This window comes from Echeneis naucrates, chromosome 7, assembly GCF_900963305.1.
Source record: "Echeneis naucrates chromosome 7, fEcheNa1.1, whole genome shotgun sequence".
NCBI classification, from domain to species: domain Eukaryota; kingdom Metazoa; phylum Chordata; class Actinopteri; order Carangiformes; family Echeneidae; genus Echeneis; species Echeneis naucrates.
This window is the reverse complement of record NC_042517.1, coordinates 10,699,723-10,762,681: the sequence shown is the minus strand read 5'-3', so window position 1 is coordinate 10,762,681 and position 62,959 is coordinate 10,699,723. Positions and strand designations below refer to the sequence as shown.

The following is a 62,959-nucleotide window of genomic DNA, read 5'->3' as shown; positions in this document are numbered from 1 at the left end:
TCCATTCACTGACAAGCTAACCAAGACGTTCCCCAGTGTTTAAGCTGTGAGGCTGTTCCATTTATTTAAGCAGGTATAAATATTTAAACTGTAAAACTGTTATGGGAGATGATGCAAAAGTATTCCCAGCTGAATATTCATTACCTATAAATATTTTAGTTCTCATTTCACCGGTTTCCTATCGTCATTGTGCTATCATACATGAGTTTGCTGTGCTCACACTTTGGTTTTGTTGGTCAACATTCAGCTGTCCATCATCTGTAATCAATAAACCTACTGAACAGGGTCAGCCTGCTTCACATGAGATGGGGAGATGGGCTATTTTTCTTTATTTAGAATTTAGAAAATTGCACCCAGTCCTCAGTGGATGCAGGGTCACCTTTTTGTCTCTATTCTGGGGGCCGGAATCAGAAACCGAAAAGGAGAAAACAAATATTTACTTGATTTAAAACAACTTTAGTACGACTTGTAGTAATTAATTAACTATTATCTACACCTGTATGTGAATCTATTTGAATATCTGCAGACAGCTTTTAAATGACTCCACAAAGATCAGTCTTTTTCTTAGAGAAACACAGTGTCATAATCAGGCAGGACAATTTGAAAGAAGGGGAAAAAAAGAAGTGTAAGGAAAATTCTGCAGCTTTATCCAACTGGCTTAACCTGACAAATACTGCCTGGCCCTCCTAAAATAAAATGCTTACCTCCTTTAGAAGAAATCAAGGCAGTTGGGACTCGTGTTTACGTTCATTTTGAGAGCATTAGAGGTTTATGTTTGAACCCTTAAGTGTGATGGAACAGAGTGGGTTTCAGCCCATACTTTTCTTCTCCAAGGACAGCTCTCACAGCCCTGTGCTGCACACTAGCTGGTTTCACACACTGTTCTTTAGTATTCAATGAAAAGATCTATCCTGGGTGATTGGGGTTTAGATATGTATAGGTCCAAGGTGCAGACTCCTGTAATGATTTTCAATAGTCTTTTCCTAATGAATGTTTTTGCTCCCTGCTTGTCAATGACATCCAATGATCCCCCTTCACTTAGCATACATTAAAGTCTATGAGCGTATTAGCTTGTGAATAACAACAAAAATGATCTCTGTTGATTTTCAGAGGCATGCTTTAGTAGCAATTAGGCAGCAGCATCAACACACAACAAGCTCCAGACAAAATATTTCATTTGGCACACTCAACAAAATGCAGAAACACCGTCAGCCTCAAACAGCTGGTAATGAGCGACTACTCTGCAGTTCTTGAGTGTTAACTCACACAGTTTTTGGTGGTAAATGATGCAGAAATAGTGCAAGTTCTCATTATGTTCACTACGAATAGCTCTATGTATGCTTGGCTCAGATTTTTTTGTGGGTGATCATTAGCTGGTTAAGGATGAACACATCTGTTTCCTGATGCCTTTGTATAGGTTACTCTTCGGGATGTCAAACACATGAATAATTCAAGCTTCTTAATTAACATAAAACATCCCTCAGTGTTCAAAATGTTGACTTATGGTTGTACATGAAACAGAAAATCTATTCATTATGAATCATTGCTTTGAAAGTGCTTATAATAATCACACTAATGTAAGTTTTTATCAAGAGCTTTTATTCATTAGATTTTTTTTTTTTTTTTTTATTAAATGTATAGATTACAAACAACTATTGATCAGTAACTCTGATGGCTACTATTGTAAAGGGTTTTGGTCATTTGGCCTAAGAAGGGTGAAAAACAGAGCACTAAGCATTGACTTTGATCATCTTGAACAAAGCCATATCAAGCCAATGATGACAGTGGCCTCTTATTATTAATTTATTATTTTTTTGTAACCTTGATCAATTCAAAGTCATGCTTTTTCACTAACTAAATTGTGATTCTGAAATGAAAATATCAGTAGGAAAGCAGTTTATGTAGCAATTAAGACAAACCAATTAGATGTTTGCTATTTAGACAAAATAAGGGTTATTTGAGCCACATACCTTCGTACAGGATGAATTCATTATGCTTCTGTTTACTGCTACATATTCCATATACATACTTTGCTTTTCTCAGTACCATATAAAATGAGGCATGTACATACAAACACAGGCTTGTTCCATCCAGCTGTCAGGTACATTTGCACACAGAACAAGAAGGAGAGAGAGAGAGAGAGAGAGAGAAACATTAATAAACAAAGCAGAGCACAGAACAATACAACAAAGCATTAATGGAAACCTTAGTTACATATTCCCAATATGCATGTGTATTAAAGTCATTTAACATTGCAATTTCAGTTTTTCCCTTGGGCACCAATAGTTTAGTGGGCTGCTTGTAATACAGTTAAGTGGTGATGATGTAACTTCTCTTATTCCACTGCAACACTGATACTACGCACATTCTCGCACACATTCACACCCCTGGGTCTTGAGTCCACAAAAGAAGGCAGTTTGCTTTGATTCCACTTGTCAGTCAACATTTATTCTCAGCCCGTCTCTATTGAGCTCCAATTGCAATGCTATAATCGGTGCCACTATAACCAAGGTTTTGCATGACGTTTTTGATATCCCGAGTGACGTCCAACATAACGTGATCAGTCATTACAGATCTTGCATGCAGTATAAGCATTCCCCTTTAGATGTGGTTTTTTTTTTTTTTTTTGGGGGGGGGGGGATTTTCTTCTGTATTTCTCTTGAGAAAAGACCATTGCTCTGCGGATTAGCCACCTCTCTTTACACAGCCCTTTCTTCCTTTCTGCTGCTCTTGTGTGAAGCTGACACTCAAAGGTCAGCTTGTCGGAATCAGACACTGCAATGAACACCTGAATCTGCATGTTCCACATGTCAGGCAGATATTGAATATTGTACTGAAGTAAATGGGTGAAGAGGAGATCCCTGGCATCTTCAGGTCAGCGTGCCCTCATGCCGAGTTCAGTACAAAGAAATTCATAATTGGATGATTTGATACATTGAGCAGTGATTCAGCTTTGTGCTATGGATAATCCTTCGCTTACATTCACAGACCAAATGATAGCTTTGTAATGACAAAATGAATATCAGTCAAAGGCAGATGCCTCCGCAAAAACCCACTAGATTTTTGGGTTGGCTGGCTGAAGACATGTAAATCTGTGAATCCTATGACTTATAATTCCAATTTCTTCTGAGCTGAAAAGCACATGAAGCGCACTTAGCTATCTGGCGTTAATAGGAGTTCGCATCAATCAGGTCTCATACTTATTCCAGTAACTGCTCTTGTGCCATAATATTAACATAGATCATTATGACGAATGTTTAGAAATGAGCCAACACCAAAATCATTTTTGAAATATGTGTTTTCAATGTTGAAATGTGAAAACGTTCTACCTTTACCTGAAAGTTTGAAAAAAAAAAAAACAAAAAACTGCAACTGGTTCTATATTTAATATTTTTCTTCTCTCATTCATTCATGAATTCAGCCTCATGCTCATTGCACAACTGTCAATATTTTCAACTCAACTTATTAAATTCACCAGCATGTTTGTTATGATAGCATGTTCTTTATTTGCTATGGCCAAGGCCATGATAACAAATTCAAGAATTATGAAATATTTTGCCTTACCTGCAATTTTAGTAGATCTGAAAATATAAAATATTTTATACCACAATTCTAGCTAAGGCAGCTGAGATAGATTTGCAGACGGCTACATTGACACTACAGGGAAATATATTTTGAAGTGCCGTGTAGAGTTTGACTGCATTAAATAAAAGCTACCCACAACAGTATGAGTGTATCCAGCTTTGGAAACACCTCAGGTATAATTTTTGTTTAACTAACTGTAAAATTTACACATGCTTTCTATATTCAACCAAGAAGAAAACACTGCAGTTGGTGGAAATTATGTTTTATGCTCCAAAACACCCAAGAAAAAAAATGGACACGTTCCATCCACTGCATGAGGTTGACCCCCTTCGATACAGAGTGTTCACTGCATCAGATGTAATATCAAAATTCAGCACAAGCTTTGTACATATTTGGCTTCATCGGCCATCTTACTCTCCTAGGCCTCTCTGGGAAGTCTGTAAACAGATGATACCACAAAGCAATGTTTTAATGTTTCCTGCTGAAATTTAAACAAAAGGCTGATCATTGAAAATCCTTCCAGGCTTCCTGAGCTTGGCTGCGAAATGACTGTCTGGACTGTGTTGCCACCTCCCTGGTGCGCAAGGCCATCTGAGATGTCACTAGGGGGCATTGTTACACCACAGGAGGAAAGACCTGCTTGCCAATGAAATATACATCCATTACCATGGAAACTAGATTTTCTACATTCCTTAAAAAAAACATGGGGCAAAGATTAATGTGAACTGCCGTTGACAAAAATACACAAAAATGTGAGACCCAACACTCGCAAAAAGTTTGTACGACATAGGGCACATAGTTTCTCCTTACAAGTTACAATTTCTTAAGTCATTACACATTGTGAGTCAAACACTGAGAGGAATCCACACATTTTCGCTTACAAGCGTTGGAAGTGCTTTGAGCCAGAGAGCACACAACGCAAGGTCAAGATTTCAGGTCAGAGCAGCACAATGGTCAGGTAATGGATAAAAACGTGTGATCTCTTAGCAGGGCTCCGGTGTCTCTCTGTATAGAGGCTAATGTCAGGGTTCAGGACACAGTGTTCACTGCTGGTTCAAGTGGTCAATGGAATCTGTGCTTCTTCTCTGTAGTCTCACAATGACGCTTGGCCATTGCCTGAACACGCTTTGTCATTGGGAACTTCAAAGCTAAGAACTTTATTTAATAATTTCAATTGATTCATGCTGATAAGGGAAGTATTTTCAACAGCTGAATCCAAGTGTGACATTTTAAAATGACACATACCTACCTATCAGGAAGATTTCTGAGCTTTTTTGGAAGACTAATGGAGAAGCTACACTTAAATTGTTTGGGTATCCTAAAGTCTTTGGTTGATTTTGGTGTGTGCGCATATATTGCTGAGCACTTAAGTTAAAGTGCCTGTATAGTGACAGGCTGTGCTATGACGTTCATGAAAATGTCTGATCCTTATATTAAATTTATTTGTTGTTTCTCAAGAAAACATTCATGAAAGATGAACTATTATAATGTCAGTTGAGCCTCTGATTACAGAGTTAATGCATAGGCCACTATTAACCTACAAATATAAAAAGATTAGGAATGCTTCCATATACACTGAAAACAAGAAACTAAATAAATCGGTTTGTTTGTTTTTGTTTTTTTACATTTTTTATTCAACTCATGCAAATAGTAAATGCCAGGGATATGTTGGAACAGTTATAACATTTTTATTGTCATTATTATTCAACAATAATTATCTGTGAAAAGAATCTTCCTGATGGGAAATTGACCACCAGAAGTTTACTAAAGCCCAAGAAGACTACTAAAACTCCAGAGTTACTCAGTTCATTGTCAAAGAGTACAAGTAAGAAATCCAGTTAATCTGATGGGCTTGAACCAGTTTTTTATTTATTTATTTTTTTTGTGTGTGTTTTAATATCTTGGCTGATGATTAATTGACTACCAAATTGAACTGAATTCCTCAGTGACTCTGTGTAAAGCCTCTTTTACAGATAATTGAAGCTGATGTTGTGTGCATGTGCGCGCGTGTCCAGTATGTGTGAACATGCTCATCATACCCGCACATTCCTTCAGACACCTGAGCAAACAGCCTATGGTGGCACTCCTGAGTATTAATTGTGTTTGTCCTCTGATATGAGTGTTTGGCACCTGGAGTGCTGAGTGGACATACAGACACACAGCTTTATACTATTCCCACTTAGTATTTCTGGGAGCAGCAACATTTCCATCTAGTCTAAATTATTCGTGCATGAACTTTCAACTCCAGCAAATAAATTGTAGGTCCAGAGCAGATAGTGGAGACTCTTAAGGTGTCACTAATGTGTAATTTGTTTCCTTGGTTGTTTTTATTATTTATTTATTTATTTTTTCTTCCCATCTCTCTCTCTCTCTCCCCTCACTTGTTTCTGGGTGCTGGCTGTCCCCAGTGACCAATGACCCACCTGGAGTCCTCCATATAAGTGGAGCCTGAATAAGGCACAGCTGGCTCTCTCTGCATTGCTCTAAACAGGTCTGCCTTAGCTGTGTTTTTTTTTTTTTTTTTTTTTTTTTAATAAGAGCTGTATTGGAGTTGTGGTAGGAGGAAGATAGGTAAGTTGAGGATAACCACATATATTTTGACCTTTTTATTTTATTTTTTTTTTGTTTAGACACACCAGGCCAGTGGTGGGTGCCACCCCCTGTATTTCTTGGAGGCTCCTTTGTTAGACCAGGGGCTTGTATGAAGATGCTGAATGAACATGCCCAAGATCTGTTTTCGTTATCTGGCTTCATTTACCCAGACATCTGGAATCCGGATGAACGGTGTTAGGAAGCTGGTTATCAAATCGCTAATTGAATCTAGCCTTTTTCCATCTAGATCAGTGTGTATTCACACAAAAGGGGCTTTTTTTTGCTGCATCCAACCAGTCACACCATGGAGAAGATGCATAGGGCAGTGGAGTAAAGCATCATTTTACGGTTGCAGCCCCCGTCACCCAGCAGCACTCCATTGAACTGCCCTAAAGTGAAACAGAAAGAGTCTTCATGAGTATCACATAACACAGTTAAACAACATATTGAAGCTAACATTCAGTGTATGCTTGGCATACCCTGCTCAAATGTTCTGCATAGGGCAGACTCCTGGCAGATTTGGGAGTCGTGGACAGACCTCAGCCACTTCAATAGTATTGTAAGATGTATACTACCTGAATGTCGAGGCTACGGATAGACTTGCAGTTAGCATTGTCCGCCTCAATGTCACCCTGGAGACTCCTGGAGAGAGGGATGTGGGTGCAATCAAAGACCGCCATCACTGGGGAACCCTGTGAAAGGAGAATGCTCCATTTAATATACAACAGTAGGCTCATAGGGTGTAGCCTATATTATATTTCTATTATATGAATTAGCCTCCTCACTATCTCATAAAATCCCTCCTTGATTGTCTGTGTGGGCAGGCGGCCAGGAAACACCTGCAGTCCCTCGGAGGAGAATCTGTATCTTTCATGCAGAACCTCGTCCGGAAAATCAAATGGCTTCACTCTGTCTTGGAATTTTCTCTCTCTCCTTGGAGCTTTTTGCCCCCAACATCCATGGGCTCAGTGTCATGCAAAAACAGAACTGATAGGTCAGTATGTGGCTCTAATATACCTGCCGAGCTCTTATCCTCAACTTAACGTGATGTGGAGCAGGTTAGGCGTTCTGTAAATTAAAGTACCCTGATAGTAAAGCAGCTCTGTGACACTGAAAACCCAGGTTAACCCGGAACGTACCCAGCTGTGATACCGGCCCCAGGTAGTCAGGATTTTATTATGCATGCTTGATTTCCTGAACAGCAGTCGGCCTAGGCCTCATTTTGATCCAGTGATTTAATTTCACATTTCAGTCTTTGTTAAACCTCTTGGTACCGTTTGAAATAAACTGCCTTCCCCTGCCAGTTGACTCCTTGATGATTCTTGATTTGTCAGGTTACTGATTCTTTCCTGGCTCCAGCTGAGGGACGGAAAAAGCGACGGGATGCTTAACCACGTGTTCTTTACGATACGTATGCTCTCGCGCCTTATTTCACTTTTCCTTGATTGACAGGTGAGGCGCGCGCGCGCACCCCTCACGCGGAGTGAGGTATGTCCCCACGGTGCGTGCCCGCGCTCCGGTTATAGTCCAGGACAGCGGACATTTGTCCACAATCCGTCCTCTGACCTCCGGCGCTTCGAAAATAGAGGGACGACCTTGTGGACACTTGAGTCATAGCTGCAGTTGTTGACTGCGCACTTTTTGCCGTCAGTCAAATAGTTTCACAAGTCGGGCGGCTGTAGTAAAAAAAAAAACAAAACAAAAAGTACGCACTTAACTTGTCACAAAGTTTTCCTGAAGGACGTTGTGATTCTTTTTTTTTTTTTGGCAAGAAGTTCAGTTGTACTGCGGAATAAATAATCACTTTTAAAGTTAATCAATGTGGAATGTTTTGAATGTTACCTTCAGGGTAACACAGTGAAGCCGAAACCTCCAAACAAGACTGTGTACATCACTGCAGCTGCTCTTCGCATGGGTGAGTTCAGCTACTGCGTGTTTACCTTTTGGCAGCGTTGTGTAGGTGGCAGGGAAAAAAAAACAAAAAAACAAAACTAAACACGCACACACACAAAGAAGTCGAGACTTGTTGGCGATCAGTTGCTATCAAGTCAGGTCTGTAAACATCTCACCTGTGATCCAGGCGATCTCTGTGGAATCAGGGAGGAAAACAAACACCTGGATCCTCACCGGGCTACCGGGAGAAAGGAAGTAAGCACTTTGACATCATATTGGAAATCCTGGAATTAATTTGATAAGATTTAGTTTGTCTTGTCTGTTTTTTTGTTTGTTGTTTTTTTTTAAGTTGTTCCTTGTTATGTGCTGGGAAAGAGTATTTTCACTCTTCCCTCTGTGGACATCAGTCATTGTGTGTTCCCAGTAATGTACATCTAACGTGTGAAAAGGGAGAAATAATGTAGCTTTACTGGTCATCACCTGACCAGAATGAATTCTGACATTACACTTACTTATTCAGGAGCAAGTGTCATCCCAAACATATATTGAAGAGGTTATGAAAGTGAGTCATAGTTGGTGAATGAATCTGAAGGAGTTTCCATTCTTGTAGCAGTCTGTTTTCAGTTGAGATGCGGCATTCCTATCTAACTTACCTATCCTGGTTTATTGGAATATTTCCCTCTGCGGGCAGCACGGCAGCATAGTGGTTAGTGCTGTCACCCCACAATAAGAAGGTTGCAGAGTCGGTTCTGTGCAGAGTTTGCATGTTCTCCCCATGCCTGTGTGGGTTTCCTCCCACCGTGCGAAGACATGCATGTCTAAGTTAACTGGTGACTCTAAGTCGTCTGTAGGTCTGAATGCGAGCATTAGTGGTTGTTGGTCTCTAACCCTAACCCCCCATGACCAGAAATGGAAAAGCAGAAGAAGATGGATAGATGGTTTTCCCTCTGCAGATTTAATCAGGGTTTTACTGAGTTTCCTGGATTTATGTGGATGTGTCCAGTTAAAAATCTGATGTAACTCTCACATGTTCAAATTTAGGTTTACATGAGTGATTTCCAGTAAAGTCCTGCTAAATTCACTCCTGAGCTTGCTTTATACGTCCAAAGTCAGAATTCTTTACATGTGCAAATTGCTCACAGTGGGAGCGTGGCCCTTTGTACCTGTCCCTCTGTCTGGACACTCACAGAATGGGGGTGAGTGGTGGCAGATGAGTTGGCCAGAATATTGGCCGCGCTCACTCTTGTGAGGCCGGACTGTTCAAGCCTCTGCAGCTTTGTCATACTGAAATGGGTCGAGTCTCTTTCTTTGTGTGACCCAACTTGACTGAAAGGTGGTAATTGGGGAATTGCTGGGTCTGCACTCCCCTGTGGTGATGCTTTGGGCAGAGCTCTCATTCAATTCATTTGCACAGCAACAAGTTGGTACATGAGAAACAGGCCATCTTTTAATTTAAACTTTGAAAAAGGTCCAGATTTGTGTTCATTCAGGCATGGGGTGGTCTCTCAGATTCGCTCATTCACATTAACAGTGTTACTCGGTCTCATGTTTTTACTGTCACGTAATTAGAGGAAGTTTCCACGGCAGTCCCCCACTCCCAAGATTGTGTATTTAATTTTCAACAAAACTCCCACTAGTCTCAAGAGTAGCTACACATTTTTTATCTTAAAATATATGAACAGGGATGGGATTTTTAATTTTTCGATTGCTGATTGATAGAAGCAAAAGAAAAATTAATTTTTAGCAAAAATTGATTTTAACTTCTTAAATGTTTTATCCTCTTCTTCTTTCAAAATTGTGATTGACTGACATATTAATATGGGCAAAATTATAGGTGCAATAACTAAATAATGAAAATGCTTATTCCTTTCTGCCTTCGTAAACAGTCGCAATGTTTATTCTTGCTTTCAACAGTACACTTACTCACACATACGTGTCAGGCACGCCTGTCCTCAGAATAAGATTTCTATCTTTTTATTTTTTGTTGTTGTTGTATCAAGCAGGATGTTTGGGCTAAAGGGTTTTGCACAATTTAATCAGCGTTCCGCTTCCAAAGCTCATCTGCATTTTTTAATTCATTAGAGGCAAAGAAATGACGATAAATTCTAAATGTCAGATGGTGGATGGTTTGCCTGTGTGCATTTCTTATGAAGCTTGTGCTCAAATGCAAACTGACAGAGGATTCACGCCAGAGATGTCATAATGCTTTGACACCGTGAAATGGAAATCAAAACTCTCCTAGGCAAACAGCTCCACACCGGTAACAATGAGAGAGCATAAATGTACAAGTATCCCAGTAAATCACTTCTTGCTATTTTCTCAGAGGTTGTAAATGCCATCATGCTGCAACAGTGACATGCAACATGTGTTGCCACATGCCCAGCATGCTGTCTCCACCTATCTAGTTTGTCTTCCTGCTGTCCAGAGTGAAAGAAGACATAATTACCTCTCAGCAAACTGTGCAATTATATAATTGGAGCCTGTTGGAGGAGTTTTTCAATATTCCCCCAACACTGTATGTGTAGGTCATAGACTGACTTTGGATAAGTACTTCTAAGACAAATTTTCATTAATTCATTTCTATGCTATACTGTTTGTAGCATATTCATGCAACATGCTGATATCGTTTAATACGTTAGAAGGATTTAAAATCTTGCCAAACATGTTGTGACAGTCAAAGTAAAATTAGCTGTTGTCAGCATCTGTGCGGCTCATTGTTATCCATTAGGAGTGGCTGGTAGACTGTAAGAGCCTTACCAGGCAGGGGGTGAGTTTGTGATGTGTTGGGAAGAGTTAAACTCCTTGTTAATCACTTATCGTAAAGAACGTTATACTAATATATATAATACACCATATATAATAATATAATACACTCATAATTTGATGCCATAAACGCTAACATCAACACAGTTACCTGCCCACATCTCTGAATAGAATAAAAGTTGTCAAACAGGCACAAGATGATTAATCATAGAATGTATATAATGTATAGACACATATCACACAACACAATTTTATCTCATATATCATGTAGTACAAGAAACTGATTCAACTGTTGGGGGTGCCAAAATACAAAGACAGCTAAATATCTCACTCCTGCAAGAATGAAATAATGAGAAAACAAAATTTGACTGCTGGCTTTTCTAGAGAAACAGAATAATCACCCATTTTTACATATCAACAGTCTCAGAGAAAGCATTTGTGTGGATTAAGTGTTTAAGCAGTGTTTAAGAAGATCAACTGAGAGTGCTGCATGCATGAAGAAATTAAGCAATCTGTGCGTAGTTATGAACCTGCCTAGGAGCTAACAGCTGTCAGAAACGGTTAGAAATTATTTTTTGAATGTTTAGACTGATGTTTAGTGGCAAACTAAAATTGGTTCATTGCGTCTTCAGCACCGCAACAGGATCCATCATCTGCACATAATGCCCAGCACAAAACTAATGGATAAAGGAATGTAAAATTTGATAAAGGCTGGCAGGTCTGCTCTGTTGTGCCCATGGTATTTCTTGCAATGAGTGGGAGTGTGTGCAGTAACTCTCTGATTCTCTGCCATAAAAGGATATGCAGGAATCCCTTCCTTACTTTCAACTCAATAAATTAATGATGCTTGGTTGGGTTTGATCAGAGGACGACCATGAAAGAAAAACTAAATAGACTGAGTGCTGATGTGTGTATTTGGTGAGGAAATTAACTGCTCTCCTCTGAGGACAACCAGTCCGCATTTGGAATGCTTGTGAAATATTTACAGGAGTCACCAAGACCGGGCCTCACCGCAGTCCACGCTGCAGTTTAAAATAGAGGGATCACTGTCTAAAACTGATTGTGTCTTCGGCCTGTCTGCGCTGTTGGTCTTCTTAGAAAATTCTTGACAGATTTGTCAGTATCAAACTTTCACCCATCAGGGGATTAAACTTGGATCCTGAGGAAATTTCCGTCAAATTCTGAGTAAATCTTTCCAGTGTAAGCGTACCAGTGCTCTTGTTACCATGGTGTCTGGCGTTCTGCCTCTGGGCTCCGGCTGTTCCTAACAACCAAGAGCAAAGGTCATGACCGCCAAGCCCACAACTGCTCGGTGAAATCAATGCCTCACACAGGGGGGCACAAATAACTTTGCACCCTGTCTGAATTGGAGTAACTGAAGTTTCTTCAGAGAGCACAAGAAGAAGAGTGAGATGATCTGGCTTTGAGGGCGGTCATGTATGCTCAGCCTCCGTCCACCCCCCACCTCCCCAGCCCTCTGCTGTACTTTCAGGAGCTTATGCATGAGTTCAATGGACAATAGGCTGCATTCCTCCTAGCAAGCAAGCAACATGGTCTGTTGGCACTTGAAGCACTTCTAGTGGCATTCATCTGAACTCTTGCTTTTGAACAGTGCCCTCACTGTTAAGACCCCTCTTCTGGGACGCATGTTGACGCACAAAATACAGAAATAAATTGTGACTTATACATCATGTTGCCTTGTTTACAGTGACATCATGTCCCAGTTACCAGACTATGAAGTAAACATCCCCTCTGCGTGCGTTCACCTCCTCTAGATTTTGTACAGGATCATTTCAAGCTCTTGTTTTGTTTTTGCTCACGGAACCTGTAGAGAGGAAGCAGCTTTAGAGAAGGGAGTTCAAAGTAAGGGCACATCGCACATTCAATACCTGCTCCATGCCACAGTCAGAAAAAGGGTCTGTAAAGGGCAGCAACGCACTGTGGAGTGATGATGCATTGAGATCTTTATGGCTTTAAAGGGTAGTGGTTTAGTTGAGAAAGTCACTAAACCACATTACTGAAGGATCTCTGCATGGCTATAGGTGATGACAATCCGATCCAGATTGCAGGCTGTCCAGTTTAAATCATCATTCGATCAATCGAAGAGAACCATATTTATTGACGTCCAAGCCATTCCCAAGCTGCTCCTCTGCTGCAAAACCCCTGTTTGTCATCTGACCAAATCATCTTTGACAATTGACGACAAAGGGCTTTCCGTTAAACCATTAAAGAATTTTACTATGACGCACAGTTTCCAAGTTCATGCATGTAATTCTGCTTCAAGGCTGGGATGTTATGTATGAGCCACAACAAGTCCCCACCACTTTGGCAAAACTAATAGCAGAGTCAAACCAGGTATCTTAGTGCTGCTGACATGTGGCATTTCCAGTGAGTCACTTGATGTTTGCTGAAATATGCATATACTGTATGTATGCAAGTAAGTGTCCTGGATTAAATGTAGAACTTCAATGAAAGTGGATAAATATTTTCATATGAAAAATATGAATTACTGTGTCTTATACAATGATAGTTTCGTGATAACCTGAAAGTATAACCCATACCCTTTTGATTGATGACTTGTAAGAGGAGATAAAGTATTTCTCTCTAAAACTGAGATTTAAAAAAACTCAATGGAGGTGCTATCTACTTAGTTCATATACAGCCTAAAAAAAGCGATCAACATTAGGATTTTGTATTATTAACTGAATCTACAGATATATCATCAATAAGAAAACCCAACAACATTCAATTTATTATCATGTATTGGAATAAAACATTAAACAATTAAAACAGGCTGAAACTAGCAAAGAGGCTATTCAGATCAGGGTGTGGATGCAAAACAATTTTCTCCAGTTAAAGTCAGACAAAACTGTCTGTGGCCCACAGAATCAAACAAACAAAAAGAAGTGTTATCAGTCACCTCGAGACTCTCTCTCTAAAACCTAACAATCAGGTTAGAAATCTAGGGGTAATTTTAGACTCAGGCCTGAACTTTAACAGCCACATTAAATCAATAACAACAGCAGCTTTTTATCATAAGCTCAATGGACTCTCTAAACGAGCTGTAAGACAGCTGCAGTACGTCCAGAATGCTGCTGCTCGAGTCCTGACTAGAACCAGGAAATATAACCATATTAGTCCAGCGCTCGGGTCTCTGCACCGGCTTCCTGTCGCCCAGAGAATAGACTTTAAAACAGCTCTGCTTGTGTACAAGTCTCTTCATGGTCAAGCACCAAAGTACATCTCTGACATGTTAGAGCCATGTGAACCCTCTCGAGCTCTGAGAACCTCGGGGAGTGGTCTCCTGGTGGTGCCCAGAGTCAGGACTAAACATGGTGAGGCTGCTGAAGTCTGGAACAGTCTTACAGAAGATGTGAGACAGGCCTCAACTCTGACAACGTTTAAATCCATTTTAGGTGTACATATGACAACCGAAAGTATTTTATCTGTGCAGTTTTTTTTTGTTTGTTTGTTTTTTTTAGCTTTTAATCCATTCAATTATTATGACATTTTTAAAATTATTTATGTAATGATTCTATCTGCCTTCTTGTATTTTTTTCTGTATCTGTAAAGCACTTTGAATTACCCTGGGTACTAATTGTGCTCTATAAATAAACTTGCCTTGCCTATTAAATCTCATTAAAAATGACAAAAGTGCTGAGTGATTTTATGAGTGATTATTACCTAATCAACTAGCTGTCCAATCATTGCAGTGCTATTTGATTCATCAATCTAAAAACCAGCCTGGCATGAGATGTGATTCAATTAATTAATTTATTCATAAAATCATCTTAGTTTTCTTGAATAACCAGTAGGAGCAGCATTCCCCTAAATTCATGAGCTTCACTCAATTATTTTTACTGCTGTTGTTGTACAAGCTTTTAAAAATTCCTACGGTGTGTCATGTTAAAACAATTTGTTTTATCTTCATATATTCATCATATCCCCGGGCTTCTTCAGTCCTTAGCTCTGCTGTAGCACACCATGGGAGGACTAACTTTGACCCTTGTATATTCAGTACATTGATTTTGCCCATTTACTGTTGGTCTTCTGAACAACCGGCTCTGAAATGAATGTCTGTCTATTCCTGCTGCTGGAATTTGATTCATTTGCTAATGAGCTGAATTCCCATGGATTTCTCTCTCCTGTCCCATAGATATTACCCTCAAATTCTCCGCCTCCCCCCTTCTCGCATTATGTAGGTTTTTGTCCTGCTTGCGCTCCCTAACTCTCAGTGTTTGTCAGGGTCGCAGCCTTCCCGCCGTTGCTCCAACACAACAGCCTTAATGTGGTGGTGCACAGTTGTACGTACACAGCAGGTGTACGTACAGCCATCTGGCCATATAGACGTTCCGGACATGCAGCATGCATCTCAAAGCTTGTCTGAACTGCTTACTGAACTACTGTCCAAAAAAAATGAAGACAAGGCACTACCTCAGGTAGTCACTTGTTTTTAGCTGAGTTGAGTTCCTTGTTGACAAATTTCCTACCTCAATATGCAACATCTTATTTTCTTTAATTTGAAGTGAAGTGGCCTGACACATTTCGTCAACATTCAGCCATTGTCACTGGATTCAGCGCTCCAGTTTTCTACTGCCAGAGAGGACAAAATGCTAACTAAACTCTTGATACAATGTAGTCCAGTAGTATACCAGCTATAACTATGGCTTTGACCCTCCAGAAGGAGCTTTTAATTCGTATGAATTGACACACTTATGACAGTTTCACCACAAACTGAATTTTTTTTAGGCTGAATTTATAGCATAATGGCATAATTTGCACTTAGTCTGAATATTGTTCCTGTTCATAGCATTTACACACATTCATTTATATGTTGGAAAATGTGTTCATTAGGACTGCACCTGTGATTACTGCCACAAAGGGGTCACAGTCATTGTCTTAACTTAGCATCATTTTCGCCTATTGTGATGATTCCTTTCATAAGGTAGGTAGTAAATGCACATTTAACTCTTTTCCCCCATGACAAAGTCTTCTGGTAACTTTTCACTGCCTAATTATTAAGCTTTATCCCCGTGCTGAAATAATCTTCTTCGTCCCAGCGGTACCTGTGTGTGGAAAAAGTTTAAATATATAAAATATGTTCAGTAATTGTTAGTAAGCAGAGTTGCCGGGGGCAATATTGCACCTTCTGACTTACAGTAAAAAAGCTTTTGTCCGTACTTGGCTCTGGATTTTGTCGCTGATTTTGTCACTTGTTATGTTGCGCACATATACAGAAAATAGCCAAGCAGTTTATCATCTGCATACAGATTGATTTGGGCTATCATGTCCTTCAGACCTTTTTTTTACTTTTCCTGGCAGTTCCCTCCATACACCATCTCCCAAACTTCCGACCCAACAGAGGAACCTCTAAAACACTTCTTAATGGACCCTTTCAATGGGGCGTACAGACCAGAACAAACTCTTTCATTCATGGCGCTCCAAAAATGCTAATGAATCCAAGCCTGACACATCTACCGGGGTACCCCTGGCAAGGGCCTGTGTTAGACAGTAGCGGGGCTATCAGTCACACAGGGTGATGTGAAGCACAGGTCTGATGGTAGCTGTCCCAAGTGTAATTTAGACCTACCAGGCTGATGGGTGTCCTCCAGCGCCGCTGGCTCTGAGCCATAACAGGGTAAACCAGGTTATAAAAGGCAAGAAATAAGAAATTGTAGTCAGCTGCCAGTAGCAGCTCATGATTTTAGCTGCCTTCAGTGATGTCAAAGTAGCACATTTTATCTGCCATGAGTCACTTTTATATTAGACTGAACCTGATGTGTGAACTTGTCCCACTGATTGATCAACTCTGATAAACTGACTCACAAATGAACTCGGAGCATTTCCTTTCATTTTTTATTTTTTGTGTTGAGATTGTAAAGGCCAGTGTTTTGCCCTATTCAGAAAAAAAAACTACTATTGCTCATATCATATTTTTTCCGTGTTGTCAGCCCATGTAAGAGCTTGCTGCAGATAACCAATGAAGTCACTCATGAGACTTCTCTTGCCGTGTTACAGAGGGTGTTTCAGACTTACTGATTGCTAACTCATCGTGTGTAGGTGGAGAGGTAATTTATTTTGTGATGGGTTTCTCAAGTGTGATGATTTTGTGAATGCTGTAATGCCGGATAAATTCTTTGCTTTTTTCTTTAACCTTCCAGAAAGCATGCAGTTAATGATGAGAATTTCCATAATTTGTTGTTAAGACTTAACATTATTCCTCTTCATTACATTCAGCGTTGGTAAATATATTTTACTGTGAGCATTCAGCACTGTGAGTACAGCGATGCATTCAGTGTGATCATTCATACTTATTGGCCCATATTTTAGTGATTATAAAATCTCATGTATTTTTTCATTTGCGCGTATTTGGCATGATACCACTGAAAGCCCCAAACTTATGAGACTCCATCAGGACTCTCCTCATCCAGGCAAACAGATGTTTTAGGTGGAAAGATGACTCATCGCCCATTTCTGTGTTGTTTGAAAACAAACTAAGCTGCAGGTGGGAGTCATTTAAAGAAAGTCTCAGATGTGCTTTTTAAAGTGACAGGAAAATCCTCCATTTTCCTTTTGTCTGCCTGTAAAGCTTGACAAATGACAGCCATAAAACATGTTTTTCAGAGTTGGCAGGGTGGGACAGGACATGTGGGGCTGGAAGAGTGCCTGCGGTGTCTGATTGTGATACAAGATCAGGCAGGTCTTGCAGGTCGAGTGGAGCTTTATTGCTTTTTGTGTCTGAGCCCTTTGAAAATTAATGTTAATCCTCTGGACTCAACAACAGCTGTTAGTTTTAAATATCATAAAATGACATTAATCACCACTTGTCACTGTGGAGGTAAGCAACTCTATAGGTGTACGGGTGGCTGTTGTCAACCCTTTCTTTTCCTCCCTCCTTATAATGAGAATAATGAGATGAGATGAGTGCCAGAAGTTTTCTATTGACTCAATTAGAACATTCACTGCCTTTACTTCTGATCATGTCATTCATACATACATCTACTGAGTCACGGCTGGAGCCAATCCCAGCTCACATTGGGCGCGGTCGGGGGAAAACCCTGGACAAGTTGCCATCCATCACAGGGCCAACACATACAGACAGAGACCGACAACCACTCACACTCAGACCTACAGACAGTTTAGAGTCGCCAATCAAACTAAACATGCATATCTTTGGACGATGGGAGGAAACCCACACAGGCACGGGTAGAACATGGAAACTCCTCACAGAAAGGCGCCAGGACTGGGAACTGAACCCGCGAATCAAACCTCCTCGTTCTTGTTCTAACCACTATGGCACCGTGTTACCCAGCACACTGCATGCAGAAATTATTTTGCCACCCTCAGGCAGGTGAAATGGGCCTTGATGACCCCAAAGGTTTTCTCAATCCTGACCCTAGTTGGGAGAGGGCAACATTAAACCGCGACCTTCTTGTTGTGAGGCAGCAGCACAAACTACTATGCTACCGTGCTGCCGGAGCTTTGTAGTAATTTGTTCATGGGTTTACCACTCACAACGCGGACTGTTCTACATGGGGAAAGTAGACATCATCGCTCACTCAATACATTAAATTAAAAAATATTGTTTCAAAATACCATCTCATGTTTCTGTCTGCTAATCCTGCACACGAATAGAAACGCACACATTGTGGAAGTATTTATAGGTCTTGTATGCGGAGCAGCTAACTAGATGGAAATCAGATATGTAGCCCATGATATGAATGTAAACAAAATTGTACTTGTATAGTACTCTAGTTAAAAGCACAAGAGTGAAACCAGTGACAAAAAATATGGTTGATTATACACATGAACAAATTAACATAAGAAATAAATGTTAGTCAATAGGCAACAGAAACATTTGCATGAAATACAGTAAATAGGATACAACAGTTGTTTTATTTTTTCCCACATAGTTTTTTTTCTTTTTTTAGCATTTTACACAAACTTAACACCAAGTTTTAAGTAATGAAATATAGACAATTTCTTCAGTTCTAATTGAAAACTTAAATGCGCACATTTAATGCAAACATTTAAGCAAAAAAAATAATAAAACAATGAAACATACATAACACAACTTTGGTGGAAATATCTGTAATCTGTATCTGTATCTGTAAACTTTTTAATTTCTTTTATCCCCATTATTTTTGGTCTCGTCTCTGCTCCGGTCTAGGTCCTGGTGGGGTTGCTTTTCTTTGCTGTAGCCCAGTCCATCACTCATAACCAATTAACCAATTGACCTAGACATGTTCAGGTGATCTACTGGGAATCAAACGCTGCCCTTCTTATTGCAGGGCGACAGCATTAACCACTTGGTATTTCTACGTTTCTACATTTGAATATGTGAAAACACAAAGTAAAACTTACTCTTCCAACACAGTTTATTTATTACACAGATAATATATATAGCTTTACTAGAATAATTACAGTTCTCACTGATACTTACAATTAGAAACTAAATATTGTGACATTTAACTGACTAAATATTACTGCACCACAATTTTATTTTTTTTTTTTTCATTGTATCTGTCAATCTGCCAATGTAGCTTCAGTCAAAGTACTTAAGAACAGGACATAAGGGCAGTTCGAAATACTCAACCAACCCAACCCAATGCCACTTTAGCCCTTCAAGATTATCCTGTAAACTCATTACCATCTTAATTTAGACCATAGAGTGCTCGCTTATCTGCCTCTTTTTCAACTATGCACTGGGGTGAAGGAAGGTGTGAAGAGGTCTTCTCATGACCTCGGTGCTTGAAGGGGGGAAGTTGACTGTGACGAGTTGTCTCCACGGTGTGCTGCTCACTGCGGCGAACTGATTGAGCCTCTGAATGCCGCTCTTTGTCACCTTCACTCCTCCGTGGCGCATGTCTTTGTAGTGACTCATGTTGTGTTGTAGCATGTCTCATTCAGTAATCTATGACTGTTTTTGCATGGACATGAAGTTTTTTTGTGCAGTTTTATTTACGTAATTTAACATTTGCTTTGAGAGAGGTAAAGATAAAGACGTGCAAAAGGATTTGAACTATATTTGTGTAGGAAATACCCAGCCTTCAGGTCTGTTTTGATAACAGGAATTTACGGTCAGATATGTAGCCAGGAAGGCCAGCTGTTTGTGTGCCAAACGAGCTCCTTTTAGAGAGGTGACATGCCACATGTCTTTCAACAAAGTACTGTGTGCCGGAGGAGGAACAGCTTATATCCTAACTGAACAAGCCGGGCAGCATTTAAATGAGCAACTCACGACCAAAATCTTCGATACTACACATCTGAACTTCAAAAGTGACTTTCATAAGTAAGGATTAGGGATCAGTTTGACTGTAGGTCACATAAACCGCATGGTCACGCAGTGATGCATTACATAACATTTAGGAGGATTCAAATGCTAATCATTTGTTTTTCTTTCTAAATGCATACAGACGTTTGAGGAGTAAGACCAGCTTCAAGCTTCTGCTATTAAACCTGTTGTGCTTGTACACTGCTCTAAAGAGTGCCATGCTCCTGCCACTCATAACACACTACTGGAAGCGCAGGTTCAGCAAGCTGTTTGTGTGAATTCCAGGTTTACTGAGAGGCTTTGAGGACAGACACAGACAGGATACAAACATGACTGCACAGACAGGTTATGATATAAGACCTTAAAATTAACAAGAGTTATCATCTTATGACCTTAGATAGCTCAAGGTTGAAAATATGTTTTATCAGTAAGTCATAACTGATAGAATCACTGAGCAGACGTCTGTATTTGAATCTGAAATGGACTCTGATTACTGAGATAAAGGACTGCAGCAATGTGTCTAACATCGATATGACTTAAGCACGTCTGCTGTTTTCATTCAACGTGCCAACCTACTTCAGCAGTGTAACCATATAATATTACATAAACTAGAGATAACCACATGACTTGACTGCAGCTAGATCAATCACACTGGTTCTATACCAACAATACACACAGTAAAGGTGCATTCAGACATAAAATGCCAAAAGCCACAATTCAGTTGCATATAGTTTTAATGTTAAAACTCTTTTGTTCCCCAACCTGTAGATGAAATAATTAATTCATTAATCTTCCACCACTTATCTGTTTCTGGGTCGTGGGGAGGTGATGGCGCCAATCCCAGCTCACTCTGGGTGAGGGTGGGGTCGCCCTGGACAGGTCACCAGTCCATCGCAGGGCCAACACACAGAGACAGACAGAGACCAACAACCGCTCACATTCACACTCAGACCTACCAGTTAACTCAAACATGATGTCTTTGGACGGCTGGAGGGTACGCAGGGATGGAGAGAACATGGAAATTCCTCACAGAAAGGCCCCAGACTGGGAACTGAACCTGCACCCTTCTTGTTGTGGGACAACAGCTCTAACCACTATGCCTCTGTGCTGCCTAGATCAAGTGTTAAATTAGTTATTTCTGGATTTGGAACTAGTTGTGATTTGCTATCACTTCTGTGTTTAAGAGCCTAAATTTTAAAAGTGAGACCTTTTAAATAGCCCAACTCGCATGCTTAAATCCATCCATGTACTTTTCTGAAACAAAGTAGGCTGACAACAGGTTTTGTTAGGAGGAGCAGTCTGGGATTTGTTCTTTCATGGAGTTTTGTCTGAAGGCTGGCTTCTTCTGTTTCAGCCCCTTTCTTCCCTCTAATCTCTTCACCTCCATCATTGCTATCATTGTCTATGTTGACAGCAATGGTTGTCATGATACTTAACTTTAGGGTATGCAGTTATGCGTTGTGTGTTTGTCTGAAGTGTCTACACAAAGTTGACACAGTCTGCGATTTAAAGCACTGGATGAGAATAATGGGTTACAATCTCAGCTGTTGTTGTGAGCCAGTTATGGTACAATCTTAGGTGTGTCCTGGCGATGTTTCATCCTGTTTTTGATTATACTCTTATCACACACACCCTCATTCCCATATGTTTTATAGTTGTTTTACTCATTTATTCATTCAAGCCATTGAAAATTTGGTTTGGACATTATTTTATGATTATTGTGGGTTTGTGAGCTGATGCATAGAGACAGGAGAAAATGACTTGTAATTTACCAAAAGCACCAAAGGCAAGGAGTGTTGTGGAGGAAGTGCTTTCAGATAACCACAGACGATTAAGATGTCAGTCGAGACATGAAGTAGGAGTTCACAAATGATGTCTCTCATTTGTTTAACTTTCAGGTTAATTTAACAAGCTAAATAAAACAGGTCATAACCAGAGTCCATTAAAATTCAGTGCCTTCTGTTCAAATACAGTTTTGCTCCTTTATAGAAAGAATAAGAACAACAATAGTTTGAATCCAAAATAAAGTATTGCATGTATTTTATATTTCTATTTTAATGCATGGCTTGTCAGTTAGCAAAATGAACTCCCAAATATGTGGTTCCCTCTTGATTTCAGCATGTCAGTATGTCGGTGTCTGCTTCATGGAGAAAAGACTGTTTTAATATGATTCTGTCTACTCAAGAGTATTTTTGATTTGTTTTCAATTGAGAAGATGAAGGCAAAACATACAACATATTAAAGGCAATAACTCAACACAAAATTGAGTTGTCTTATTTGACACACACACACACACACACACACACACACACACACACACACACACACACACACACACACACATACACTCTCACACCTACCCCTGCATAGACTGTCCTTTCCTTCTGACTCTAACTTTGCTGCTTCTGTGCATTTGCATAGGCCTGTTTGGGTATGTTAGCTGTTATTTTTTCATTTTGCATTAATCTTTTGTGCACGTCCAAAATGGAAACCTTGACATGGCATATTAAGGTTTCAGTGAGCTTGCAAGTCTATTAGGTTTTACCTCAAAGGTTTATTCCTCTGTGTTTACTGACGCCCTGCTCTCTTAAACATGGAAATGATCCATTTGAAAACAACAAACCTAAATGGACTGTGTAATTATATCCAGCCATTCTCCACTCACTGTGACTTTGAACGGAATGCAGGCACGTCTCTGAATCTGTCACTGGGTTAAAAGTAAAACTGGAAGTAAAATGAGGTATCTTTTTTTTTTGTGTTATGCAGACAGGTAAATTCAAAAACATTGCATTATAAATAGAATAGTTCATCTCAGTGTGATGCTGATAAGGGGCTTGCACTAGTTATTTCCAGGCTTTGATGTGTTGGGCTTTGTATGTCAAATAATTTTCCTGCTCAGTGGATGAACCTGCAGGGCTCTGGGAGCGTTGCTTACTCTATTGGTATGGTTCTTATGTCTCTATTAGACTTGACTAATTATTCTATAAAGACTATCTCTTTCATTCTTAATACACTACTGATCTGAATAAAAAAAATTGGACAACACTCAGGAAAGTGTCTTTAAAGAAGAAAAGCCAAATCTTGTAGTAAAGTCTTCTATAAACAAAGTCATGTCTATTTAAGGCATGTTGTCTCAAGTCTCCATCTATCAGTACCCTGCAGCACTTCACAGAAATGAAAGTGCACGTCCACAAAAACTTGCCCTCTTAGAGAAGATGACTCCCTTTTCAGTTGAGCAAAGACACATTGCATTAAAACCATTCAGATGGAGTTGGGTGTAAATGGGCGTGCACAATTTGTGGAGGGCAGGATGGAGGGATCAAGGAAAAATGGAGAGGGAGTGAGAGAGAGAAGGAGAGGCATGCCTGTACTTCTTCTCCTCCCATTCTTTAATGCTCACTGAGTTGCCCCGCAGTGCAGGCTTTGTCCCACTCATTGTCACAGGCTTAGAGAGCCCCTTTGCCAAGTGAGAGGCTTTGGCAACATATGTCACTTCAGTGAGTCTCCTGTCGCTTCTTTAGCCGCTTGAGTGGAGGAGCGGGGAGGGGGCGTGTCTGTGCACCAGGAGAGGAGAAACGTGAGGCGGCGGAGGAAGGACGTGTCAGAGATGTTGGCTCAGAGAGAGTTGTTGGAATGACCCTTTGATGCCTTGGGCCTGTACGTTTTTTTATGGATTTGTAGTGCAGCTGCCTTGGGCCTCTGCCAGAGGTGGACTCAAGCTGTAGAATGACTCAAAAAGGAGTAAGTACTGGTCACTTAATGAAATCTTTCATTTTATTAGTCACATGGGACTTTGTGCTCGATTATAACACACATATCTGCATTACTATCCAGTGATTTTCAAATACATATACTTAGTCTGTGGAGGTGCTGGTTGGTCTGAGGAAGGTTGTGCTGACTTTGCGCTTAAGAAGTAAAGGGGGGGGGGGGGGGGGGTCATTGTATACATCGTGTGTTGACAAAGATTAGTCGTGTAGTAGTCACACTCTTCATGCCACTGCCCATTATTGGCTTAAGAAACACAATCCCTGCAGATTTGTGGCCATGAACTGCCATGTGTTCAGGTAATAGATCCCTTCATTTCCAAAACAAGTTCTTTGTTATGTGTTTACACAGGGACTCCACCCCATTTGGCGCGCTCAGGATTTTGCTTTTTAAACAGCTTTGTTTAAGTTCTCATTTAAGTGGCAGGTTTTCACGTGTGTATACAGTTTAGTAATTTGCCTAACTAACTAGGTTTGTTGAGACAGTGAACTTCCTGCACGTGAATGAAAGTCACCCATTTGGTAATGCCTGGTTGACAGGAGCAGCACAAAATGTGAATAAAAGGCTCCACTTCTCATCTCACTGGGGGATTTGGGGCTCGCTGCCTGTTAAGGACTGCTGGTCTGAAGTGTTTGTCTATCTGTGATTTAAATCGGAAAACCCATTAATTCTTACATATCTCTGTGCTGTTGGTGGTCTCAAATGCATAACCCTAAGTGTGTGTATGCATGTGCGTGTGAGGTGTAATATATAGCAGACAATAGCCACAGACTGAGAATAAGTGAGGCTTACAGCTTTATTACATCAGGAAAATGTATGTTTACTCCTCCGGAACAAACAGCTCACCAGCTTTGTGTACCATTCAATCCTGTTCGCAAAAGCCCTTATTGCAAATAATACTTCACTATGATCACCCAATTTGTTTAATTGATTCTTAAGTCAAGTAGCTTAATCCTGAATCTAGTCCACAACAATTACCGCATTAACCTTTCCCATTAAGAAGACACAACACATGCAGTCTTGTGTCCCTTGGAGAACCCTGGGTAGCTCTCAGTCATTGTTAAGCAGTCCTCTGTATGACTGCTGGATCTCTCTGCCTTCATTCTCCTGATAGCAGGATTAGCTAGAGGGTGAACCCATTTGGCATTGCCTCTTCTGTCGCCACAGTCTCAGCACTGTGAGAACTAAGCTGTGAAACAGTGACGGGCTTAAACCAATTTATAGACTGCCTTCTTGGATCTAGTGATTCTAGTAGACAGCAGATTATCCTTTGTGCCAGCACGGGTTTACTGTAAGCATGCCATGCAATGCCACCACCCAGGTTTTACAGTTCAAAGGGTAATCTTCAGACAAGTATTGTTCTTGTACCCCAACATCATTAACAACAAGGCAAGATAAATGTCCTGGGAGATTTGACATCAGTTCAGGGTTATTATATAAACATATGGAGCTGTTAACTTGTGCCAGTCAGATTTTAATCACTGTCGATACATTGTAATGTAATTTTAATAAAAAAAATATGTTTAAATGTCTGTTTTCTATAACCAACTTTGGACTGATTTGTTTTTATGTTCTCTGTTTTTATGTTTGTTTTATGTTTTATGTTATGTTCTCTTCTTTGCTTAAATGTATCTCTTCCTGTACGGAAGATATGTTGAGGTTAACTTAGAAGTGTGATGATAAAAAAACCTCAACCATCCTCCTCTATGGAGGAAACACAGTCTAAGGTAAATAGTCTACATTGCTAGGATGTTTGTGTAACTACAGAATCTATTATACAGAGTTTATACCAAAATTATATAAATACAGTATAACTTCAGGTAGTTAGTTCAACAGAATGCCAGGCAATCACTTTTACTCTCCTGTTTGCTCAGTTTTGGCTGATGCCCAGGATGCCTGTTCACACCTACTTAGACATTATGAGCTTACATATATATGAGCGTGAATAACAGGCTGCGGACTGCAGTTCATTTAACGGGGTTAAAAAGGGTTGTCTGAATGGTACTGCAACTTTAAAATAACACTCGCCCTGTGCCGCTGAGTTTAGACCAGGTTCTTATTGGTCAGCACCTCAATCTGTATTTGCTCCTTCAAGCTGCCAATGGACCAACAATGCTTCAGACCACAAATCATTCTAAGAGCAGCATGCCGATGGCAAAAAACAGGGTGAGCTGAGTCCAGCTGAGTTGGGTGCAACAAGGTCCCTTCCCAAATGTGCAAATGGATCAAATGTAATTACTGTGACACTCCTCTGGACTGCAACAGTTGTGTCCTTGAATGCAAAACTTTCAATTTTATTCATTCAGTCAAGATATGCCCTTTAGATCATTTGCATTTACTTGTGAAACATAATGGAGAACATTGTTCTGACTCTGAGGCAGAGCATGTTGGAAATGGAAATATTAAAGCAGAACAGAAAAGATTGTTGATTTATTTAAATTAGGATGATCATAAATAATGCAATGTATATAGATTTGATGTTTTATGGTGTAAGATCTTATTTATGTATCTGCCTCATGCTTCTCTTTAATTTCACATGGCATTCAGCCAACCATGTGGTACAAAGAAAAATGTTTTCACTGTTGCTAATTTATATGTCAAACCTTTGCAGTGAACTTAAAGTAAAGAAATCTATCTCTCTGGGCTGTTTGTTCAGCGTTGTAGGTCTCTGTTTAGGAGGTTGTAAGGGTCTTATCTGACCACTTTAAACAACAAATTAAACAAGTTTTATTTTCAAAGTTGAATTTCGAAACCTGCAGCTTATTTAGTGTGATTCCATTGTGTCTCTCCCAGATCCTCATTACTTCAAGGATTCAAAGTGATGCTAGCTGATCATCACGTTTTCCTGATTAGTGCTGACCCCAGAAACCAGCAGAGAGTAATGAAGTTGGCAGGGAGCCTGCAGCTCGCTCTGCTTTTAGCCTTGACCCTCAGGGCAGTGAGCCTGGAGATTCCTCTGGAAGGTACAAGTTTAATAATGTTTCATCACTTTTTCTTCAATAGATGCAAACATTTGATCTGTTGATTTGTCAAGAATTGTAAAAATAAATCTCTTTGTTTGGAGTAACAATATAAATTGTTGCACCTATTTTTGTTCACTGTCTTTCTAAGCACCCCATTTGTCCAGATTATAGCAGCATTTTTGGCACACAACTTTGCCAAATTGATGACTTCTCTTCTCCATACAGATTAGCAGGAAGTAACAATCAAAAAAAGTCTCCAAATTGTGGTCTCTATTTTTGCATGCAATCTTGCAACAGCTACCGATGTTTCTTAAAATGTCTGTCTTGCTTGTGTTTGTTTCTTCATGCCATAGTGGAGCAGCCTCCTACCATAATCACTCACACATCAGGTCCCATTATTGCCCTTCCTTTTGACAGCTCTGTGAGTATCAGATGTGAAGCCAGAGGCAACCCACCACCGCAGTAAGTGACATCCAAAAAATCACTGTCATGACTTTAAGAACTAAACTCACTATGGAAAATATCAAAGAAAACGACGATCACTTTTCCAAAATTAATCTAAGGCATGTTTTTATCCCACAGATACAGATGGACAAAAGATGAGGAAGAATTTATCCCTCCCTACATCATGACAAACAAAACAACCCACACGAGTGGTACTTTTCTACTTCCTAACAAGCACCTTCTCCAGTTCCAGGGTAAATACAGATGTTACGCATCTAACAAAATGGGAACTGCCATAACAGAGGAGATTGAACTGAGAGTTCCCAGTAAGTTTCCTGTACAAAAGAAATCTGCCTCTTATGTGAACCTTCAGGAGCCATGGTGCTTAATATCTGTTTTTGATTAGGTATTCCCAAATTCCCAAAGGAGGAAATTGATCCTCTTGTTGTTAATGAGGGAGATCCAATCATCCTCAGGTGTAACCCTCCAGAGGGGGTGGCTCCACGACAGCTCTACTGGATGTCTATCGGTAAGCACAAGAAGCAACTGTGCCTGTCCGTTGGCTATGAGATAGGAATGGGGATAACAGCGTCCGCTTTTGGACAGTTTGCCCTTAAAGACATCAGTGGTGTGGCACAACGAGAAAGGGAAAGAAAAAGAAAATCCTGATGTGGATGCTTCTTGTAGGTGGAAAAAAAAAGTAGCAGGTGACACTGAGTTTGAGGAAGAGGCACGTGGCTGTCACTGTCCACTGGCCCCCAGCAAAAGTGACAAGAAGGGAAATAGCTAAGGACAGGTACAAACTTCAGTTGCACAAGTTTACTTCACGATGGAGTTGGTTTTTCCCTACTACTGCCAGAAGGAGTGATTTGCTGTGCAAAAGGTCACAACACTTATGTCTGAGGTGCTTTGAAGTAGTGGTTGAGTTTTCTGTCCAACCCCTTGGGAGGTTTTCATCTGCTTCCAACAAACCTGTCTGCTGTGAGAGAGAAAAATATAAGAGGCTGCACGCAGGCATCGAACACAATGAAAGAAAAAGATTTTGCCATCTGCTTAGTTTCAAACTTTTATGTTTTTTCACAGCAAATGATACATTGGATATGATGAAATATATTTTCATATATACTAGAGCTTGTCTGAAAAGTTGAGAAACATTGATGAAAACAGTAATGATGTGTGTCCTCCACAGTAGTCCTCCGCAGCGTTGGGCTCTCTGCACCCACTTATTGTGCATGAAGTAAAAAATATTGTTATCTTCTTCTTCTTAATGGCTCATCTTTGCCTTCAGAGCCAAGTGACATTAATCAAAACCAAACACAATTTTATGACTATGTCTTGAACGCTGACATAACAACCAGATTCTAAAGGCTACATCTTAAATGGAGCCGTTAAAAACTGTGAATGGGCTGACTAAGGAGTGGCAAAGCATCACGGACCCATAACTTTAAATAATAGCTCAATGTAAACCAAATATAGGGTCATAGTGCGCTCATGAGTTCTTTGGTGCTTAATGCATTTCCATTAATGTCCAGTGAATATGAGGCTATGCTGTGTTGCAGTTTCTTTTCAAGTGAACCAAGTCCCATGAAGATAGATAGATAGATATTTATTGTCCTTTACAGGATATGTGTTTCCACCTTCTGTACAGCCACAATAAGAGATTACAGACATCAGTGCCACATAAACATACAGAACATAGAATTAATTTGGGGGGGGTTGTAACCCACCCAGCACTAATGTTTTATAATAAAACATTAGTTAAAAAAAATATTAAACCTGAACATGTCTAGGTTAAGTAAATGTAAAAGTAGGCGGTTACTTGAGCAGTATGGTGGCGTAGTGAGTAGCGCTGCCAAGAAGGAGGTTGCAGGTTCGATTCCCAGGTTCAGATGATGAAGAGTGACTGTTGCTACAGCAAGGAAAGCGGAAAATTGAGAGATGGTGAACAGGACCAGAAAAGAGATGAGAGCAGACTAGAGAGACGGGGTTCATATGTAGTGTGGGCAGCCAAATACGGATATGTTCATTGGATTAGTGGTTAAGAGTAATGGACTGGGCTAATGCAGGACCAAGGCCGAACCAGACTAGACCGGTGACGGCACCCCTCCAGAGACTAAGAGTAGACCAGACCAGACCACACAATATAGACTCGGAAAAAGCAGAACAAATCACCCACTGAGACGACTTATTTATGGGGGAAAAGGGGACAGAATTTAATATACCAGTTCATTAAATGTAAAAAAAATATAATTATATTATAATAATATTCTAATTATATAATAATAACAACAATTATTATTATGATTAATATTATAACAGAGTCATATTTAATAAACAGTTACATGTCGGACATAAACATTAAGCACCCTCATTTATAATGATGATTGAAGGTGACGTCATTAATCTCTCGTTCAGTCCGGTAATAACCGGTCACTGTGGGTGTGTAGCCAGCACCTGCAGGTAGAAGACCTGTAAAAGTTGTCTTGTAAGGTGTTTCAATTAATATATTTAAGAATGTGAATTGTATCTTCTTTATGGCTAAGATTTATAACATGGCTTGGCATTATATATAGACTTTGTTGACACTGAAGATGTATGTTCTTTTCCAGATCTCCAGCACATTGAGCAGGATCAGAGGGTTTCCATGGACATCGAAGGCAACCTATACTTCTCTAATGCCTTACAGAGCGACAGCCGCCAGGATTACTGTTGCTTTGCGGCATTCTCCAAAATACGCACCATCGTCCAGAAAACTGCCATGACAGTCACGGTCAAAAGCTGTAAGTCTCAAAAGTAGGACTAAAAAGTGGTTGTCTGCCTGTTGCTCATTTATGCAACGCTGCATTGATAACAGAGGAATATATTTTCACATATCTTATATTACAAACATCAGTAAAGCCCATTTTAGCATTTTTGTCCAAAGAGATGACATTTACATGCTCTTCCTTGTACTTTCATGAGTATATTTAATACTTTTCTGTGCTGCATACCAAAGACCTTGGCTTGCCTTGGCATGTCTGTGCTCCTGGAGAGTCCGTTTAATCGTTGGATTGAGCAATGTGTGCTGACGAAACATCCATTGACAGAATTTTTCTCACAGCGTTTTGTTTTTGTTTCAGTGAAACCTGTCAATGAGTCTGCTGGCAGTGTCAGTGCCTGTGAGTGATTCCAATTCTCATGTCAATGCCTTCACAGTAAACATCGAAACAGTCTTCATCTCATATGAAACGGACAATACAGTTGGTTTGCATGCTGAATATTCAGATAATAGACCGACTATAAGCTTGGATGTAGTTTAGACAACAGTTGATTTGAATTATATATGTGAGTGACCAAGACTACTCTCTGTGGTCAATGCTGTTGAAGCCCCCCCAGTGAGAAAACCTGGCTTGCTGCTGCCCTCTGGTGTTCAGTCAGAAAAGGTGCTGCTGAAGGGAGAGGAGCTGAAGCTCGAGTGCATACCGGAGGGATTGTATGTATACACTGACATTATCACAACACATGATTCACCATCATATTTTTTAGCAACTGTGGCTCATAACATTTTACTCTGTAATGTTTTAGCCCCACTCCAACTGTGCATTGGATGAAGATGGGACAAAGGCTGCCTTCACGGAGGAAACTGAAAAACTTTGGGAAGCTGTTGACCATCTCAGATGTAGAAGAGTCAGATGAGGGAAAATATATGTGTAAAGTGAGCAACACTGCTGGCGAGGCTGTCCACTACTTTGATGTAATTGTAGAAGGTAGGTCAACATCACAGACCAATTATGTATGTATTTGTGGGTGTGTTTGTTTTTTTTTGCTTCAACCGTTTAGATGGGGATGACAGTTGTTTTGACACAGACCAATGAAGCTCTCCTTAACGTCTCCCAGAACCACCAAAGTGGCTGACAGAGCCTCCTCAGAGCCATCTAAGTGTGATTGGGCTCGATGTTCACATCAAGTGCTCGGTCAGTGGAAAACCACAGCCAGACATAACATGGAGGAGGAATGGAGAAATCTTTCAAGGTGAGTGAGAATAATTTTAACTGTGGTCTTATTCAGCTGACACTGGACCTGAACACGATACAGTCAGCAGATACACCAAAGTTCACGTACAGTTGTACAAGGACGTGTCCTGTTATGTGTTCGTCAAAGCTCATGAGATGGTCTTGACAAGCAGTTAAATTTTATCAGAATTTATCAGACAATGGTCTTCACCAGTTATTTCACAAATGTTCCAATCTCTAATGATATCAGTCTCTTTTGATATCATTTTAATTATCGAGTATTCTGTTTAAAATTTCCACAGGTAACTTAGTTACCCCTGACCAGCAGTTCAAAACCCCCAAACTTGGGCAAATGTCAAATTTGAGCAACTGAAGATTTGTAAAGCAAATATAGCTTTTATGCAATTAAACTGATTATTTACCCTAGTTACTGGACTGACAGTGACATTGACATTAAAACATGTTGGCTACGCTTTTTGTGTGTGTGGAATGATTTTAATGTTTGTTTTTTTATGTTGGTGACAGATGCCCCAGGGAGCAACAGGCAAGTGCTTGACGACACTTTAGTGCTCCACAATGCCAGGCCAGAGGACAGCGCTGTCTATCAGTGTGAAGCCTCCAACACCCACGGCCGTGTTCTGGCCAATGTTAACATCATGATCATGAGTGAGTCAAACCATAACACTAAATAATTGCCCAGCTGGTAGGACATCGTTAGCAGCTAGTAAAGAATGGCTGATTTATCAGCTCCACCTGGGTCTGTGGAGTGTAGTTTGTGTGGGCTCATTAGCATTTCATGCTTCCTTCAGATTATGTGTTGGTTAATTTTCTTGACAAACCTTGTTTAATCATGTTCCAAACATCTTCATCATAACCATAAATGTATCTGCCAAAGGGTCAGTTATAATCATGGCAGTCCCTGTCTTTGGTTGGCATTATTTATATTGGTTTCAGGAAATGAACAACTATTTGTTATCTTCAATTCCAAATTCTGTGCTCACGTGCATCTACTTATTGGCCAACAATAGCAAAGACAGGTCTACTGTAATATTGTAGATAAAAAGAAAGATGTAGGTCTAAGATTATCTGACTTGTCTGTTTGACAAGATGAGATGCAGCACTACATGTTGCTGTAAACTGTTACTGACTCAGGATTGGCCTGCATGAATGAGGGTTATTTTTTTTCTTTCAGCTGTAGTTTGACTGGCTGCACTATGTATGCTGCAGCGTGTCAAACTCTATTGTTTAGAAATGATTTGGTGTCGACATTTAGATATCATGCTTTTAACCAATTATTTATGCTTTGCTGCTCACTACCTTGCAAAACATTGGGCTGGGCTGACTATCAGTACTCAAACAATTAAATCACTTAATTCCGTTTTTACACTCAACACAATTACGGTTTAATTTTGTTAATTTCATTCACTGATTTTGTTAAATGGTGTCAGAAAATAACAGGGAAAATATATATATATATGTGTGTGTGTGTGTATTTTTTTTTTTTTCTATATTTCGTCAGTGCAGTTCTGACCATCTCAGCTCTGAATTGTATGTGAGGCATATGTGTTTTCAGTCATATGATCTTTTGCCTCCATTTATTGTGAAATCTCATGGGCAATAACTTGACATTTTAGCCGCTCTAAGCTCTCCTTTTTCCACTTTCCTTTAGATATGGCACCTCTGATATTGACACGGGACTACCATGAGTACGCTGTAATCCTAGGAAGGGATATCATCCTGAACTGCAATGTTTTTGGTTCTCCGGGACCTGCCGTAACGTGGTAAGTGTTTACACGGTGACTCACAAATTAGTCTCGTTGACACCTTTCAAGAAATAGTATAAAAAAGACAAATTGACTTACACAATTGGTGAGATCTGCTTTCTTCTGTTAACTATGGTTTGTGCACTCACATCTCTTCATCAGCGTGTCTAGTGTACAGCCTGTGTGCAGTGTGCTGATGCCTGTATTGGAGCTCAAAGAATGAACCAGAGCCATAAAGTTTGATTTCAGTGAATCACACTCTCAATCCCACACTGCTGCAGGGGTCTGCATGAAACGGTCTGATGTTGACACTTATGTCCTTTTAATGAGATAATCCTCTTCTGCTCCTTGAAACTGGTCTAATTAAATCCTGTTAACTACCACTGTATCTCTGCAACACTTGCACAAAGAGGAAATAGGATCTCAGACATTCATTCGTCTTCTACCACTTATCATTTCCGGGTCACGGGAGGGGCTGGAGCCAATCCCAGCTCAAATCAGGTGAGGGTGGGGTACACCCTGGACAGGCCGTCAGTCCATCACAGACACGAAGAAACACAGACTGCAGGACCAATCACCCTAAACATGCATGTGTTTAGATGGTGGGAGGAAAGTACCCAGTGGAAATCACAACAGCAATAACCACTATGCTGCCCTGAATGTCAGTCTGTTGCAACAACATTTCTGACCTTACAAAAACCCTCAGAATATTAGCACAGCACTTGTGATTCACTTAGATGATGGGCGCGCCTCCATCTAATCAACAAAAATGACAATGTTTTGCTTTAATTTACATGATGAAACCTGCCTTTGATGCTTTGCTTTACAGTTCTTTTGGAAGTAATTGAGCAATCAGTTTCATTTCAAGGAAGAAAATAAATAATAAATGAAATTATATAGGATGTAGTGAAGATGATTGACTGTACGGAAAAGAAGTAACTGAAAATGAGAGAGGAAATTAGATAGACATGATTAATTCGGCTCAGAGATGTGAAAACTTTTCTCCTTTAGGGCCAAGGAAGACACAGAAGAAACCATCAAGGGGGAGCGATTTATTTATCTGCAGAACGGATCGTTGCAAATCACCAGTGCAGAAAAAGGTGACGGTGGGAATTATGAGTGTGTTGCCGTTAACACGGAGGGGAAGGCAGCTGTCACCGCTGTGCTGGATGTGAAAGGTATCTGAGCGAAATGATTATTGCTTTCATGTGTAGTGCTTCTTCCTGCTTGAGATCATTCTTTAAATGGCTAGTTCACCCAAATGATGAGCACTGTCAAATACTTCAGGCTGTGTGCCTAAGCAGGTGAACTGATCCTTCAAAATCAAAGTCAATATAAGTGTGGCTGTGTTATAACCAAGCTCCGGACTCCAGACTCTGAATAAAACTTATTAACTTATTGATGATGCAAAAAGATGCAGCATTAATCATAATGTTATGAAATGTTTAGAAACTTTTTTTTTTTTCTTTTTGGCCATTACCAAGGAGAATTATTGAGCCACACATTTTTCATTCTGATTACTCTTTTCATTCATCAATGAGGAAGTTACTGTGAGAAAGAGCCATTTAAATGTATTTAAGTTTTAGTAAATTATTTGGAACAACTTCAAACATTCATATCCTTTTGGAAGAGTGTGTGAATTATGAATCAATATTTATTTGGCTCCAGCCCTATGACACAAATAACATTATCCTGCTTGTATAATGTGTGATATATGAATGTGTGCTTTAGCCTCTGGTGTTATGTTTTATCTTAGACCCTACCAAAATAGTACATCCACCTCAGGACGCTCAGATCATCAGTGGGACCACAGCCCAGTTGATGTGCCAGGCAGAGTATGATAAAAGCCTGCGCAGCACCTTTGAGGTGGTGTGGAGAAAGGATCAGGAGGAGATCCCGCTCTCCTTTGAGGAGAATTTGAGGTAGGTGGCTGTATTTCATTTGTGTTTCCATTAGTTTTCAGGACTGTCTGTATCCACAGTGGCTTTTTTCAGTTTCTTTGCGTGCTAAAGCAAGAAAGAAACTGACAAAATGTAACTAAATTCAATTAGTTTCCTATTTTGATAAATGCAGAAAGACCTTGAGGGTAAGATGTTGTTTATGGATTTCTCTTGTTGGAGCGATATTACCTTTTTGCTTTTCCGCTGATAAAATGAAAAATTCAAACAGTATGCAACCTCGGTGCGAGTAAATGCTCTCTGAATGCTTCATTTATCCATTAATAATAACTACTATGATTGTAATGTCATCTGTATCCTCATGGAAGCACTCATAAGTTCAGCTACTTTGTGGACGATGGGATGCTGCAGATCATGAATGTGAACCTGAGTGATGAAGGAATGTATACATGCATTGCGAGAACCAATCTAGATGAGGACAATGCCACGGCACAACTCACAGTGCTGGGTAAGATAATTTTTTTTAACAATGCATGGCTATGTCATGTATTTATTTGCCATTTTTGAGGGTGATTCATTACATAAAATTTCCACAAATGCTTGGTTAATGAACCGACAGCTGCTACTGAGCATCCAATGTCACAATTTGCATTTTTTGTTGCAGATGTTCCTGATGCTCCAATGCATTTAAAGATTTCTGATGTTAAGAGTCCAAGAAATATCTCCCTGTCTTGGGTCCCTGGGAGTGATCACAACAGTTCTGTAGCAGGTACAACTTAATGTGGAAGAGGAAAATATGAAAACTGCACTCTTGTTAGCATTAGTTTTTTTTTTGGGGGCTGAACAGAAAAACATCACAAACTGCTTCTTCAATATTCATGTGACCATTAGGTTGTTACTCTTTACGGGTTGCATACGAGGTGTAATACGGTAAAGTTGAAGAAGAACAAAATCGTCAGTGAACATATTAATTTGCAAGATTATTTGAGATTGCATGATCGCATGAAGTACAACTTGCTGTCAAAAGTCAACATCCCGAAGACCCTGCGTGAGTGAATGTCATTGCATGAAATAAATTCAGACTATTGTCCATTCAGAAATGGAAGTTTTTCTTTAGCCTCGTCATAAAAACAATAGACAGCATGTAGGAATACAGATGAACAAGTCAAACACATCCAGGAACACAGAAAGTCTCCAGACTGCTGTGAACAACAACTGGATGAGAACTGCTTTGATGCAGGTTTTAATTGCGCTCCTGTGCCTAACTAAATATCATGTCTCCGCTCTTGTGAACAAAGCTGTTAACACATTCTGCTGCTCAGATTGCTGCTAAGTACTGACAAAAGTTTTTTTTTGTTTTTTGTTTTTTGTTTTTTTGTTTTTTTGAAAATAAATAAATAAATGAAAATAACTGATGTGCTGAGGATCCTGGCAGGAAGACTTGTCTCTCATTAATGCCTCAACAAGAGGACTCAATTATTTTTGGAAGTCAGTAATGAAAAGATAAATGTGATAAATTAAAAAATGCGTCATGTTGAGCTTTGATATCTGTCGTCTTTGATCAGAAATTAGAACAGTCATGACTGGAGACCCTTCGTGAAGCAGAAAGGTGTAATTTTAGTTTATTTGTTTAATTAAACATTTTAGAGCCACAGACATCAGTTGTGAGGTCAATTCTTTTCTTAGCCATATCTGTTGATCACACAGTTTGTGAGACTGAAGCTATTGTTGGATTTTGGCAAAAAGATGTTTGTTTTAATTCTTTATTGCAACGTGGGACTGCTTGAGTGATGAAAGTGAACAGTGCAGTTGCAAGTTAAGTGCGCACACTTTTACACAATAAGATTAATGGGTGGTTAGCTCCAAAATGAACAATAAAGCAAACAATGAAAAGAAAAATCTTTACAGAAACATAAATCAACAATTTGGTTTGAACCATCATATCTGTTCTTGACTAATCTAATTGGTCCCTGACTTCAGCTCCTAACTCACAGATAGGAAAGTTGCATTGATCGTTTCTTCCATTTATCGTATTTATCTAAATGTAGATTCTTGGTATAGTCTTTGTACTGACTGTAAGTGAATTTGCTATCAGCATGGTGATGCCTGAATGTGTTATGACTCCTGTCTCCTCCTTGAAACACAGAGTTTGTAGTGGAGTATGAGGAGAGCCAATGGGAGCCTGGCAGGTGGAAGGAGCTACAGAAAGTCCCCGGTAACCTGGCAACAGCTGAGCTGGCACTACACGGACACCTTAACTACCAGTTCAGAGTGTATGCTGTTAATGCCGTTGGGCCTGGACCCCCTAGTGAGCCCACTGAGCGACACAAAACACCCCCTGCTGGTAAGACTCGCTCCCTTTAATTAACATTGCCTGCTGTGGTTATGTGCCAATTGTGAAAGTGTGCAAATTTGCAGCATTTGTTTTGAGATGTGCAGAGAAGTGCCATATGGAAAGGCCAGCCTTTGACCACATGACTTCATAGCAGCAGGGGGTTTGGATATATTTGGGTGCTGTAAGCCTTTAAAATTCTGAAATATCTATTTAAGCTTGGTTGCTGCTTAACCTCGACAGTCAAGTATGTTTATCATTAAATATTGATAATTTTTACTGCAATTCTAAAATCAGGACCTTTTTAGCTGAACAGTATAAATCGATCTTTGCATTCTCTGCATTTGAGCTCTAGGAGGCTGCAATTATTAAGATTAACATTTTTTTTTCATTTGTAAAACTATAATGCTACAACATAACACATCTCTTAAAGCCCCAGAGAGGAACCCAGAGAACATTAAAATTCAAGGTCATCTTCCTCATCAAATGGACATTAGCTGGGAGGTAAGAGAATGATTTTATAAAAAATTATCTGTAAGATTGTATACTAGTAACCATTAATATATTCACATAAGAATCATGTGTGAATCCGACCTAATTAAACTAGTACCCACTGTAAGAGAGCATTTGAATCATCAATACCTTGTTCTGCTGCAGCCACTGTTGCCTGTCGAACATAATGGCCCAGGCCTTGAGTACAAGGTGAGCTACCGGAAACTGGGGGTTGAGGATCCATGGAAGGATCACCTGGTTAAAAGGCACTCCTTTGTTGTGAAAAACACGAGCACTTTTGTCCCCTACGAGATCAAAATCCGGAGCAGGAACAGCCACGGCTGGGGTCCAGAACCTAAAGTTGTCACAGGTTACTCTGGAGAAGATGGTGAGTTATAGTCCTAATGTTTCCTCAGCTGTGTCTTTAGTGTACCTAATTGATAAATTCAGTATATGATAAGTTCATAAGACTCATTAATGCAAGCACTGAAGCTGAACTACCACATGCAGATGTTGTGTGGCCTGTGACTTACTGTGAACTTCCTGTGTTGTTGTACGCCTCCCTGCCTTCAGTTGTCTTTTGGCATTGTCTGCGGCAAAATGTGTCAGGTTAAGTTATTTTTTTTCTTCTCCTTTCAACTGTGCTTTTAACCCCGTCCAGGTGTGCTGTAGTGACTTTCTGTCCCTTATGAAAAAGACAAAAAGCCCTTTTCAAACCGAGCAGGTGGCAGGTAACCTTTCTAGAGCAGAGGGAAGTCAAATTTCTGCTTCTGTCTCAGAAGCTGTTGGAGATTTGACTGATCATGACGCATTTTACTCTGTACGCTTACTAAGGCATAATTGCTGCTTCCCTCTTTAGTGTCTGCTGTAATTCTGTCTTTTGCCACAACGGTGAAATGTAGAAAAAAATCTGTGAAAAAATGTATTATTTCATGTATGGTTTTGCAAAAAACAAGGCCAGCTAAATAGTTGTCAATTCCCAAATATAATTTTGAATTGTTTTACTAATTGTGTTTTACTACATTTTTTCTGTTAGTTTTTATTCTTCATACAAATCATACAAAGATTGTGTAAAAAATCTCTGGAAAGGTTCAGTTTTTGCTGAACTTTCACGGTGTCTTCCACAGTTCCTACTGCGGCACCGCAGGACGTCGCAGTGGAGTTGATCAACGCCACTGTTCTAAGAGTTAGCTGGACTCCGGTTCCCCCTGTCACAGTGAGGGGTCACTTAGGGGGCTACAACGTAAGTTCATGCTCCTGAAGTTTTTTCTCCCCTCACTTTTCAGTAGTGTTGTACAACACTACCACACAAAAAGAACTATAGACAGCAGCATTTGACAACATGGTAACTGGTTGGTGTTTAAATGAGATGGGTGCAAAGTTAAGGTTATAGTCTCACATATGTGAGCAATGACTATCAAATTATCGATTGACCTGATAATCATGCCATTACAGTAGGCATTAATTACTGGAACAAAGGTTACCTGCCATTAGTTTCCTGATACAGCTGGTGCTAAACGATAATGAGCTGCAGACACTATAAGTACAATAGCTGGCTGTCACTTACTAAAGAATCTGTAATTAAAGGGCAAAAAGACAGGAAGGGCTGGTGATAGTCACATATACGCACTGAAATAATAAAATATCTAGCTGCAAGACTATAACTGCATCAGTCTTGTATAATGTTGACACCCTGTGGTGCAGACAAAAAGGGGGGGGGGGGGTATCTCTTTCGTATTTCTTAGGCCAGCAGGCTAAAGACAGCACTAACTTTGATTTGACAGGTCTATTTGTTAGACTGAGCGCAATTTCATTTTTTATTCTGGCCAATTGTTCTTGTACATCTCATGATATTCAACGTTTCTTCTCTTACCCATTTTCACTCCCCTTCCTGTAGTGTGTTGTAACTGAAGAAAGACCCAAGGAAAGAGATAGCCCACGCTTTCGCTGTCCTATTGCGTTAAAACACAAGCTGTGGGATGGAGGGAGCGTAGGGCTGAGAGAGAGACATAAAAATGTTCATTTTGTGTTTTCGCAAGAGGAATCTATCAATCAATGATGCCAGCCGAGCCTTAGCCTTGATGAAAATATTTTTAAACTAAATCTTCTGTGGTAGTCCGGCTATGAAACACTGATAGGCCCTGTATGTAGAGCATTATGTTTTGACTGATGCTTTGCTGTGAGCAGAAAACTCTAAAAATGTTAGCCGTTAGATTAACTTTGACGCATTCTCCTGAGTTATTGCCATTCATCAAAGTATGGGGCCAATGGAGAAACATCACCTGCAAAGATTTAAGATTTTGACAACATGACTGCAGGTGTTTCAGACTTTCTCTCTCCTCACATCATCCGTCTTTTCTTCCCTGTAACAGGTCCAGTGGTTGAGGAAGCGGAGTCTGCTGAATCCCAACAAGATTTTAGATGATCGTCAGTCCCTGTCCTTCCCTGGAAAGAGGAATCATGCCATCGTGCCGGGCCTTGCTCCTTATTCCGAGTACAGACTCACTGTCAGTGTTTTCAACAAGAAGGGCAACGGACCCTACAGTGATGCAGTCACCTTCACCACTTCAGAGGGAGGTAAGGGGTTACTGTACAGCACACAATGTATTCATATTCACTCACATATGAATGCTTGAGCAGAGTACAAACTAAAAAATGCACACTTGCAGAGTGTAGAAAGTATTTCTGTGCAAGTCACTGAAAACATAATCGGATGAATCTTCAACTGAAATAACTTCAGTGCAATGCTTAACACTAGTAGAGGGAGAGGAGTGATTAAAAACTAGCCTGTTGAGGTTTTTCATGACTGCTCAGTGTTGCAGCCGTGCAAAATGACAAAACAGCTTAAATAGAGCTTTCAAGTTAATAACTTATTTGTATGACTGACTCAGTGACAGTATGCCGAAATATTTTTAACCACCTCCAATTAAAAACAAGCTACTACCGAAATGTGTCTTCACAGTGGCTTAATTAACATTACTGTCATTTTCATAGTTCCTGAACAAGTGCACATACTTACTGCTTCCAGTGCACAAAAAGACTCCATTTTGCTGGTGTGGGGACCACCGCTGGAGGCACATGGCATCCTGACTGGTTACCTCCTGCAGTATCAGCGCAGTATGTACTCACACTGTTATTTTGGTAAAATACTCTGTCGCTGTCTGAAGTGGGAGGCATTGTGGGTGATGGGTAAGCAGGGGTGTAGGTTTAGCAACACTCCTGTGATCAGGTCAGAGGGGAGGAAGTGTATACTACAGTTTACCTTTAAATATGCAAGAGTTTGGATTCCCATTTTAAAAACATAAAAATATGCATTCATATTTAGCTCCCCTTATTCCCTCTGCTCTCCCCTCTTGCATATCTTATCCTACCAGACGCTAGATGGCAGTGTTTAACACTGAAACCTCAACAATGGCTGTGCTGCTCACTGGAGATCGTGCTTTGACACTTTTCTCTGTGTTTCTTATCTCATATCCTCCTGGACTGCAGGCTCTTTTCCAGAAAAGATCATTTATGTCAGTGCAGCTTGTGCCTCTTCTTCAAAATTCTTTTGGCATTTATCACTCAGGAGCCTTTCCTCCCACCCCCCCCACCCCCCCACCCCAAAAAAAACAAAAAAACCCACACACCTTCAGTACAGTTAGGACGGATAAGTGAGTAAAGGGCTTTGATTACACTCTACCTGTTTTCAAAGGCTACACTCTCATTGGCTGACATTTCTGAAGTCTTTTGTGTAAAATGTGAAAGCGGAGAGCCCTTGCTGCCTCCACCAACACCCTCAGAGTCTGGCCAGCTTGTCGATTCGCTGTCCCTTTCTCTCACACCCAGTGTCAGACCTTACACAGACAATCCCATACAATGTACCTCGGTCTGCTCTATGAATGTCAGGTTTTTTTGAAGTGATTAATTACGTGAGCACATTTCATATTTTGTCCTCTGTTCATTCTATGAATAAAACATTACATGATGTGCTACGTGACCACATCTGCTTGGGTCATGTAATGGCTGTGTGAAGTAGCCGATGAATAACCTGACTGTGTTCACAAACATGTGACATGCCCGGCGTTCTAGACTGCAAACCAACATCACACTTTGAAAGCAGAACAACAGGCTTGGCACATATTCTCCACGCGGCCGTGACATCAACGAAGAGGGTTTTTACGAGAAGCGTGTTGCTTTTGACAATGTGCACACATACTGTGCTTTGATCTATAATGCATGTTTGGTGATACGTTATGCTGCTTGTGGCTGCTACTCTTCTGATTTTCTTTTACTGCATTCAGTGTTTTTCCCTTTTAATTTTTGTCTCTGTTTTTCTTTTTGCTTTTCCACCTGGTCTTTTTTCTCCTCTTTTCATGCTGGGGGTTTTCAGCCTTCCCTTCAGCATTCAGACTCCTTCATTCCTGACTGCTTTTCATTTTTCTTCACTCGTCCTCCTCTTTTCATCCATTGCCACTTGTTTACACTCACACCCTCCTCCCTCCCTCCTCTTGAGCGCTCTATCTGCTCCTTTCATCTTCTCTCGCCTTTCTTCATAATGTATTCCTCCTCAGCTCACCTGTCAGGACACGTATCTGCTACATTCACTTTCTGCATGAACTAGCATGACATCTCTTCGGCTTCCCCCTCACTCGCCCATTGACCCTCATTATAGTTTTGTTCCTTTAATGTACAACATGAGCCAAAAAGTGATGACTTCTTCCGCGTCTTTCAATCGTAGGCTCACTCATGCTACCTGAACTGACCTGACATCTTTCTCTTTCATCTATAGTTAATGAGACCACACTTGAGGTGGTCGACTCCCAGGAGATGAACATCACTGGGGCGGACACCACTCAATGGCGGCTTCAGGGCTTGGAGGAGGGCAGCCTCTACCGATTCCACCTCAGTGCCTGCACTCAAGCAGGTTGTGGACCTCCACTGACCCAGGAGAGCAGCACCATCACTGCAGCACGTGAGTAGATCAGTGTGGCTGCTAAGATTTGCATTGCCTTTAGTATGAGTAGTATAAGTAGTTGCTCAACTGTCTTTATTTATACAAAGTGGAGATATTTATGCAAATGGTAGTTAGAGGGAGTCTGAAAAACAACCCCTGATGACTTCATAAAGGTTATCTTGACCTGGAAATTACACATTTTTTCTGTATATAAAGCTTGTGTCGAAAACTTGAGGTATGGAGTTTGAAAAAGGGAATTGTACCATCCAGTGTTTTTCAATCTAAGCCCACAATGAATAAAAGTCGGAAAGTTTTATCACCAGTTCCTCCCTATCTGTGTGGCCACTTGTCAGAATCTTTGTCTTTCTTGAAATGAGAATAAACCTTTTCCAGTTCACGACGAGGACAGGCCGTGAAAATAGAAACGCGAAAAAGGCTGAGATGCAACAGGTACAGACAAACATCAGTAATGTTACAGTGGAATAAACACAGCGTATGGTTCAAGTTACAAGATAAGATACCGACAATGGAAGGAAATAAGTGAAGCAGGTTAGCAAGTTTAACATCCTTGTGCATACTTTGCAAGGGTTTCTGTAGATAAAGGCAGGACTCCAGCGTATGTGATAGTGGTGGTGAACATCTGCAGTAGAGTAATCATCTGTTGAAATCTGAAGTTAGTACCGTTTAGATCTTCGTAAATATTACTTTTGGAATGATCCAGTGGCTACAGGGAGACAGTGGACTTATTTCAAACTAGAGTACTGCATCTTTATAGGTTTGTTCTGAAGTCAAGCTGCTCTTATAGGTAATTTTTTATTCTCTAAATACACATTACAGGGAGTGAGAAGTTATTATTGTCTTGTTGAGATTAACACGATTTGGCTTTGTGGCATCGCGTTAGCTTCGGAGTGCCTTTATTCTGGTGGCAATTCTCACATTGTCTGACATGGCAACCTGCACACAAACTTCATTAGATGAAAGAATCCTATTTCAGTCATTCTGCTGATATGTGGCTTAGTCCTTTGTTGGAATTCAAAGACAAAGAAATGTGACGGAAGTATAACTTTTGATTTGATCTGGGGAAGCAGAAATCCAACATTATCCTATAGCACATCTCATTGATCATGAGGAGTTTTTTTTTCTTTTCTGTGATCTGTAGAGCAGTATCATTGTTCTAGTTTTAAAGCCAAGAAGACATTTGTTTTTTTCATTGGCTGTACAGACGTTATTATTTGCCATCCATATAGGGACTTAGGTAGCTTCTAATCTCTAATGTCTCGTAACTGTTATTTATCTGGCGTTTGCTGTTAAAATGTGTGGAAAAGGTTCATAATATCTATCAGAATGTCTATCTTTCTTTTGATATTAAAAATATCAACTAAATTCTAAGCATTACTATTAGCATTGTTTTTTCTCATTTAATTTTCATCCTTTCAAAATCAGTGATAACACGGTCAGGTAAAGAAATGATTAGAAATGCGAAGATAACTGTCCACATGACATCTCTTCTGGCTAACAACATAGTGCTTTAATCCGGATTGTTGTCAGTTTTGAGCCTCTATATAAATCTTCATCAAAGCTAGCATGTATTTAATTGCAATCACAACATAATTTGAAGGATTCCATTATTATATTTGTATTCATTTATTCACATTTTTGCTTTTGTCTGAAAAAAATGGAAAAGAAGATGCTAAAGTCAACAATGTTTATAGTTGCCAATACACATAGTGGCTACAATCTGCTTCTTTCATAATCTAAAGTCATGTACTGTATATTCTCTGGTTTCCAAATTTTCCAGTATTACCTGCCACAATTTTCCAAGTCAATTTCAAATCCTTATTTCATTCCGTTACTTAGCAATGACAAAAAAGCTCCTACACTGTCTCTTAAAGTTTTCATAACGATTATTCATTCACTGCATTCATAGAGGCTGGTGGGAAGATGAAATGATCCATGTCCTCAGGGCATGTTGGTGGCAATGCGGCGCAGTGGATCCGTGCGTAGGATATGGATAACAGTTATCTGGCTTAAAATAGTCTGCATTCCTATATATACACTATACATACATACACATGTGTATGTATGTGTGGATATATATATATATATGTGTGTGGACAGGGTATCTCTGATATCTCTGAGGAAGAGCAGTGAGAAAAAGGTTAGAGCCTGCCGTAGCAGAGAGAGTGTAGCAGACAGAAAAAATATCTGTTTTACTCCATCGGCTCTCCTAAGATAACAAAACAGCAGAGATTAATCGGGTTACAAACTTGACAAAAAACAAAAAACAAAAAAAAACACAACACAGCAGATACCTCTAAAGACACACAAAACTAACCAAGTCCTCCAGAGATTAAATTATTTGCTTCCCAGCACAGTATTTGAATACCGAAATTAGCTAATGGCTCGAATGTCATGCTTGGAAAAAGTTTAGCAAGAAACATAATAATCAAGGGGCTGACTTTACATTCACTCTAGTCAGCTCAGGCTTCGGCAATCAGAGCAGAACAGACTGTTTCCGCAAACAGCAGTCTTCATTTTGGTTAAGGAAGGGACACATAATATTCACAGTAGACAATATGACAGTTATTGCCAAAAAAAGCTAACTAATGATGTGTGTACTACAGGGAACATGAATCATTGTAACACTGGAAAATCATCACACGGTTTGTCAGACCAGCATGATGAAAAAAATCATAAAAAACTAACATTTTGACAAATTCACAAACTCAAAACCAATATATACTATTATGTCACATTCACATACTAAATTTAGATTAAAAAAACATTTACTATGCAAACATGTATTAATGTACAAATTCTCCATAAATAAACAGGAATATTTTACAAATTCTATAGTCAAGTTCTGTTTCTAAAAAACAGATGTTACGTAATTAGTAAGGAAAAGTGTGGTTTAGTTCCGTGATGATCGATCTAAAGGCGCAGTAAGCCACAGACAGTGTCTACGTCTGTGCACTGCCACCATATCTGTATGGAGATATGCGTGTATTTGTGACTGCACAAGCCTCTGAATCTGTTTGTGTATGTGTGTTTGCGCCTGTTCCATAAACCTTGATGTCACCTTTCCATATATTCTTAATCTTCCTCTGTATTTCATTTTCTTTTTTCTCCCTCTGAAGATTTGTCCCTGACTCCAGCTGTGGCCTCTGTTCAGAGCAGTATGTATCACCACCTGCAGCTGCTATTTCGTGCTAACTCAAAAGTAGTGCTGATAGAGGTAGACAAGGTTTGTTGCTGCTGTAGCTCGTGGCCGGCAGTAGTCTCAGCAAAACGCCCGTCCTTCGTAGCTGCTCAGATATAGTCTCTGAATACTAAAGACAAGATATTTCTTTGTAAAAAATACAAAACCTCTGCCGTGGTTGTCGTGTGTTTGCTACCAGTCCCACTGTACTTCCGCCATTACCACTATTTGTGTTTGCTCTAACAATCCTGCCTTCAGACAGAGCTGGCTTGCTGCACAGTATGGATTATTAGACCTGACAGTATTGTAGCAAGACTCTTAACATCCAAGGTTCCTCTTTCCTTTCAGGCCGCAACTGCTCTCACTCCTTTCCTAGCTCTATCCCCGGCAGTTCTATTCACCGTTCTCCAGGTATATAGCTCACACTCACGCTTGCACTGCCAGTAATATCCCTCTGATCTCATCTCGATATGCCTGAACTTTCAACTAACAATTGGGATCTGAGACATCCAAGTAGTTTCAGAATATTCTGATATCCACTCATGGTGAGGGTGTTGGGAAATGCCAGCGTTGTTTCAGAGTAAGTGAAGACAAGATGTCACTCTCGCCCACGATCACTATATCTACGCTGTATGAGCCCGAATCCAACTCCACTCAATTAAGTCTGTGGCCCAGTGTTGCCTTTTGAACTGTCGTCTTGAAGTGTTTCTGCTAGCTTCACTGTTCTCAGGCTGTAGGGGGGATCCTTTTTGCCTCTGCTAATCTCCTTTTCCTGCCTTCTCTCCTTTTCTCTGTGCCTGTCTGTGTCTTCCTTTCCTCCCAATTTTCCTCCCACCGTTTCTTCTCTCTTTATCAGTTCCAGCCCTGTTGAACATAAGCTCTTATGTGAGTGACACCTTTGCCAAAATCAGCTGGACTGCCAGAGACGAGCAGCAGGACTCAGAGCTTTATGTGGCTTATATGAATAACCGTAAGCTACTAAATTTGAAGTGCCATCCTGTTTATGTGCAACTGGTTTTCTATACATTTCTTGAAATATATTTATAAGCCTAATGTCTGTAAGGCACCTGCCATCATGCCCATAATATAAGATGTATTTCATGTAGCATCATGTCATCTCTTTCCATAGCATGCATGCTAATACGGATGTGCTGCTTGTGCACTTCTTGTGCTTGGCTGTGTAGGTGATGGTAACTGGCGGGTTTCAGAGGCTGTAAACACATCTCAGAGTTTCCACATAATTGATGGGCTCAAACCGGGAGCAGTGTATACAGTGCGCCTAATGGCCAAGAAGCTCCTTGATAATGCTAGCATTTTCGAGGACATTATCTACACTCGAGTTGAAGGTGAGAGGTCAGAACGGCGTCTGGAGTGTAGTGATTTTAGTTCTAAGATACAAACATATATTTGACAAGCTAATTTTGACTGTGGTCTTGACTGTTCCCTCTTTCTTCTCTCTGCATTTGTTTTTGTTTCCTTCCTATCCAATATTCTCTCAGAGGAGATAAGACTGTTGTGGCTTAGGGGAATGTGAGAGAAATATGTTGTGAGAACATCTTCTCAAAGTTGAATCCATCATGTTTTTTGTTTTTTGTTTTTGGTCAAAGATAAAGTAGTTGGAGAAGTCCTTCAGGGGACTGTCATACTCAAACAGACTGGTCCGTTAAGTCGGTCTTTGAGCTGTGTTTCACTGCTGTTTTTTTTTTTCCCAGCTGTTGAAGGTCAGCACAGCGACTTTTCGACCCGGGGATGGTTTATTGGAACCATGTGTGCTGTGGCGCTCCTCACCCTGGTTGTGCTCATGGCCTGTTTTTTGAAGAGAAACAAAGGTGGCAAATATGCAGGTACGCCGCCGCATCAGCAGCAAGAGATGTTCTCCATGGAAAAAGGTCAGTTGGTCTTTGACCAGGGTTGTGCCTGCTTGGCATTTCACTTCGAGAAGTTTTTCAAAATTGGACTCATAAAATATACACCTCGAAAATATTAGTTACTTGACATTTTTTTAAAAAAAGCACTCCTTCTTCAGGATAATGCTTTAAATTGGCTCTAAATTTTATTTTGGTTGACTTCTCGAAGAAGTGAAATTTAGCAGTAGGCCTGAACCCTGAACCTGAGCTAAACCCCGTTTGGAAAGGCATGGATGTTGAGCAGCTATGCACACAATCTGAATTAACTAACAAATAAACTGTCCATGTTTGCAGTGGCTGTTGCAGTTTTTTTTATTTATTTTTTTTTCTGCATGCAGCATAATTAGCATGGCCCGTTTGTCTTGTTTAGTGCCTGTGATATATGCTTTGTCAAACCAGATGAGAGAGAATCAGCTGGCCTTGTTCCAGTCCTCCCCACCTCTCATGTGGTCTGACCTTCCCACTACTGCACCTCTTGTACCTCTATGCTGCATTGTATCAGGGCCAAATTCAGTTTCACAATGATACAAACCTGCACTCGGTCTCTCCTCCACTTCTTTTTGTGCAGTAACTTTTTAACTTAAAGCGCTGAATATTTCTCTAACTCCTTTGGATTCCCCTTTTGCCCATCTAGCTTGTTTCACGAAAATCTTCTTTTGCCTCTTTCAAAAAACAAGTGGAATTTTTAAAGCATATTTACACAACAAGCTGACGTGCAGATACATACAGAAAGGCTTTCAGTTTACACACTCACTGTGTTACACACTACACACAAGTCTACTCAGGCAGGTTCAGTTGTCCTCTAAAGCTTTTCTGGTATTACTTTTGATTTTACACTATTATATGCTTTTTATGGTAATATAAAAGTTCATGTTATTCATTGCAGTGCACATACAAAGCATAAATGTTCAATGTTGATTTAGCTCTTGTGCAAGCCAGAAAATCATTGAGATGATTAAAGCCAACAAAAGTCAGAAGGCGCTGGGTTATTTCCCTTTTTGAAAATGTTAAATATATTAACCTTTTATAGTTGAACTGAATTTGAATCATTCTAAATGATTTTGTCTTGTAGCAGTACAAGTAAGATGTATTTAATCTTTGGATGAAAATGCTGCTCTTTAACAATGGTGCAAAATTTGCCCCCTTCCTGTAGTGAAAGAGAAGGAGGACCTTCACCCTGATGTGGAGTCACAAGAGAAAAATGATGACACCTTCTGTGAATACAGGTGAGGGGGACACTGCAGGGGAAGGCTGCAGTGCAACACTGTGCTGCAATTTCAGCAACTATATGTAAAAATTTTCAGGAAGGATTTGTCATGTGTCAAAGGAAACTTTTTTTTTCTCTCCCATCTCAAAAGCAAACCTTGCTCTCACAAGCTTTACCAGGATCAGCCTAGAAGCCACTGTTCTCATCATTTAATGGGCTAGGTAATGACAGAGCATAGCTAAGAAGAGTTTGTTACCCCATCGATAGACTTTGCAGTTTGTGCTTTCGCGCAGTTGTTAAACCCTGATTGTCTGCATGTGTGCGCTCAGCAGAGAATGAGAGTCAGCTTGTTTCAGTAGGGATCAGTTAACTTAATCTGTGCTTGTGTGTGTGTGTTCGTGTGTTTGTGCATACTTGTAGGCTTCTTGTCTCTTGTGATGTTTTTTTTTTTTAAATCGAGTTAGTTTGACTAAAAGCACCGTTTGCCTAAAAATCACGGTTGCTGTCTCTCCGTAATACGCTTAGAGCTGACCTAACATACATCTTGTACAGCCACAGTGTAATCTTCCAAATCCAAACTCGAATTTTCCTCGTACATCAGAAATACATGACTGCGGTAGATGTAGACGGGTGGGTTGCTGTCTTTTCCTCCCTTACCTGGCAGACTTCACAGATCTGGATTACCTTAAAACACACATCCACATTGTGAAATAGAGCATACTCTGTAGACTATCTTCAAATGGGGGGGAGGGGCACTGTTAATTGCAGTACAGGAAACTCCCTCTGCAGACTTACAGATTGATTTCAGATGTACAGTAATTGCTGGAAACTGGCATAGACTAATCGTGGCAAATGAGTGGAAAAACTGGGCCTTTGAGCTGCAGGCAGGCAGCTGTTGTTTCATAATAGCTGTTGAATTTCCTTTGTTTGCATTGTTTGGCTGGGACGGTGACAGTTAAGGGAAATCGACTGCATCCTATTTTCCTTTACAGCGCCGCAGCAGCAGTATGACAGTGGCGTGTTTGTTTATGCACACGCAACAGAAATCGCCTTAAACAGCCTCCTCTGCATGCATTGGTTCAGCTTATCACATCCCATTATTCAGAACATGATTACTCATAATTGTGTGCTCGCTTCCAAAAACTGCTCCTCTGACTTGTGCCAAAACAATAATTCTATCAAAGGTAAACGCATCATTCAGTGACTGCAATTACATTTATAGATGATGCTAGCTAATGAGAGAATAATACGTTTTTACCACCAAAGAACTCATGGCTGTTATTGTGTGGATGTGTTGTCAGTTGGCGTGGGTTGGCTTACACACTTACATGACTTTTTCCTGTGTGACTAAGTTTATTTTGGACTTTATCCAGCAGGAAAACACATATGAATATGTTTTGGCAGTTGTGTGGCTGTCTATCTGTTTAGGATGCCTCTCATGTTTGTGTTCATGATGCTACTCTGACTACTGTCCCCCCAGTGTGCCCTCAGCCTCACCGTGATGTTGTTTTCCCAGGATTAGAGTTTGATTCAGGGCTCTCTCATGCCCTTTGAATCTCTGAAGGCAGTGGACCACCCACTGGTATGCCACGTGTCTTGGGAGCTGACAAGTGGTAATTATGGTCCAGACAATTTCTCTTCGGTGAGGAGCCCTCCACTGCCTTTCTCCTCCGTCCACTGCAGGAACAGCAGGTGTCATAGCTGGATCAACTTGTTTTTTGAGCCCACCCCCAGCCCCCAAACCCAACATAGCTCTCATCTTCTCACATTTTCATGTGCAATTTAAAGAGATGGCAGCAGATGTGGGTACGTTTTTTGTTTTTTGCCCCCCCCCCTCCCCGTCCCGATACATTTAAGCTAAAATAGAACCAACTTAAGGTGCCAAATTGGGGTAAAAAATAGAAGAAAATCCATCTTGAACTTGAAGTCTCTATGCCATACACAAATCAGCTCAGCAGTGGCCAATGACAAATTCAAATTTAATTACCTTTTTCCGTGTAATGCGGCTCCATCTCTCACCTATTTTTGAGGCTGAGGGAAAATCTTTTCACTGCAAAGGCTGAGACAGAGCTGGATCCTGACCAGGGTCCTGAATGAGCTGCAGCTCACATGCACTCAGCCCCATTTTATCACTGTATTCAAAGTCGCTGTGGGAGGGCTGCAGCGGTTGTGGCATTCCACTGCTCTAAGATAACAGCCACTTATCTTCAGTACTCTCGCGTCGTCAGAGAAAAAAGGTTTTCGATAAGAGTTGAAATTCGGACTTTATGCGACTTGCATGGTAAACTGCATCATTAAATAGGACAGACAAGATTGGTTATTCAAAGAAATTGTGAAGGAGACCTGTTTTGTAATCTTAGCTTGAACGGTTTCTGAGCTAAAAACGCTGCTAGAAATGCCTCACTTGTATTTGACACAGGTGTCAACTACACAGCGCTGCAAATGGCGATATCATACAGCAGCCACCTGAGCGCTGTTGCTGAACACAGACCCTCTGTGTTATGAATACTAAGCTGGAGAGAGGCGTTATCGAACACGGATGCTTTTCTTTTTTCGGGAAATTAGAAAAGAGGTCAGGGAGGAGAAATATCGTTAGTGTTTTGAGGTGACCGTGCGTCTTGTAGTGAGACACTGCCAACTTGGCCAGCTGCCCGGCCTTAAATTGGTATCTAATCTCCCCTGCCTGCGTGTGGGCCCTTTGGGAAGACCAGGAATGACAGGCTGTTTGTCTGGGATTGCATATGGCCCCCCCTCCCCTTTCTTCTCCCTTTCTCAGTCTCTGCTTTATACCCCCTCACTCATCTACCTGTCCACCCTCCCACACACACACACACACACACACACACACACACACACATCTCTCCCACGCACCTTCTTTCTCAACCCACTCTGGCAATTTCCATCGTTGGCTCTAAAGAGATTTGAAATTGCCTTTGGTCCTGAAGCCTTGGCAATTAGCAATTAGGGAAGTGATTGTAGCAAGCGCTCCGCACATCCCCCGTGCTACTCACTCTCCTGCTGTGCAGCCACTGCCTCACCCCTGCCTGCTGCCCATAGCAATGTGTTGAAACCATAAGAACTTAGCGGGAGATGGTGTCTCTAAGCGCAGCCAAGCATTTTTTAGACTATATGTGTAGCCTTAGTTTGTATTTGAAGCTACGTGCGTGTGCTTGTGTTTCAAAACCAGCCACTTTAGGCCATATGTGTTGCTTGCAAACATCTGCCTGATGTGCTTGGCAATATGTTTGTTTATGTGCTGCACCGCTGACCCCCGGTCATCCTTCTTGTTGTTGATGGCAGTGACAGTGATGAGAAGCCACTGAAGGGCAGTAGCTTGTGTTCCCTGAATGGCAATGGAGACACCGTGAGCAGAGACAGCCTGGTCAGCTACGCCGACGGTGGAGGAGAATTCGATGAGGACGGCTCATTTATCGGGGAATATTCTGTTGGTGAGCCCAGCCGACTTGGAACAGTCACAGCTTAAAACCACACTACAGCTGAGCTTCAGTTTCTTACTTGTTAACTGAAGCATCTGTGACATTATATATTGCTCAAACAGCCAAATATGGAGGAAGGAAAATTACTCTAATGTGCAAGTTTTTACAGCAAGCAGATGTTTTTCCTAAAGAATGGAAAACACATCAGAGTGAAAACCATGTGACTCTTTGTACATACTGTGAGACAATGAAGTGTATTATGATGATTTTATTAATTATAATACATTTGTTTTGGGGTTTGTTTGTTTTTTTTTTACGTGTCAAGCCATAACACTCAGTGGTGCACATTGATTTTTTTACTTTAACAATAAGAAGCAGGTCAAAATGTATTTTTTATATAGTGTCGCCACATTAATTTATCTTTAGCTATCTAGTCATAAATACTGCTGATAACTGTAAAAGATATGTATGCATTTTTTTTATTTCTGTCAATATACGTGTGAAAATTTGTCATTTGTGTGTTTTGCTTTTTGTTTTTTTTGTTTGTTTTTTTTTTCATGGTGGATGTGAGAGGTCAAAGGATTGAAACGGAAGAAAACAACAGAATCAAATTCATACACATGCTGGATCTGCTCACAACATACTCACAGAGGTCAATGAGTAATGCTGAATATTTGCAGCACTTGCATTTTGTGAAATTGAGGAAGGGGTTTTCTGGATTTGTGCTGTTTTGGGACTCATAACTGGATTGAGCTCTCATGGCCATCGTGCTTTTATCCGAAGGGTTAGGGTTAGTGCTGACAGAAACACTAGACTGACAGGAACTCCTCAATAAATTCAAGTATTTCACAAATACTGACCCTGGTCTGCTGTGAGAATAGAAAAGAAGGCTGCCCACATACACATGCAAATCTACTTAATTGTGTGTATGTGTGTATTAGCCGTTTGGTAAAGAAAGGTAGAATAATACGTGTTTTTATTCCAATAATGAAATGTTTTAAACCAAAGCCAACTGTCCAACTCCCACTTCTCCTTTTTGTACTGGCCCATCTTTATTCTGTTAGATATCACAAAGTGAATCACTCGACATCCTTTCAAGATTATCTGGCATCTCTGGTTGCTATCTTGAAATTCTAAATGTCGAGTCCTTTCCTCACAATTTTTATTTTTTTTTATTTTTTTTTTACTTGGTGCGGTGACTTATCACTTTCTATCTGCTGCTCCCAGTCTGTCATTTAAAAAGCACCTACTTATACGGTAAGTTTGCTTTCGAGCTGAGATGTCCTTCCACTGAACATGCAACGGCAAAACATAACAAAAATTCTGTCTTTGTTCCTCATCGATTTTCAATTTTTCAATATTTTTGCTTCATATTTTGCCCATTAAGTAAGCACAGAGTGAAAGAGTGAAATGATAAAAAAAAATGGACAATTTAAGCTTGATTTTTCTCAAAGGTCAAACAAGTAGCAAGTCTCAAAATTTTTTTGCTAATTTTCATCACAATAGATGCAGCGAATTGTCACATGCATAATGAATGTTGCCGAAATATTCATCATGGATTTAAGTCAAATAAAGCTGAGCCTTGACCTATCAACAATTTCACTTGAACAGATTTAATAAAACGGGATACAGCAGTCTACAGAGTACTATATTTTTCATTGGGTAGAGACACAATTTATAAAGTTTGCTATTCTACAGCATGTTCTTGTTCTTGTATACAAAAATACATTGGACTTCTGAAACACAATCCCATGAAACTCCAATGACCAAACTGTATCTGTGATTGTGTTTCTCTGAAGATGTAAAACACAAAAACAAACCCTCTCATATGGTGAACAACACGAGAAAGCAGTCATTAACAATAAAATGTGTTTCAACTTCCAACCACAAAGACCAAAAGTGGTTCTAAAAAAAAAAAAGTTAAACTATGAAGTGTAGTTGACATTGTAGTCAATCTCTCCCCCATTACTGTACAGGTCCCATGGCTCCAATTATCTGAACCAAAGCAGTGCTTGCTTTCCCCTTCAACTTCTGAGACAAAACCCAAACTGTCAAAGATTAGAGATGATCGACTCATTCATCACTTGGTGTGAACCTTTAAAAATCCCTAAGATTACAAAACAACCCCGCTGACTCTCTCACCATCATATTAAAGCCCTTTAAGGAGAAGGGAAAAAAGCATGGCTTTGTTTTTCCTATGTTCCATATTTGCTTGTCTAAAAATTCAAGGTTTGTCTGTCTTTTAATAGAAGGACAAGTTATCGCAAGACAACAGTGTTTGTTTTAGTCTAAGTGAACTTTCCTTTGTCGCACCTTCCCACCCCCTGCCTCTGTCACTGGACTTATATCTCTGCAATGCCGTGGAGGCCCTTCAGCTCTGAAGACACAGTCTCCCTGCAGCCTCTCAGACTATCGCCTGGTGATTAGAAATAGGCATTGGAGCTGTAATCAAACCAGACTTGGGATGGTAAGCACTCCATGCCTCAAGGCAAGATAAAGGTCATTTAAAGAGATAATCCCCGTATTGTCAGGGATTACGCCCTCATCCGTTTTAAAATTGCTTTCTCTGTGGAACGTTTAAACCTATAAACAACAACAAAAGATTATTCTGCTCAAAGCCTCCCTGAGTGTCACTAGCAGCTTTTCCCCCCACTAAATCTATCCTAAGGACAAGCAGGTGACCCTTTTTAAAGTCACAATGGCCCCATCTTTGAAGGAGTGCAGTTCAGGATCACCTCAGCATAACTTCCGTCCAGTTGAATGAAAAGGCCTCTGTGCTTCCTGCACAGTGCTGCACTCATGCTATGACCTATAGTGCTGCACACTAACTCACAGATCCGAGCTCAGAACAGACAACCCCCCCCTCAAGTTAGTTTTATCGGAGATGATATTTAGATTAAGTGCCCTGGAAATTGCCTGGTGGGAGGAAATCAATGCGATTTTGGCCCTGTAAGGGGCTGTAACTGTTCAGCGTTGTATCAGCCTGAAAACCAACCCAAGATGCTGCACGGAGAGGGAAGTGTGCAGAAAACAGTAACATGCAGGGAGGATTTGCAGTTATCTCAGGGTATGAGATATTGAGTTTACACTGCAACCACCGGGTAAAGAAGATCTCATCAATAATGAACACCGTCGGGTTCACTGAGAGGGGAGGTGTGACAGGTGCTTCCTTAGATGCTCTTAAGGAAGATCTTCCTCTCTTTTAAGGAATACAGCTAAAGCTTTTACAGAAGCACTGGTTTCAAGAGTTGAACTAGTCATGCTTTGTTTTCTAAGCAACAAATAGCTAATAGGACCTGCAAAGGGCCACATGCACAGAGGAAGCTGTTAAGGCTGGGCGCAGAAAAGGAGTGTGTGGTGTTCAAGTATTGAAGGTTACTTGACTGCATGCAGTTCATTGAAACCTACTTCAGCAATATTGCAGATCAAGACAAGAAACTTTGAGAGGCCGTTAATGAACAAATGCCAGTTTCAATATTTATCTTCTTCCACGGCCTTCGCTCTTCGTCTGCATATTCTAAAGGTGGGAATAATACAAAGGCTCACCTATTTATTGGGATCCAAAGACAAATGTATATATATGTGTATATATATGTGTGTGTATATATATATATATGTATGTATATATAAAGTCAAGCAATACATTTACATATCAGTGCAGGCAGATGCAAGAAGCTGTCAAAATCCATTTTATGCATCTCTTTCAGAGTCTTCCATCAAAACCTTTTCACCTGCCCGGCTGACTGCAATGCACAGAAGGACTCCCATCTGATTCAGGTTTCAGGCATCCTCCTCCCCTGTTTCTTTCATCCCTTTGTCATCTCAACATGTTGCTATGCTCACCTTCTGCTAAAATTTAATTTGTCGCACTAGAATGCAAATGGAATGGGATGATTCTGCATACAGAGAATCCTTTTAGAGGGCTATTATTTCCCTGGTAAACTGCTTTAGATGCAAGCCTAGACACTCTCAAATGCCAGCCAGCAATTAAGTGGATATTTGTGCGTGTGTGTGTGTGTGTGTGTGAGCGAGAGAGGCTATGAGTGGAGCAGGAGGAGGCAGGGACATTCAGCCATGGCGGAAACTAATGAGACATGCATCGGTAATATGATTACAAAGTCAGGCTGGCTGTGTGAGAGAACTGGGGGGTTCAGCAGAGAGACACACTGGACACCGAGCCGCTCAGAGACTGCATCACATTACCTGAAATTGAGCGACGGCGTCTGCAGATGGGGAGGATGACACTCAGACTGTCAGTCTGATGGTGAGCATCAACAAAATGATGATTTAAAGCAAATTGGTTGTGTATCGTTAAAAACCTACAGTTTGGGCCTGTTTGGGTCAACACGTCCTGAGTTTGATCCAGATAAGGATTTCATCTTGACACCTGCGAGAGGATTAGATAATAGACCTGTAAGTGCTGCGTGGGAAGTGAATAATTCTCACTTTCCTTTCTTAGCCCACGACTTCCAAACCAACATCGTCGTACAAAACCACAATCCATACACAATAAATCAGCTTAAAATCCATGCTACTGAGCCTCTATGAAACAATGGCGTCCGTAACGTTACCTCTAAATCAAAAATGACTTTCTTGTTTGTTCGCTTTTGAGCAGCCCACCTTCTCACCCAGAGTGATGCCTTTCATCTTATTTTTAGTGCCTCAACATGCCTGTTAATAATGATTCAATTGGTCTATTTTAACAAATGCCATAACTGAAAGTACAGCATGGAGTTGCTTTCCTTTGTAGGCAGTAATCCGACGCTGGTATTGTACAAACAACCCCCCAAAGACACAGAGTGAGTCTGAAAACTTAGACGTCATTTAAGTACAAAAGGCTGGAACCAACGAGAGAGGAGTTAAGTGGACACAAAGTGAGTGCATCTCCTGCTCTTTACAAACCAATTAAATGGCGCATTTTGCTTTGTGATTTTTGTTAATAAGCAAGTGATGAGCAGCTCTGGAAATCAAACAGAAGGCAGCGGCGCTTCAGTGTCAATTTATTATTTTTTTTTTTTTCTGTGATTTTTGTGTCTGTGGCGCTTTTCTCATGGAACAGCACTCCTGAATTATTCATGACATCTTCATTAAAACACCTCTATTTGCATAACACACAGGGGCCGTGAAAGATGCATTAGGGCTTTTGATCCTGGTGTACATAATGTGTCAAATAATTTAACACAGAGTTGGACGGCCAAAAAGCCGGGCTACATGGAAGAGTTTAAATGTCTCAGAGTAAACTCGTAATAAACCTCAGTCAGTTTAAAGTTTAAAATGAAAAATTACCATGCAGAGACATAAGTGGGTCAGAGTGGACCCCTTTGGTGCTATAACCCCCTTGAAGAAGTAAATAAAGTGTGATTTTGGAGGACATTAGTGCTGCTCTCCAGAGAGCAACAGCAGCATGATTTATTGCAATAATTATTTTGATGCTGACAGTGGTTTGTCAAATGTGATTTTCCGGATGTATCTGTAATGATCAAGCAAATTCGGTCGCATTTTCATTTCGATGACATCAACCATGCAATCGTACACTGACCTAACCCCGCAACACCCCCCACACATACTCACACTCATCTGTACATCCATCAGAGTTTAAAGGCTTTAGTAGTAGTTCATCCCTGGTTGCAGCAATCAGGCTAATGAACACAGATTGAATGATAAAAGCTGGACTAGAGGGGCGTTTTGACCTGCCGGCCTCGGCGCCCAAAACACCGCTACGTCTGCATTTCATTAATGTTTGTAGTTGCAGTTCCCACCTGCTGCACAAACACACACACATACACAGGTTTGATCACCGCTGACCCCAAAATGAGCTTTTTTTTCCCCAAATTGAGGACTCAACTTTTGTCATCCTTTTGAAAAGCTGTTTTAAATATAACTGCTCTTTTTATTATGTCACTTGTGGGTAAATTAAGTGGACTGGCACTAATTATGGCCTTAAAGCAAACACTGACGTTGGCTACAGACACAAAAATGAAATATGTGTTTTGCAGATTGTGAATAATGAGGCTCCAAACATTGAAACAAACACATTCTGCAGATACAAATGCCATCTCAAATGTCATTAACTGTTCAAAAAAGAGAATCAAAGTTCTCCCAGAGTGTTTCATGCTTCAACAGAAGAGGAAACTCACACTGTATGTGGCTACATAATTGATACTAGACTTCCTGCTCAAATCAGACTTTCTCGCCAAATTGTTCAGTTTTTCAGTGAGAAAATAAAAATCTTCAGACTGACTGCAGGATATGAAGTAAAAGATCCTCCTCAGGTCAGAGGATCTAACTGGATTCTCTTTTTGAATACTATATGTCGTGTAGGTGTTACTGATGCTACTTTGCCGATGACACCAGCGTCAGACCTAGAGCTCATATAGACCGGCAGCAAATGTTCTTCAAGCTCGTGGACAGCAGTTATTAAAGGAGATAGAAAATATTTTAACATAAGAGACGAGACACGATCAGCATATTGCTCAGGCTTAACTTCTTTATTTCTAAACTAGTATGAGCTGAGTGGGTAGCTACTCTCCCTCTTGTCGAGCCACTGAATAAGAGAACACCATCTATTGGCATTAAAGGGTAATAAATGAAGGATGTTTGTAAGGATATATGTAAATGTCTGTGTGTGAAATAAGAGGAGGCGTCTGTTTCCATTTAAGCTACATAAAAAGCAGTTCATCCATAAACATAATGCACTTCTACATGGCGTGTGTATAAATACGCTTGTTCATGTATTTCAGTCACAACAATATTGGAATCCAATTTACGTGCAGAACAAGACTAAGAGCTAGTCTCTGCGCTGTATAAAGCTGAGACCACACCGTTCAAAGTTATCACCATGAGCTCCGCGTGGAGCTCATCTCATAGCTGGGTGTATAAAATAATTCATCAATATGCTCTCACTCTTCAAGCCCTCTGATATTATACTGGCTCTTCTGATGATTGGCAGCCAATCAGAATGACAAAGAATCGCCTGTGACCATGGCAATATGTCCTACATTGTGGCGCAGCTGATTAATTTATTCAAGACTACTGCCTCCTTTGATTCCTTGAGGCTCTGTGTGAAGAAATTGGCAGAAATTGCCTATTGTAAATAATAACACTTCACTGTCACTGTGCTGAACATGAATGTTGAGAAAAACAAAAATTTCCTGCAGTGTGGTTCTCTTAACATTTCTCTTCCAACAACCTGTCCTGTTGGGCCGTGTAATTCCTTTCAGATCTCTCCATTTTTGGATTTTTGCAACACACAAATCTTAACAGAGATTGATAGCACTAAAATTTATTATGTGGCTTTTGTTCCCTTTAATAATAATAATAATAATAATAATAATAATATTAATAATACATTTTATTTGTAAAAGCGCATTTACAAGGGCTCAAAGGTGCTATACATAGAAAAAAACCCATATAAAAGATATTATAAAATAGACATAAACATATTAAAATAGAGCAAAGAAAAAATAGGTAGGCCTCTGAAAACAGCAGTTAAAACAGTGGCCCCAAAGTCATAAGTTAAAAGCCAATTTAAAAGGGTGGGTTTTGAAAGTTGGGTTAGTGTTTGTGTTTGTGCAGTTCCTTATGAATTTGGGGAGTGACTTCCATAGGGAGGGGGGAGCAACGGAAAAGGCTGTGTCCCCCCAGGTTCGGTGTTTGGTCTGCAGGTAGAGACAGGAGATTTTGGTCCAATGAATGGAGGTCACAGGAGGGGGTGTGGTGGTGGAGCAAGTCTGTGAGGTAGAAGGGCGCCTGGTTGTTGAATTGTATGCAGTATGCGATGGGGAGCCAGTGTAGGTTTTGGGGTGATGTGGTCACGGGAGCAGGCGGGCTGTGGAGTTCTGAATGTATTGAAGCTTATTGAGTTTGTATGGTAAGCCATCGAGGATGCTATTGTGACAGTCCAGTCTGGGGGAAATAAATCCATGGATGAGGGTTTCTGCAGCAGAGAAGGTGAGTGAGGGGCAGAGACGGGCAATGTTTTTAAGATGGAAGAAGGCAGTCCTGGTGATGTGGTTGATGTGGTGGCCAAACTCCAATGTTGTGGATATGTGGGGAGGGAGAGGGAACGCAGTTATCAAAGGTGTGGGTGACTTTGGTGCACAATGTGGGCCCGGTGATGATGATATCAGATTTGTTACTGTTCAGTTGGAGATAATTTGTTTGCATCCGTGATTTAATTTCAGAGAGAGTTGTTGAGAGTGGAGTGAGTGGTGTTGGTGATGGCTTCGGTGGAGATGCAGAGTTGGATGTCATTAGCATCATAGTGGATGATTTTGCCAAGGGGGAGCATGTAAAGGTTGAAGAGGAGAGGACCAAGCACTGAGCCCTGGGGGACGCCACAGAGGAGCAGTGGGGAAGGTGCAATTGTTAATAATAATGAATTGGTGACGGTTGGAGAGGTAAGAGTGAAACCAGGACAGTGTTGTGTCAGTAATGTAGAGAGTTGATTCCAGACAAGAGTGCAGGATGGAGTGATTGATAGTGTCAAAGTGTTTCTGTATATGGTGTTTATTTGTAAAGAAGCAACCAGTGGAGAGCGACCAGAGAGTTTGAAGGTGAGGTTTTTGAACGTGGGGGCAGGAGGGATGAAGATTGTGGTTGTTTTGATGCTTTTCCTGAAGATGCCACCCCCTCGCCCTTCGCTACGGGGTTGTCCACGCAGGTGTATCCTGTGGGAGTGGTTTGGCTTCATGAGAAGTCATCCAAAGGTTTCTGTCAGGTTTCAGTGAGACAGAGAAAGTCCAGGTTATTGACCGTCATGAATTCACTGAGAATGAGGGTTTTGCTGTTGAGGGAGGCTTTGTGAGTGGCTGTGGACGGAGATGTTTTGCGCTGTAAGGGGTCTGATGATGGTGTGAATGTGGGAAACGTCAGGTTGTAGTTGTAATGAGTGGTCTGGCCGAGGAGGGGAGCTGGAGAGTAAGAGCGGGTTGAGCAGCGCCTGGGCAGGAGAAGAAGCGTGTGTGTGGTGGCGGCAGGTAAAACACCTGTTACAGTCTGGACTGTTCCACAACAGGCCGATGATCGATGCGATTGGAACCAGGTGTTAAAACCTTCAGCTCCAGAAATAAAGGCTGGTTAAAAGGCCGTTGGAATAAGTTTTGTTAGTTCAGACTGTCTTCCGGCGGAGTCACTGGGCCCGACACGAACCAACACTCCTGGATCAGCGGACCCGGAAAGAAAGGATGATTGAATCTCCAACTATCGATGCAGTTTAGTGGGGAGAGCGGACTCGGCCTCTTTCAGGTGGCTGAACCTCGTCCAGGGTGGAGCTGCAGGTGGTCTGTGTTGGGAGCCGGGACCAGTGATCCACGGCCTCCGGTCGATGTGGAGTGACGACCCGGCTCAGTCGTCTTCAGGTGAGTGGAGGCGTCCAGACATCTTCTTGGCTGGTTAACTTTGACTCTGTCGTCTCCAGATGTGATTACTGAGAGTTAAAAGCTCACGGTTTGGTCGAGCTGCTAACTCCTAGATGGGGCTCCAGCTGATCACTGTCCTCTTCGGCCATTCATTCATTCATTCATTCATTCATTCATTCATTCATCTCCTGCTGCGCATCCTTTTCCGGGTTGTCCCCTTTTTATAACTCAACCTATTTTGAAAAAGTGAGTGAGAGAGAATCTGGTGCAAAAGGTGTCATTTGGGCCAGATAATCCCCAAAGCGACTCCTAAATCCCGGCGGGACACCAACCTAAAAGCCTGTATATTGGGTTCTTTCATTTCCAGTCAACAGACTGATTACTGTAATGGCTTTTGTCCTCTGATACACCATGACAATGCTTGATCCTTTTCCATGTCATGTACCATCACTGGTGATTATTCAAACACAAACAGACACATGCACACACACGTGCAATGAGCACAAGTGGGTATTGTGTGTTTAGTGAGCATTTCTATCTCTCTTTCTTTATTGCAGTCTTTTTTATTGTAATCATGTGACGCCCCCCTCAAGGCGCAACATATAATTTGAACTGCCTGATTGTAAAAATAAAATAAACCCATTTTGCATACATCTAACACTTAAATGAAATGGCCCTTAACTGTAAGAATGGAAACATCTGTATGTGAACTTGGATAGTATCCTTAGACCAGGCTCATGTTGTTTTCTCGTTTCCCAGAATTCTTTGTTTCTGGAAGTCCATCCATTTGCTTAATGTGCATTTTCCACTTAGACATTTTTACAATAAATTATATATATATAAAAGTAAAGGCAGGGATGGGAACAGGGCATCCATAAAAGCAGAATCTGACAATTTGCATTGCGTTGAAGCAGGAGGGGCAGCAGGGTCTTGCAGCAAGAAGGCTCTGGGTTCAGACCCCATGGCCTGGGGCTATTCTACATGGAGTCCACACAATGTCAGCTTGAAATGGTTCCAGTCCCTTGTGATGAGGGATGAAGCATATGACTTCTTTGGAGCTCTATAGAGGACACAAAAAGCAAAAACAGATGACGTTGACATTCTCAAATTTCAATAAAACATAAATGCCATATTTGATTGCTATTAGACTGAATCAAA

General features: G+C 40.6%; 1 protein-coding gene and 1 long non-coding RNA gene across 3 annotated transcripts; one reads left to right on the top strand and one right to left on the bottom strand.

Annotated features, from left to right (window-relative positions):
• Nucleotides 1-6,766: 6,766 nt before the first annotated feature.
• LOC115045849 (uncharacterized) lies at nucleotides 6,767-8,463 on the bottom strand. The gene is made up of 3 exons (XR_003840906.1): nucleotides 8,247-8,463; nucleotides 8,020-8,117; nucleotides 6,767-6,869 (listed from the first exon to the last, which is right to left on the bottom strand). It is a non-coding gene; the product is annotated as an uncharacterized LOC115045849 (long non-coding RNA).
• A 15,049-nt stretch (nucleotides 8,464-23,512) lies between these two features.
• On the top strand, nucleotides 23,513-52,953 carry chl1a (cell adhesion molecule L1-like a). 2 transcript variants are annotated; one of them, XM_029505777.1, is made up of 28 exons: nucleotides 23,513-23,848; nucleotides 26,666-26,835; nucleotides 27,189-27,297; nucleotides 27,418-27,605; nucleotides 27,686-27,808; nucleotides 29,889-30,072; nucleotides 30,617-30,751; nucleotides 30,844-31,025; nucleotides 31,156-31,290; nucleotides 31,797-31,937; nucleotides 32,941-33,052; nucleotides 34,046-34,212; nucleotides 34,791-34,956; nucleotides 35,316-35,440; nucleotides 35,597-35,701; nucleotides 37,079-37,276; nucleotides 37,698-37,768; nucleotides 37,922-38,144; nucleotides 38,884-38,999; nucleotides 40,129-40,333; nucleotides 40,751-40,873; nucleotides 42,528-42,710; nucleotides 45,830-45,868; nucleotides 46,748-46,861; nucleotides 47,076-47,237; nucleotides 47,604-47,780; nucleotides 48,952-49,024; nucleotides 52,306-52,953. In XM_029505777.1, the coding sequence occupies exons 2-28, from the start codon at nucleotides 26,694-26,696 to the stop codon at nucleotides 52,487-52,489; spliced, it is 3,882 nt and encodes a 1,293-aa protein (XP_029361637.1). In that variant the 5' UTR covers nucleotides 23,513-23,848; nucleotides 26,666-26,693; the 3' UTR covers nucleotides 52,490-52,953. The 2 variants fall into 2 exon arrangements, with proteins under 2 accessions (XP_029361637.1, XP_029361638.1); XM_029505778.1 differs by lacking the exons at nucleotides 45,830-45,868; nucleotides 46,748-46,861; nucleotides 47,076-47,237 and adding an exon at nucleotides 30,399-30,437 and having other exon boundaries at nucleotides 29,889-30,059; nucleotides 30,646-30,751; nucleotides 35,301-35,440.
• Nucleotides 52,954-62,959: the final 10,006 nt, after the last annotated feature.

What these genes read in the sequence shown, in the direction of transcription:
- chl1a (XM_029505777.1), top strand. Translation starts at nt 26,694, where the DNA reads ATGCTAGCTGATCATCACGTTTTCCTGATTAGTGCTGACCCCAGAAAC. An exon ending in CCTGGAGATTCCTCTGGAAG is followed by an intron (nt 26,836 to 27,188) that starts GTACAAGTTTAA and finishes TTCATGCCATAG; the next exon opens with TGGAGCAGCCTCCTACCATA. An exon ending in AAATGGACATTAGCTGGGAG is followed by an intron (nt 37,769 to 37,921) that starts GTAAGAGAATGA and finishes GTTCTGCTGCAG; the next exon opens with CCACTGTTGCCTGTCGAACA.